At 39.1% G+C, this 72089-nt stretch overlaps 1 protein-coding gene across 1 annotated transcript; it reads left to right on the top strand.

Annotated features, from left to right (window-relative positions):
• Positions 1-29839: 29839 nt before the first annotated feature.
• Positions 29840-67761, top strand: ATP6AP2 (ATPase H+ transporting accessory protein 2). Its single transcript, XM_077145613.1, has 9 exons — positions 29840-30005; positions 36123-36253; positions 37606-37737; positions 54878-54973; positions 55127-55264; positions 56395-56448; positions 57558-57707; positions 64587-64706; positions 66623-67761. The coding sequence occupies exons 1-9, from the start codon at positions 29969-29971 to the stop codon at positions 66815-66817; spliced, it is 1053 nt and encodes a 350-aa protein (XP_077001728.1). The 5' UTR covers positions 29840-29968; the 3' UTR covers positions 66818-67761.
• Positions 67762-72089: the final 4328 nt, after the last annotated feature.

The raw sequence follows: 72089 nt of genomic DNA, 5'->3' as shown, positions 1-72089 counted from the left end.
ATAGGTTGTGAGATCTTGCTGGTTTCTGCAGGTTAATATCATGCCCTGATATATCCCACAGTAATTTGGCCAGAGAATAAAAAAGTATTTGAAAAGTCCCCTTAGGGGGCTGGGGAGAAAAAAGGAGAAATATTAAACTTCCCTTGGGGGATTCCTGATATTCTTGCAAGCAGAGAGGACAACCAATTAAATAGGCTGAGCCCTCGATCTTGGGGTTCAACCCTAGGAAACTTATTCCTGCAAAGGAGTAGCTAAGCCTACTTATAATTATGCCTAAGAGTCACCCTCAGAGAATGTCTTTTGTTGCTCAAATATGGTCTCTCTATCTAAGCCAACTCAGTAGGTGAACTTACTGTACTCCCCCTTATGTGGGACATGACCCCCCAGGGATGTAGATCTCTCTGGTAACATGGGACAGGACTCCCAGGATGAGCTAGGATATAGCATCATGTAATTGAAAAAGCCTTCTTGAACAAAAGGGGGAAGAAAGAAATGAGACAAATAAAGTATAAGTGGTGGAAAGATTTCAGAGTTGATAGGTTATCCTGGAAGTTATTCTTGTGCTTTATATAGATATCCCTTTTAGTTTATGGTGCATTGGAGAAGCTAGAAGGAAGTACTTGAAACTGTTGAACTGTGTTCCAGCAGCCTTGATTCCTGAAGATGATTGTATAACTATATAGTTCTTACAATGTGACCATGTGATTGTGAAAACCTCACATATGATGCTCCTTTTATCCAGAGTATGGCAGATGAGTAAAAAAAAATATATATGAAAAATAAATAAATAAATAATGGTGGGGGGATAAGAGGTAAAAAAAAATTGGGTAGATTACAATACTAGTTGTCAATGAGAGGGAGGGGTAAAGGATATGAGATGTATGAATTTTTTCTTTTTCCTTTTTATTTATTTTTCTCAAGTGATGCAAATGTTTTAAAAATGATTATGGCGAGAAATATACAACTATGTGATGATATTGTAAGCCATTGATTGTACTTAGGATGGACTGTATGTGTGTAAAGTTTTCTCAATAAAAACATTTAAAAAAAAGTCCTGTGATGGTTAGGTTCTGTTATCAACTTGGCCAAGTGATGATGCCCAGTTGTCTGGTCAGGCAAGCACTGGCCTGACTATTGCTGCAAGGGTATATTGTGGCTGGTTGATAAACCGGAAGACTGGTATATTAAATCATCAGTGAGTTGATTGCATCTGTGGCTGATTACATCTGTGATCAACTAAGATGTGTCTCCCACAAGGAGATAATCTGATCAGATGAAGGCTTTTAAGGAAGAAAGGAGACTTGTTCACGGCTTCTTCAGCCAGCGAGCCTCTCCTATGGTGTTCATACAGACCTTTCCTTGGAGCTGCCACCCTCAGCCTGCTCTACAGATTTTGTACTCTCCCATTCCCACGGTTGTATGAGACACCTTTATAAATCTCATATTTATAGATCTCTCCGCTTGGTTCTGTTTCTCTACAGAACCCTAACTAATTTAAGTCCCTTCCAGCAACTTGCTGTCATTTCTAGTCTGTAAACTCCAATCGCTGAAAATACTAATGAAAATCACTTCCAGGTACTGACAATCTGCTATGTAATGGAATCATGCATACCACACAATATCTCATTTAATCCCTCCTGGGGGTGACAGCATCTTCATTCCTACTTTTCAGATGAAGGAAGTATAGGCTCAGGTAGGCAAATTAACTTACCCAAGTATCATCGGTTGGATTCCCAGGAAAAAGGAGACTCTGGGGCAGCGTTTAGCACACAGGATGTTTATTAAGTACACCCTAGAAAGTAAGGGAAGGAAGCAGGGGAGAGAAGGCAAAGGGGCCAAGTCAACCTATGATGTAACCCAGTAGCAGCCTCTGCCACCCCAACAAGAAGCTCTGAAGTGAGAATGACCCTTCAGAGTTGTCCCAAGTTGGGACACAATGGCCAGACTTGTATACCCCAACAGTGATCAGTCAATGGATGTGGACCACCTCAGAAGAACATGGTCTTGAATGTGACCTTAGACAAGGCAGGTCTCGGAAGCTAAGACAGACCCTGAAAGGGCTGGGGCCTGATGGCCATCTGTTGACCACTCTTCAGCAGCTGGGCCACATGTGCTTCCTTGAAGGAGGACCCAAGACAGCATATCACTGCACTCACTATACCAAGTTTACCCAGCTAAGGCAGAGCTGCCACTGAAAGCAAGCAGTCCAATATCTGTGATGGCCACTCCTTTACTATGCTCAACTTCCTTCTCTGGACTTCAACCTTCCCAGCAGTCCTGGTCCTCCACCTGTACTGGATTTTTTCTCTTAGACCTTCTAGAAAACAGTGGGCCCCTTTTGGAATCTAGATAACAATGCCATCTCAGCTGATCACCGGGTCCCACCCCAGGAGTGCTCTGACAAGCTGTTTCAGTTACTAAGGCTGTGTGAGCTTTCATTTTTGCCCCAATGAAGCCAGCCTTGGCAATTTCTTCTTCCACCCAAAAGTGGGCCATTCTGCCCCCTACCTCCACCCTACCTCCCAGTACCACCATTGCCTCTACCACCACCTTCAGCCCCATTACCTCCTTTTGCATTTTTAAGACAAGTTGTAATTATCCAAAAGAATTTTACAGAAGCCTAAGGAAATTCATTAGAGAAACAAAAAGCATTGGAAGTACATAGTACCACTTAGAAAGTATAGTTTTGTCATTCAAAAACAGTTTATCAGGCATGTAGTCCTTGCACTTTTCAAAATCCTGATTCAGAGACTCTTTTTTCACTTCCCCGAACTTACTCTCCTACCCCCTTCCCCACCCACACACAGCCACCCAGGGCAGGGCTTGGTCAGTCACTCAGTCTTGTAGCCTATCTAGAGGGAGTGACACACAGGACCACCCACACTGGTAAGGCCCAGACATAACTACACTCCCTCATCATCCCTCCTTAGGGGAAGGCGATTCTCTCATTTGGAAAGAGCATGATCCTGAGATCCAAACATACACAGTAGTGACTTGGGAACAGTGGTCATTGCCAGTGAGAGACTAGACACAAATGGTAGGTAGGTGAAGAATGTTGAAGGAGCTGAAGGGCAAAGGACAGATGAAAAGAATGGGTCAGAGCTGGAGAGGAACAACACCCTTTATCTGAATCCCTCTCTGTCTAGCATACTGATTCCGAACTTGGAGGGGGTAACTTTGGTTTTTGTCTGCACAGCATATTCGGCCATCTTCTTCAGATACAACATGCTTCTTCTTTTAGAAATGAAGCCTTCCTTTCTGTGTGGTTACCAATAACACAGCCCCATCCTCCAATTACAGGGACAGCACATAACCCAAACTGGCCAATCAGATTGGCCTCTCCATTTCTCTTTCTGTGTTTTGTAATGATTTAAATACTCCTGAAATGTGGTTTAGTTAAAAGAGAGAGAGGAGCTGGGGCTCTTCATGAAAATCGGTCCGGGACCAGTCTGTTCCCAGACTTTATCCTTTCAAAGAAGTCCTCTATGATAACATGCCTGGACTGTTACAAGCCCAAGGTTGCTGTGGATGGGGAAACAGCTTGCTTTGAAGTCTGAATCCCACTTCTTCATTAACTAACTGAGAGATTAGGGAGTTCTCCTGGCAGGCATGACTCTTTGGCACCAACAAAGTACAGTCTATCACAGTGGTCAAACATTAATTCATTTCTTCATGCATGCATTCATTCAGAAATCCTTTTTGAGCACCTTTCTTTTGAGCCTGGGCTAGGATCTATGGGTCAAAAGATGATAAGCAGGGTCATTGTCCTCAAGGTACTCCACATCTCATAGGGTGGTAGGCACAAGCAAATAATTGCAATATATATGTTAATTCTTACAAGAGAGGGGAGTACTGTCTAGTGGAATACAGAGAAGCTTCCTGAAGGAGGTGACATGAGCTAGCTTTTGAAAGGTAAATGAGTGATTACCAAGCAGAAAAGGGCCAGCCGAGCTTTTCAGGCAGAGGAAATCACACATACCATGACACAAATATTGTAGAGGGAGTAGAGAGAGGCTCAGAATGGCTGTTGTATAAAGTATGCAAACGTGAAGGCCATGCTAAGGAGTTTGGATTTGATGCTGAGGACTGGGGAACCAAAGGGGATTTTTCAACGGACAAAGCAGAGTGAGAAATCTTTCTAGGAGAATAACTCTGGTAGGAATGCAGAAGGTGAAGTGACAGGGGAAAGACTGGAGGCAGACCAGGTAAAAGGCCACCACACTGGTCCTGCCAAGGGATACTGAGGCCCTACCCAAGGCATGGGGGTGAGAATTGAGGCAAGAGACCGGACTCAAGTGGAATTTTAAGGGCATAAGGGATTAGACGTGGATGGTGGTCTGAAGACAACTCTGATTCTGGATGGTTGGCCTGAGTTCTTTAGACAGGGCCTGGAGTACAATGTTAACACCAGTCTCTGTAGCTGGATGGAAATATTTGTTTGTTTTAATCTCTGCTTGTAAAACAGTTTTCTGCTCTATAGCTTGATCTATTAACAGGATCTACCATCCAGGTAAAATGTCATGGGCAGATCAAATGCTTGTGTTCAGGATCCAGAGAATAATATCTAGTCAAAATCACAGACCTTCTTTTAACTCTTGCTCAGCTGCTAAAGAATTAGATCCCAATTTCACATTTTGGTTAATGTCATTCCATTGGAAATGCATGGATGTGTTTCCCCCTGTGTGTTTTGCCAAAAACAAAAGCAAAGCCTCAATCTCTTATTTAAAGAACTTTTTTAAAAGAGAGGCATGGAGATACTTCTCAATTTAACCTTCTGGGCACATGAATGCATTACACTTTCCTACCAAATCCCTACTAAATGGCAGGGCATGTGAGCAGTCCTGCCTACTGGGCTGTGAGCTGAAATGATATGTGTCATTCCCCAGGCAGAGCATTTAATTGCCAGAGTGAGACTCTCCAGCTTTCTCTTCCTCTGTCATGATGGTCGGGAAGTTTCATGAGATTGAAGCTATCTTGATTGCTGGGCCACTATGTGAGGACAGCTGTCCTCCATGCCATAGACTCTGCTCAAATAAGAAAGAAATGTCAGTTAACTCAGCTGCTGAAATGTTGGTGCTGTTTGCTACCATGGCATAACTTACCCTACTCTGATTGACACAAGGGAGTATATAACATTTAACAGGATACTTGCGCCAAAGGAATATTCTAGGCTTCGGTTATAGGAGAGAGTGCAGCAGCTGAGTCAGTTTTCCCATTTTCCCCAAACACTTTCTTTTCTATCCCTGCTACACATTCATCTTAGGCCCTGCCTCTCACCTTAGACAGCAGTTACAAGACACATAAATATAATTAAAATGTAATATACAGGGTCATGGGAACTCAGAGGGTAGAGTTCTCATCTGCCATGCTGGAGACCTGGGTTCAATTCCCGGTGCCTGCCCATGCAAAAAAAAAAAAAAAGTTATATATATAATTTAAATGTTTACAGAATTACAGGGTGGGGGATTAGAGAGCAAGAGAAAAACAATAATTGAAAAAAAAGGCAAATTTAAAATAGCACAAAAAAGACTCTACAAATTAAAAAAAAGTATAATCATTGAAATGAAAAATTCAATGGACAGGTTAAACAAAATATTAGACAAAGCTGAAGGGAAAATTGGCAGATTAAACTCGTTCAATGAATATTTTTTGCATGTTTATTATATGCCAGGCACAGTTCTGGGCACTGGAGATGAGATGCAGAAGTAAACAAAACAAACCAAAGTTCCTGCCCTCATAGAGCATGTATTCTCGTAGGAATGAACAAATAAGTGAAATATATATTATGTTAGATAGTGAGAAGTGCTATGGAGAGAAATAAATCAAGGAAGTTGGATAGTGTCGAGATGGGAAGGGGGTGCTGAGACAAGAGGGAAGGGTATTTTGAGCAGAGAGGTCAGAGAAAACCTGAATACAAGGGTGACATTGAACAAAGCCTGAAGAAGGTGAAGGAGCAAAACAGACAACTGGGCCACATGAGGGACAAATAGTGCAAGCAGAGTGAACAAAAGAAAAGGTGCTGAGGCAGGAATAAGAAGGCTGCCATGGCCAGGGCAGAAGGAGCATATGGGCAACTAGTGACAGTAAGGTCAGACTGTGTAGGGCCTTTGAGACCCTTGGGAGGATAGGGTTTGATTCTGAGCCAGGTGAGAGCCATCGGAGCATTGTATTTTAAAAACATCTCTCCGGCTGATGTGTCCAGAATACAATGAATAGATGTCTGGGTCATTTAGGAGGCTACTGCAATCATAGCAGTGAGAGATGCTGGCTGTGATCAGGGGGTAATGTGGAGTTGGTCTGTTTGTAGATATATTTTAAGGGTAGAGCTGACAGAATTTGCTGATGGATTGAGTATGAGATGTGAGAGAAAGAGCAGAGGTGAGGATAATGCCAAGGCTTTGGGTTTGAGTGACTGGAAAAGTGGACTCACCATTTGCTGAAATGGGGAAAGCTGGGAGAGGGCCAGGGTGGGGGAGGTAAGAGTTTAGTTTTGCATGTGCGATATGTGAGACGTTATTAGTCATGGAGGTGGGAGATGGATAAGGCAGTTGAATATATTAATATAAAGTTCAGAGGCATTACCAAAATGTGGCAAGGCAAGATAGATGAAAAATATGAAAGAAGGGTTAAATGATATGGAGGCTAGAATGTGGCGGTATAATAAATGTTTGATTGGAGTCTCAGAAAGAAAATAAAATGGAAGAAAGGCAATGTTTGAGGGGATAATGGCTGAGGATTTTCCAAAATTACTGAAAGACATGCATCTGCAGATCCAGGGAGCCCAATAAATTCCAAAAAGGGGAAAAAGAAATCCATATTGAGATACATCACAGTGAAACAGCAGAATCAAGAGAAAGAAAAGCATGAGAGAGTGAGAGAAGAGATTCTAAAACAAGCCAGGGGATGAACAAGAGGGGCAGCAATTACCTATAAATGGATGACAATGACAGCAGTAGAAACCAGAAGACAACCAAATGTTATCTTTTCTTTTAAGGTAAATGTACATACCATAAGATTCACCCTTTTAAAGTGTACAATTCAGTGTCTTTTAGTATATTTATGAAGTTGTGCAACCATCTCCACCATGCAATTCCAGAAAATTTTCATCACCTCAGAAAGAAACCCCATATCCATTAGCACTCACTCTCCATTTCCCTCTCCCCACAGTCCCTGGAAACCATAATTGGCTTTCTGTCTCAATGGGTTCGCCTATTCTTGATATTTCATATAAATGGAAGAATACAATATGTGGCCTTTCATGTTTGGCTTCTTTCACTTAGCATGTTTTTCAAGGTTCATCCATGTTGTAGGATGCATCAGTACTTAATTTCCTTTTGTGATAAAACAATATTCCATTGTATGGATTTACCATATTTTGTTTATGCGTTCAACCACTGATGGACAATTGGGTCATTTCCACTTTTTGGCTATTCTGAATAATGCTATGAACATTTGTGTATGGATTTTGTTTAAACATATTTTTTTTGTTCTCTTAGATATATGCCTAGGAGTAGAATTGCTGGATCCTATGATAATTCTTTGTTTAACCTGTTGAGGAACCATCAAACTGTTTCCCACAGTGGTTGCACCATTTTACATTCCCACCAGTAGTGTATGAGGGTCCCAATCTCTTTATATCCCAGTCAACACGTGTTACTTTGTTTTTTATTATTATTAATGTTATAGCCATCCTAGTGGGTGTGAGGTGGTATTTCTTTGGGGTTTGATTTACATGTTCCTAATGACTATTGATACTGAGCATCTTCACATGTGCTTATTGGTCCTTTGTGTATCTTCTTTGGAGAAAAGTCCATTCAAGTCCTTCGCCCATTTTTTAACTAGGATATTTGTCTTTTTGTTGTTGAGTTGTAAGAGTTCTTTATAAATTCTGGATATTAGGCTTTTATTGGATATTTGATTTGCAAATATTTGCTTCCATTCTGTGGGTTGTCTTATCACTTTCTTGATAATGTCCTTTGATGCACAAAAGCTTTTAATTATAATGAATTAAACTATTTTTTCTTTTTGTGCTTGTACTTTTGATGTTAAGAAACTGTAACCTAATCCAAGATCATGAAGATTTTCCTCTATATTTTCTTCTCAGAGTTTTATAGTTTTAGCTCTTACATTTAGATCTTTGATCCATTTTCAGTTAATTTTTGTATATGGTGTAAGGTAGGGGTCCACCTTTATCCTTTCACATATGGATATCCAGTTGTCCCAGCAGCATTTATTGTGGAGGCTATTCTTTCCCCCCTTAAAATCTCTTGGTACCAAATACTATCTTTAAAGAGTTGAGAGAAAATAAATAAAACAATCATCTTACAATTTTATGTCCCAAATCTATTTCAAGAAAAAAGTAAAAAAAAAAAAAATGACATTTTTGGAAAACAAAACTGAAAGGTTTTATTAGCAACTGACCTCCACTTAAAGAACTCTTTAAGGGATGTATTTCTGGAAGAAGGAGAGAAAGTCATATGAAAGAAGAAACATTTCTGCAGCAGTATATTATCAGCCATGCTAAAGGTCAAAAGAGCAACCCACATCAGCAGCTGCAATGTCCTGACGCCAGTCAGCCAGTCGGCCCTGGAGTAAGCTCCTCGGTGGCAAGGCACGTTCTCTCTTTGGGTGGCCTATATTCCTGGGTAAAGCTCCAACCCATGGTTAGCATGCCAAAGAATCACAGAGGACAGCCTGCAGAAGAAACTTGCCGAAGACTGTCAAGCAAAGGATATATCTACTGGGAGGCAAGTGAAACAGATCAGCTGAAACTTCACCATCAGAAACAAGTGGCAGTGGCGTGTCTACCTGGGCAAGCACACCCTGTGAACCCGAAGTAGTTGTAAGCAGATGCAGCCCATAGCCACAGAGGAGTCGGGTATCTCTGCCTTCTCCAACCTGCCATTGTGTGCTTATAAATGGGCCCTGGTTCAACTTCTGTGTAGTGAGATCTTAACAAAACTGAGCCATTTGTCTGTCTCTCCTCTCCATCCTATCCTCCCTCTCTTCCTGTGTTCTTTCTTTTTATTTTTTGACATTTTAACCATTTTTTAGTGTACAATTCAGTGGCATTCACTAAATTTGCAGTGTTGTGCCATCATCACCACCATGCATTACCAAAAGTTTTTCATCACCTGAAACAGAAACTCTATACCTGTTACTTCCTTTTACTACAACATTAAACCTACTCTAATCAATCGTAAACTTATTTGGTCACCTTTCTAAAATATTTTTCACAAAATCCAATGGTGTCTAACATCAGTAGAAGGGACCTATCTCCTGTCATCACAAATCAGGCAAAACCATGAGAGAGTTCCAGAAGTCAGTTGAAAATCATTTAATATCTGCAAATATTGTGCAGTGCTGAAAGTATGGAAGAATGTAGAATTCCTTTAAAGTGCAAAGTATGTGTACATACCTTTTAAGAGACAAAGAAATGCAAAATCTATTGGAGTGCTCAGCCTAGGTGGAGTATCTGGCATATATAAAGAACTCTTACAACTCAAAAACAAAAAGACAAACATCCCAACTAAAAAATGGGACATTTAAACAGAAAATACACAAATGCTCAATAAGCACAAGAAAAGATGCTCAATATTATTAGTCATTAGGGAAATGCAAATCAACTCCACAATAAGATATCACCTCATACCCACTAGGATAACTATAACAATAATAGTAATAATAAACAAAATAACAGGTGTTGACAGGGATGTGGAAAAATTGGGACCCTTATATATTACTGGCAGGAATGTAAAATGGTGCAACCACTATGGGAAATAGTTTGATGGTTCCTCAAAAGATTAAACAAGAAATTATCATAGGATCCAGCAATTCCACTCCTAGGTATGTGTGTTAGTCAGGGTTCTCTAGAGAAACAGAACCAACAGGAGATATCTGTAAATATGAGATTTATAAAGGTGTCTCATGCAACTGTGGGAAACGAAAAGTCCAAAATCTGTAGGGCAGGCTGTGAGGCTGGCAGCTCTGATGAAGGATCTGGATGAACTCCATGGGAGAGGCCAGCTGGCTGAAGAAGCAGCAAAAAGAGTCCTTCTTCCTTAAAAGTCTTCAACTGATCAGAATATCTCATTGTGGGAGACATGCCTTAGTTGATCTCAGATGTAATCAGCCACAGATGCAAGCAACTGACTGATGATTTAGTCAGCCAGCCACGAAATATCCTTGCAGCAACGGTCAGGCAAGTCCTTACCTGACCAGACAACTGGCCGTGATCATTTGGCTGAGTTGACATAGAACCTAACCATAACAGTACATAGCTATAAGAATAAAAAAAAATGTGTTAAAACAAAATTCATACACAAATGTTCGTAGCATTATTCAGAATAGCCAAAAAGTGAAAATGACTCAATTATCCACCAATGGATGAATGCATAAACAAAATATGGTAAATCCATACAATGGAATACTATTTGATCACAAAAGGAAATAAAGTACTGATACATCCTAAAACATGGATGAACCTCGAAAAACATGCTAGGTGAAAGAAGCCAAACACGAAAGGTCACATATCGTATTCTTCTGTTCATATGAAATATCAAGAATAGGTAAACCCATTGAGACAGAAAGCCAATTAGTGGTTGCCAGGGACTAATGGGGAGTGAGTGCTAATGAGAATGGGGTTTCTTCTGGGGTGATGAAAATGTTCTGGAATTGCATGGTGGTGATGGTTGCACAACTTCGTGAATATTCTAAAAGACATTGAATTGTATACTTTAAAAGGGTGAAACTTATGACATGCACATTATACCTCAAAAGAAAAACAACATTTGACTGTCTTCTGGTTTCTACTGCTGCTGTTGGAACTATTTTTACTGTCACATTTTTACTGTCATTCTTTTATAGGTAATTGCTGCCCCTCTTGTCCATCCCCTGACTTGTTTTAGAATCTCTTCTCTCACTCTCTCATGCTCTTCTTTTTCTTGGTTCTGCCATTTCACTGTGATGTGTCTCAATGTGGATTTCTTTTTCTCCTTTTTGGAATTTATTGGGCTCCCTGGATCTGCAGATTCATGTCTTTCAGTAATTTTGGAAAATCCTCAGCTGTTATCCCCTCAAACATTGTGAGGAGACTAAAGAATTAGGTAACATAGGCCCTTCAATCAAAGACACAGCAACTCTGGATCACACAGTTTCTTTTTTGCAACCTCATGCCCACTGAGATGATATAATGGTTTCCTTCAGGGCATGAGAGGAGTTGCCCTGGCTACCTGAGGCTCCAGATCTCACATGTGTCCAAAATTTCTGATCACAAGTGGTTTCATTACCAAAATTTCTGATCAAAAATAGCTTCATTACTGCGTAACATCTTTCAGCCCAGAGAAGATTTCTAATTAAATCTAGAAATGTCTAAAGGTGATCCATATTTTATTGTAAAGAATCTGAGCAAATTGGGCATTTTATACACTTTGAATATTTCCGTAAAATATTCAAGTAAAAGTCATGTGACTCTAAATGTAAGATATATACCTGATGTAGACTTAGGATTTTAAGTTGAAATTGTACTGTTTATGTATAGTATCGGAATATTCGGGAGAACTGCAAGTCTTCCAGATTTAAAAGTTTAATTTGTTAGATGTATGTGATTTAATACTTGAGAAAGTTTTATTAAGTCTGATAGTTGAAGTATCTTAAAAGGAAAAGGAATGTATTAAATTTTGATGCAGGTGTCAGAGCCTTAAGGGTGGCAGGTTATGACAGACGTTATTGGTCCCTATTCCACAGCCATTTTTTCACTTCTTCCTTGCTTACAAGACCCAGATTTTGTTCAGTTATGGAGGGGCCTCATGAATCAGGAGAGGCTGAGCCCATCCCCAGCCCAGCGGCAGGGCTGGGGTGAATCTTGATAAATCAAAGCCAATCACAGTAATTCCATTCCCCTTGCTGGTGACTGGTTCACAAAAGTGAGCGTGATACGGTTCTGACCTCTGAATAAAAAGGGGAAATCTGCTGGGAGGCCTTGAGGAAAGTTTTCCTTGTAAAAAGGAGCATAAAAGAGGTATGATTTCTCCATTCTGGCCTTAGAATGTTGTGTGAGGATGTGATGCCTGGAGGTGATGCAGCCATCTCATGAGCCTGAGGGAGGCACTGACAACCGAGGTTGGCAGAGCAGAAATGTAGAGGAGCTGGGTCCTTGATGCTGTTACTGAACCTCTGAATTCATCAACTACTATGGGAAGGTTAAATAATACATTTTCCTTCCTTCCTTTTTTTTTTTTTTTAATGTTTTCATACAATTCAGGATTTTAAACTCTTCCCCCATTTCAAGGATTCTCCTTTAGTTACCACCAAATTAATCTTGCAACTCCCCCTCCCTAGATAAGAGGACTGCTTATCTTATTCTTGTTGATTTATATGAGGGAAAGGATATTTTCAAGTGTCCAAAAGGATAGACTTATTCGAGCTATTCATTCTTGTTAATTTCTAATTTTATTGTATTGTGGTCAGATAATCCGGTTTATATCATAACTTCATTGTAACATATTCAGATTTTCTTTGAAGGATGAGCCATGGTTAATTTGTATAAATTTTCCCACAATTATTTATTTAAGTATTTATTCTCTGTTGGGTGTACTGTTTTCTATATATCTATTAAATGCTGAGGCTGGAGTCTCAAAGTTTCCTTCACTCATAAGTCTTGCACCTGGCGGACCGAGAGATATCTTCTTCTTTGAAGGCATGTATTCCAAGAGGGACAGAGCCAGGCGCCAGTTATATTGCCCGTTGTGATCTAGCCTCAGAAGTCATGCAGCATCACTTCCCCTATATTCAGAGAAAAATTAGATTCTATCTCCTGATGGCTCAGGACTTAATGAACCTATTTTAGAACTACCACACCTGCCAAAGAGATAATGTGTCCACAGAACGCAAAGGTCAGGGGCATAATTTTTGTCTCCATCCCTGGTCCCTTGGCTTCCCAGCCTCTCCCCGGTTTCCATGTCACTTCTGTTGCCAGATCTGCTAGATGTCTTTAAGGTGTTGTATAGCTCTCATTCCTGAAAATTGCCCCTTCTGTGATCAGGTTTGAACCCTTCTATTCACCCCTTTTTGCTGAGTCCTGTCAACCCCTAGAACCATGAGAGATAATAATAAAATGATAATTATTTTATGTCATTATGTTTTGAGGTGATTTGTTAGCAGTAGATAACTGAAAATCACTCCCTTTTGTGTATGTGTGTGTGTGCCATTGTCTTCTTTAAAATTATCATTCTGGCAAAATACACATAACACAATATTTACCATTTTAAAGTATACAATTCAGGGGCATTCAGCACATTCACAATTGTGTGCAACCATCACCATTATTTAGTTTCAGAACTTTTTCATCACCCCAAATGGAAACCCTTTACCAATTAAGCAGTCACTCCCCATTGCCTTGTCCCCATCCAGACCCTGGCAACTACTCATCTACTTTCTGTCTCTATGGATTTGCCTATTCTAGACATTTCATATGAATGAAATCATAGAATATTAGGATTTCCTAATAAGAAATGTCAAGCTTATACTTTCAGCTATTTTATTTTTGAGATTAGATACTTGTTAAACATAAAATGGAGATATATCTTTTTCCTATACTTCATTAATGAAAATATTAATTCAGTCAAAACTAAACTTTATAGCTTTCAGGCAGAAGCCTGTACATTCTTAATTTTTTTGGTAAGCAATTAGCACAACAAAAAGAGTTGAGCTGATAAAAATCATTTCACAAACATAAGCTTTCTTAGCTTTGACCTAAATGTTGCAGCTAAAGAAATGTGCAACCTCGCAAGTGGGCTCCCCCTTGGTGGGTCAGATCCTCAGCTGCAGAGGTCCCCAAATTGATGTTACCAGTTCACCCAGAGTTGATGAGGCTCCTGGGGACGAATTCATATTAGGTAAACTTGAAAGAGACTGATGGGTAAAATAAATACCAATAGAGCTCTCAGTACAGAAGTTACATTGGTACCCAGAACCCAGTAGACTTGTTCCAAAAACCTCTACTCTTCCTCGTAGACAACCTGCCCTTCCCATCCTCCTTGCCGCCCCCCACAACCACAAGCTTGGGACATTATCGTGTCTGAATGACTAGGACAGTGCATCTACTCTGACCTTTGTGCTAAGAAATCAGCCTTCAAAATAAGGCAGCAATTCTCCTAGATAAATACCCCAAAGAGTTGAAGACGTATTCGAACAAAAATTTGTACATGAATGTTTTAGTCTTGAACTATATACTGAAAGCATATGCTCAATAATGTTTTCAGAATGAATTATTCTGGATGCTCACTATTATTACAAATGGGATTTTACATGAAATATAAGTTAAATCATTTAAAAAGAGGACAAATTTAAACTAATTTCATGTTTTTCTTTGAAAACTAAGGGCATTTAAAAATAATGAATATCCTTTCCTAGATATATACCTAGAGTAACTGAAAAGAAGGATTCAAACAGGTACTTGTACACCAATGTTCATAGCAGCATTATTCACAATAGTCAAAAGGTGGAAACAACTCCAATATCCATCCATGGAAGAATGGAAAACAAAATGTGGTATATCCATACAACAGAATATTATTCAGCTATAATAAGGAAAGAGGAAAGAAGTCCTGGTACACACGATGACATGGATGAACCTTGAAAATATTATGCTAAGCAAAATATGCCAGACACAAAAGGACAAATATTGTATGGTTCCACTTATATGAGATATCTAGAATAAGTACATTCATAAAGATGGAAAAGAGATTAGAGGTTACCAGGGGCTGCGGGGAGGGGGGAGGGAGAGTTATTGCTTAATGGGTACAATGTTTTCGTTTGGTGTGATGAAAAAGTTTTGATAACGGAAGGTGGTGAAGGTAGCACAAAATTGTTAATGTACTTAATGCCACTAATTGTACACTTAACAATGGTTAGAATGGCAAATTTTATGTTATACATATGTGTGTGACCCCAACAAAATTTTTTTTTAAATATATTCAGTGCATTTTTAAAACAAGACAATGCAAAATTTATAGACTTTGCAATGATACTCTCTCTCACACACACCTTTATTCATTCGGGCATTCATTCAATAAATTACTGTTTGAGTGCCTAATAATAAAAATAAACATTTCTGAGCACTTTTCCAGTTCAGATATCAGGCTAAAAGCTTTGTATATCATGCTGTCTAATCCTTCTAAAACCTTTGGGGGCATATATATATTTTTTATATCTGTTTGACAGATGAGGAAACTGAGGCATAGAGAAGCTGAGTAACTTGCCCTGTTATTAAGTGGCTGCACCCAGATTTGGGGTTGCTTGCATCCAATACTCTTCTTTTTAACCACTATCCTCTACTGCCTCCATGTGCCTCTTTGGCAGCAACAACTTGGCCGCTGATATACAAAAATGTTTAGGACAAGTTCAGGGGGTTGGCATTAGAGTTGCAGAAATAAAACAAGCCATGCAACAAATGGTATAAAGCATGCTGTGTAGGACAGGTTTTACCAGTTTGGGGTTCAATCAATTCACGTTGCCTTGGGTTTTGTTTTGTTTTGAAACTTTTTTTTCTAACATTTAACATTTTCAAACTTGCACAAAAGTAAAGAGAATAGCATAATGAACCCCATGAACTATTGCCTAGCTTAACTATGATCAATTTGTGGTCAATCTTCTTTCATTTATACCCTATTCACTTTCTCCTCCCCACCTCCCTCTCTACTGAATGCTTTGAAGCAAATCCCAGACATCATATGTGTATCCATAAACACTCCAATATGTATCTTTTAAAGTGAAAGAGTCCTTGTAAACGTAACCTCGATATCAATATCACCCCTGAAAAAGTTAACAACAATACCTTAATATCAGTCATTTTCATACATTCAAATTAACTGCTTGAGGCAAGAAATCAGTCCAATCCCATCCCAGTCCTGCTTCCAGACATCTGGAGGAGAAAGAATGAGATCATTTGAGCAGTCCATCAACAGGTACCCTCTTTTTTGCTGTTCTTGCTGTCTCTGAGTTTTGCTCATGAAAGCCAGTGGCCTTTTTCAGTCCAACTGTCCTTATTCACCTCTGGTCCAGAGGCTGCCCAGGCCTCCAAATCTCTCCAAGGAAGAATGACCCCTCCTTCTGAGAAGCCTGGGATCCCAAGGGTATGGCTCTTTAGTTTTTCCTTAAACACTCAGCTCTTGATTCCACAATACTCTAGGCCCTTGCAGGCCCAGTCCCACCCAGTGCCAGCATCTGCTTCCCCAAACACCAGTCTATGCCATGGTGTTGAGCCTAATCAAGCTTCTTCCTTCTTGATGAGTCTTCCCAACAGTTCCCATGTCATCTGTCCTGCCAGTAGAGTACCACGAGGACCCTCTCAACCCATCAGAGAAAGACTTCTCAAAAGTGAAGGATTGAAGCCTTGCTCTCTTTAATCTCAGGCATCTTCTTGACCCGCATGCAAATTTGCCTCCAGCCTTGGGACACTTTCCACACACCGAGGGATACTGGGAAGGACGCATCATATCCCGCCACAAAGATGTCTCCTTAGGCTCCAACCCTGGGCAATGGCTACCTGTGGCAGTCTGAACATTTACATAGATAAGAGGGAGCCTGGAAAGACCTCTCACAGCTAAGATCTGCTCCATGGTAACTGCTGCCTCCTTCTAGGCAACCTGTGTTATTGTTTTGTCTTTCTTTCCTTCGTTATTTAATTTCCACTTTATTCATTTATTTTTTGAACAGCAATACATTGGCCTGTTCAAAATTCCGAAGATACTAAAGGATGTTTGGAGGAAGTCTTCCTCCTACCCCTGCCCTCAGCCACCCAGATCCTTTTCCTAAAACAGACCAATTTTATCAGTTCCCTGTGTTTCCTTTAGAGAGATTTTATGTCTATACAAGCAAATATACGTATATCTGGATATATTCCCCCCTTTTTAGATAAATGGTAACATACAATATGCAATGCTCCTTAATTTTTTTCACTTAATGGTATATCATAACAATCAATCCATCAAGAGCTTTCTTGTTCTTCTTAAAGCTGCACAGTATTCCAAGGTATGAATGTACTATACGTTATTTAAAGAAAGCCTTCAATTGGTGGACTATCTGGCTGGTTGCAATATTTTCTATTTACCAATAATGCTGTACTGAATAAAATTTATAAATAGGACCCAAATAGCTTTTAACTAGCAACTTCCTTTGCTTAGAAACAAATCAAAGTTCTTATTAATGAGGCACCCTGTTGTATAAGATAAAGAATAATAAAATACTCAGGAGGATCAGAAAAGGTAGAACTTACTTTGGGCTGGCTGGGATGGAGGAAAAGAGCTACATGGAGTGGGTAAGGCTCAATCTGCAGAATGGGAAATCACAGATGAATTTACTTAAAAAAAATTAAATTACCTTGAACTATATATAGAAGGTATGGCATGGGGGTGAGTTGTTACTCCAATTAAATAAATAAAAAACCTTTAACTTTAAAACTCCAGTATTAAAATGTCATTATAAATACTGCTTGCCTAGTAATGTTGTATCAGGCACTCCAAAATAAATTACAGACATACTGCAAAATCTGACCCAGTTCTTAGGCATATAGACTATAAAACAATATAATGAAGGCAAAAATCTACATTAGAATTTCCATTGTCTCAGGGGATGGAATTTAAAGCAGTCCTTCCTTATTTGGTGGAGCTATCATCCGTAAATTAGAATACTACTACTCCTGCTCTTTTTCATTAATATATACTTGCCACTTCTTGGAAAATATCTCTGGCTTGCTCTTTGGTTGATGGGTGAAAGGTAAGTGTAATGCATTTAAGGTAGCAAATTTTCCCACAAACAGGCAGTACAGACATAATATCTTTCCACACTGCATTTGATGCTCTGAATTATTAACTAGGATGTTAAATATATTGCTCAGTGCATCAGGTTATATATAACTCCATATACGGACAATCTGAGCTTTCCACCTTACTGAGTACAGAAATTAATTTGTAATAACAGGATTTCTTGCGTTAGTTCAGAAAACCATACCTGTAACAAGGGTGGGGAAGGATTTTAAACTGACCCAGAGAAGTGAGAAGTCATTGAGGTCTGGGATAAAATTCCCAAATAGGAACAGGGAAAATAGCAAAATCCACAATTAGCTCCTGACACTTTCACTCCCAGATTCAATCTTCCAGAAAATTCTGTCTAGAAGTATTGGGAAAGGCTTGGGTTTTGGCATCAATCAAACCTGCATTCAAATCTAAATTCTGCCAAAACCTAAAATATAAAAATAAGGGATTAAATAAATGAGGGAAATAAATAAATAAATAAATAAATAAATGAGGGTGCATCCACGCAATGAGATATTATGCAATTATTAAAAAGGATATGCAGACATTTTTGTGAAAAGAATGGTATGGCAGTATTTTTGGGTAAAGGCAAAATACTTGGAATCATTTTAAATGTCTTTTTGGAAAAATAAATTATGATACATCCATAAAGATGTGAACTGACCTCACCCAATTTGGTCAGGCACAATTATGAGGCTCTTTTCCAGCCAACATTAGCCCTTAGTAGGTTGGACTTACTAATTCCCCAACTTGCTACCAGGTTATAATGAAAGCAGGTCTCAGACCAAAATTTGCCACATGTACTGGTTTGAAAGGATGTATTGTCCCCCAGAAAAGCCATGTTTTAATCTAAATCCCATTTCATAAAGGCAGAATAATCCCTATTCAATACTGTATGTTTGAAACTATAATCAGATCATCTCCCTGGAGATGTGATTTAATCAAGAGTGGTTGTTAAACTGGATTAGGTGACAACATGTCTCCACCCATTTGGGTGGGTCTTGATAAGTTTCTGGAGTCCTATAAAAGAGGAAACATTTTGGAGAATGAGGGAGATTCAGAGAGAGCAGAACAGAATGACATAGCCATGAGAAGCAGAGTCCACCAGCCAACAACCTTTGGAGATAAAGAAGGAAAATGCCTCCTGGGGAGCTTCATGAAACAGGAAGCTGAAAGGTTTAGGAGGTGAAAGGGTGAGAAAGAAGAAAAGTACCAGGAAATTTAAAGTGTGTGTGTGGGGGGTATTTCTGCACTCCCGGGCAGAACTCACCAAACCCAAGATGGAGGGAGGTGAGTGTGTGCGCAGCCTTCGGCGTGGGCAGCTTTTAAGGATGGAGGTCAGGTGACGTCCGGAAGGGGCAGTTCATTAGTTCTGGAAGTCAGGTAGGGAGGGGTGACACAGCCTCCGCAGCTCCAGTTGCAGTGCCCTTCCCCATTCCCCTGACCTAACATTCCAGTCTTTTTGTGATAATAGGGCCCCGAGATCTTTCTGGCTACTTCCTGCTGTAATGGGGCGGTGTGGGGTTATAGGCCAGAACCGTCATGGCCAGCGGAGTGGGGAGGCTGGCTGTAGGAATCTGGTGAGGAAGGCAGGTGATGATCATGATGCAGGAGCATTTGGTTGACTGTTACCCAGGATAGTTCCTTTATGCATCCCTGAAGGAAGTTGAGGAGGCAGGGAGCTGGGAGGAAAAAGAGACAGATTAGAATAACTGGTCCTAGTAGTGGGAGGAGCCATGTCACCAGAGGAGAAGAAAACCAGCTTAAGGCAGAGCTGGTTCCTTGTTTTCTGTGGTAGAGATTGTCTCTTAGTTTGTTTAGGGTTTGAGTATTTTATTCCACCAGACCTGACTCGTTGACGTAATAGCAGCATTCCTCTTGGAGGAATATACATGTTCCTCCTTCTTCAGCTGTCAGCAGGTCTAAGGCCTGTGAATTTTGAAGAGTTATCTGGACTAGTGAGGTGAGTTGTCATTGTAGAGAGGAGAGGGATTCTGATGTTGATTCCAGGGCTACCTGTAGTCGAGTTTCAAAGTTTTGAGAGGTTAAAATATCATGTCCCAGCGCCCCTCCTACTGTGGCTGAGGCTGCGACTGAAGCAGTTAGGCTGATGCCTACTAGGATAGGAAGAAAGGCAGCCCTTTTTGAGCGAGGAGAGGGCAGTAGCCAAGTTAGTTCAGACTCCCCATAGAGGGTTAATTGAGGAACAATAGTTACCAGGAAGCATGGTCCTGGGGCAGTGGAGTTAAGGCACTTGGTAAGAGTTTTATTACAGCAGAAATATTGTCCTTTAGGGGCATGGGTGGTGTTGTGGATAGTGACGTTGGTTTGGCACTTGCTATGAAGTTTTTGCTTGAGGGTTTTTTATCCAGTGTAGTGAGGCTCCTAATTTGGCAAGAAGATCTTGCCCCATTAGTGGGCTGGGGCAAGAAGGCATTACTAAGAAAGAATGTGTAATGGGGTACCCTTCTATTAAACATGTAAGTGGTCCAGTAGTTAAGAGGCGCGAAGGACGGCCATCTATGCCCATAACCGTGACCTGGGAAGGAAGGAGTTGACCTGAGTAAGAGGGGGAGGACAGAAAAAGTAGTCCCTGGGGTATTTCTGCACTCCCGGGCAGAACTCACCAAACCCAAGATGGAAGAAGGTGAGTGCACACGCAGGTTTTGGCACAGGCAGCTTTTAAGGATGGAGGTCAGGTGACATCCGGAAGGGGCAGTTCATTAGTTCTGGAAGTCAGGTTGGGAGGGGTGACACAGCCTCCGCAGCTTCAGTTGCAGTGCCCTTCCCCGTTCCCCCGACCTAACAGAAGCCAGGAGAAGAAGCTAGCAGATGACGCTGTTTGGCATGTGCCCTTCCAGATGAGAGAGGAACCCTGACCGTGTTCACCATGCACCTTCTCACTTGAGAGAGAGAAACCCTGAACTTCATTGGCCTTTTTGAATCGAGGTATCCTTTCCTGGATGGATGACTTTGATTGGACATTTCTATAGACTAGTTGTAACTGGGACATTTTCTCGGCCTTAGAACTGTGATCTAGCAACTTATTAAATTCCCCTTTTTAAAAAGCCATTCTGTTTCTGGTATACTGCATTCTGGCAGCTAGCAAACTAGAACACCACATGTATATGAACAAGAAGTCACAATAGCAGTCATCAAACAACCAGAATCTCCAAGCTCATGACTGAACAAATGCCTAATGAAGATTCTGGTCGTCTGATGTTACCTGTTGGAAATTGAATCATTCTCCAACCACCTCACACACACACACACACACACACACACACACACACACACACACACACACACACAAAGCATGTTTGGAACCCAACCCTTGGTCCCATGGGTGTGAATCCATTTGTAAATAGGACCTTTGAAGATGTCATTAGTTAAGGTATGCCCAAACTGAATGAGGGTATGCCTTAATCCAATATAACTGAAGTCCTTAAAAGCAAAGGAAGTTGGACACCGAGAAGGAAGCTTTGGGGAACAGCCAAAAGTCAGAAGCCCAGGGAGCCCGGAAGAGAAAGAAAGGAGAAGCCGCCCTTTGCATTGTCACATGATGGGAAAGCTAAGGAACCACAAAGATTGCCAGCCAGCCAGAAGATACCGACTCTGGGAGGAAGCAAGCCTTCTCTAGAAACCATGAGCCCATAAATTCATGTTGTTAAGCCAACCTATGGTATTTTTTTTAGCAGCTGGGAAACTCAAACATCACCTATATAGTTAATGAAATTCTGCTTCTAGAGTAGTGTAGCCTTTGCTTTAAATGAAACTTGCATGCAAGAGCAGAGAGCTGGGACTCCTTTGAGTCCACAGAAGAGTTTGTATGACCCACAGAAACCCTGGGAGATACTCTTCTAATCATTATCTTTGTCATTATTATTACAGCCAGAGATGACTGAGCATTTGCTATGCCAAGCACTGTTCTGAGTATACTATATGTGTTAACTCATTGACTCCTCACATGACCTATGTGGCAAAAAATAATAATAAAATAATTAGCCCCATTTTACAAATGAGGAAACTGAGCACTGAAAGGTAAAGCAACTTGCCCAAGGTTCAGACAGTCAGTTAACAGAGTTCATGCTTTTACAAGCTCTTTATCCAACACTGCTATTATAAACCCTTATATTCTGCCCATAAAGGCCCTTCTTTTTGTTAAGATCCTAAGGTGCTTGTGGTGGTTTGAAGAAATCCCCAAAAAACATGTTTTTTAATCTAATCCATCCCTGTGGGTGAGAACCCACCCTGAGTAGGAACTTTTGATGAGTTTGCTTCAGTTAAGGTGTAGCCCACCTCAATCAGGATGGGTCTTAATCCTATTTCAGGAATCCTTTTTAAGCAGAGTGAAATTTAGACAGAGAGAAAAGCCACAGGGACAAGTCAGAAGCTGAAATTCAATGGAACCTGGAAGAGAATGCCCCTGAAGGAACCTAGAAGTGATCATGTCTGGAGACACGGCCATGTGCTTTGTCACGTGACAAACTAAGAACCAAGGATTGCTGGCAGCCAGTCCCAGAATGCCAGTCTTCAGGAAGAAAGCATCACCTTGATGATACCTTGATTTGGACTTTTTCCCAGCTTCAAACTGTGAGCAAATTAAGTCCCAATAAATTGTTTAACCCCAAGCATCTCATGGTATTTGCTTGAGCAGCCTAGGAAAGGTAAAACAGTGAGTAAATGGGCTACCTGCAACCAAACTATTTCTGATTTAGCTGAGTATATATAGGACCATTCCCATTTGGTAAAAATTGTTAAAACTAGACTTAATATGAATATGAATGAGATGAATGCAATGGCTGCTGGAAATACTGTGGCAGTGCCGGGCACAAGTCTTGGGTCAGAACTGCAAGTCACTGGGGTTTCTGTGTTCCACTTGCCAGTACTATAGTTGGCAGATGGGGCAAAGAGAACTGTAGACAGAGAGGAGTGGAAGAGGGGAGCAGGCTGAGTCCCACAGTGGGCTGTCAGACAGACAGCATCCATACCCAACCCAAGGCAAGTTCAGGAGAAGAGGATGGAAGGCATTACTCAAAGTCTAGCTGGATTAGGTAAAAACTAAGGAAATTTCAATGAAGCATGGCCTTTAGTGAATAATAATGTATTAATATTGGTTCATTAGTTGTGACAAATGTACCATAATAATGTAAGTTGCTAACAATAGAAAACTAGATGTGGAGTCTCTGTACTATCTTTGCAACTTTTCTATAAGTCTAAAATTATTTGAAAATAAAAAGCTTATAAAAATCAACAACAAACAAACTAGAAGGCTGAACCAGGCACCAAATGGCAGCTGGAGAGTGTACAAAGGAGTGTGCAAACACGGAAAGTCTGAACACAAGGGATGAGTTAGAAATACTTTGAGGTTGTGAGCTCCTTGAGGGCAAAACCTGAGTGTGATCCACTCTCTTTCTCTCCCCAACCCCTGGCACCACATGTAGAGCACACCAGAACTCAAGACATGTGTGGAGGTGATGACTGAGGTCAAGATCAACACAAAACCAGACCTCTAAGGCTTCTCTCAGCTCTCACTAGGGTCCAAAAGCAGATCAGGACAAGGCGCCCCTGCAGGCTGCTCTGTGCAGGGTTCCTGGTGTGGCCCTCTCCAAGGGGAGGGAAAATATTTGGAGACTGGAGAGTCTTCATTAATAAATCATCACAGTTCTAAAGCAGGGGAAGTAACTGTCAGAGGTGATGAGAGAAGAGGAAGCACAGTTGGTTTCCTGATGCTGGTAATGGATCAGTAATGACCAATTCACGCTCCCTAGTCTAGACTCTTTCCCCTCATGGTCAGCAGTACGGATGCCCAACAGCAAGCTGGAGCTAGGAGTGTGGTCTCCCAAGAGGGAGAGAGGGAAGTGGGGATAGGGGCTTGAAGACATTGCTGGAAGTTTTAAATAGCTTCGGGAGAGGGAAGCGGTAGTTACTAGGTATTTTAGTTTCCTTGACTGCTCAAGCAAATACCATGCAAAGGGATGGCTTAAACAATGGGAATTTAATAGCTCAGGGTTTTGAGGTCAGGAAAAAGTCCAAATCAAAGCCATCATCAAGGCCATGCTTTCTCCCTGAAGATTGCGGCATTCTGGGCTGGCAGCTGGCCATCCTTGTCCTTAGCTTGTCACGTGGCAAGGCACATGGTGGTCTCTCCTGGTTTTTCCCTTCTCTTCAGGGTTGCATTGATGTTCAGCTGCTAGCTGCTCCCTCTGTGGCTTTCTCTCTATCCCTGTCTGAATCTCATTCAAATGGACACTGGCACATGGAGTGTGGCCCCCTCAAACATGAACATGTATCTGATCCTATTTGCAGGTACCACAGTTATAGGAAAATGGCCTCTGTCTTACTTCTGCTTTCCAAAATGTCAAGAAAGTGCACCTCATTGGTGAAATCTAAATTGCATCCAGAAAAATACTAGTTGCAAGAGCATCTGGATAATATAATTTTTAGCCTTCCAGCCCCTTTGATACGGGAGGAACCATAGAAGGGGGTAGAAATGAGTTTCTGGCCCACCTTCCAGGTGTTAATCTATGTACATAACATGTACTAGATGAAGAATAGCCACACAGTTGCCTCAAAGACACTAAACAGCTTTGGAGTCATCATGGTTTTACTTGTTAGATCAAAAGCATTGAGAGACCTCAAGCAAAAGATGTGTTAGTAAATTTATATTTTGACTAGAGCATTTCCTAATATAACTTATGTAGATAGTTTGATTGAACGTCATAAGTACTTGGAATCTCAGGTAGGACATGAGATTTCGTTGGTTTGTCCAAAGTGATGCCCCGATGAATCCCAGAGTGATTTGATCAGTGAGTGGAAAAGTATTTGCAAAGCCCCCTTCGGGGAATGGTGAGAGCGGGAGAAATTCAACCTTCCCAAGTCGAATTCTTGATATCCTCACAAGCAGGGTGGACAGCCAAAGCTACAGGCTGAGCCCCCAGTCTTGGGGGTTGTTCATATGAAACTTGACCCCACAAAGGATAGGTCAAGTCTACTTGAAATTTGGGCCTAAGAGTCACCCTCAAGAGAGCCTCTTTTGTTGCTCAGATGTGGCCTCTCCCTCCAGCCAACATGACGAGCAGTCTCACCACCCTCCCCCTCTCTGCATGGGACATGACTTCCAGGGGTGTGGACCTTCCTGGCAACGTGGGACAGAGATCCTGGAATGAACTGAGACTCAGCATCAAGGGACTGAGAAAAACTCTAGAATGAGCTGAGAATTAACACCAAGGGATTGAGAGAACCTTCTTGACCAAAAGGGGGAAGAGTGAAATGAGACTAAGTGTCAATGGTGAGAGATTCCAAACAGAGTCGAGAGATTATCCTGGAGGTTATTCTTACACATTAAGTAGATATCACCTTGCTGTTCAAGATGTAGTGGAGAGGCTGGAGGGAACTGCCTGAAAATGTAGAGCTGTGTTCCAGTAGCCATGTTTCTTGATGATGATTGAACAATGATATAGCTTTCACAATGAGACTCTGTGAATGTGAAAATCTTGTGTCTGATGCTCCTTTTAGCTACTATATCAACAGAAGAGTAGAACACATGGAATAAAAATAAATAATAGGGGGAACAAATGTTAAATTTAGTTTGAAATGCTAGTGGTAAATGAAAGCTAGGAGTAAGGGGTATGGTATGTATAACCTTTTTTCCCTCTATTATCGTTTTATTTCTTTTCCTGTTGTCTTTTTATTTCTTTTTCTAAATCGATGCAAATGTTCTAAGAAATGATGAATATGCAACTATGTGATGATATTAAGAATTATTGATTATATATGTAGAATGGAATGATATCTTTTTGTTTTGTTTGTTAATTTTTTTAATTAATAAAAAATAATAAAATAAAATAAAAAGTAGATAAACTGGAAAAAACAAACAAACAAACAAAAAAGATGTGTTAGTTAGAAGGCTGATGGTTGTCAGTGGAAGCACAGAATAAGGGAATTGAGGGAGATGAATAAGGGACCCAGCATTGTTCAGAGGAGAGCATGCTCATCTTAGCCAAGGCTCATTTTGGTTGCAAGCCCCAGACACTCAATCAAACCAGCTGATGTAAAGACAAGGTTGTGTTACAAGGATTATAAGGCATCTCACATATTCCTAAGCCATGGAATGCAGTTGAGTGTCCCTAGAACAAGAACCAAGGATTGTCGAACTGGCAAGAACTGAGGACATACCTGGTCTTTTCTTTCTATTGTCTCTGAATGTTTGCATCAGTTTTCTCTTTCTGCAGCCCAGCTTTTTCCTCCTCTCTGAGAACATGGCAAAAGGTGGGAACACACAGTTTCCCTGTTCAAGTCTTAAAAGAGAATCACTAGCATCTCTTGGCTTTAATCCTTTTATTCTAGGACAGAGAAGCTGATTGGCCTAATCAGGGTCACATGACCACTACCGGTCAGTACAAATGTGACCACAGGGTCCATGGAAGGGGATGGGAAGTTCTCATGAATGGAGAGGAGTTGTCTGTGCAATCATCCCGAAAGGGGACTTATTACAGTGCCCTATCAGCCTGACACAAATATTCCATCTGCCCCATAGGTACATTCCAGCTATGGAGATGTATACAATAGAGCCCACTGCATTAAATATTTCCTCTGATTGTATACTCACCAAGCCAGTTTTAGGTAACTATGATTCCTGTGTGTTCTAGTTTGCTAGCCGCCGGAATGCAATATACCTGAAATGGAATGGCTTTTAAAAAGGGGAATTTAATCAGTTGCTAATTTACAGTTCCAAGGCCGAGAAAGGGCCGAGAAAATGTCCCAATTAAAACGAGCCTATAGAAGTGTCCAATCTAAGGCATCTAGGGAAAGATATCTTGGTTCAAGAAGGCCAATGAAGTTCAGGGTTTCTCTCTCAAGTGAGAAGGCACATGGCGAACATAGTCAGAGTTTCTCTCTCATCTGGAAGGGCACATGGTGAACACGGCGTCATCTGCTAGCTTCTCCTGGCTTCCTGTTTCATGAAGCTCCCTGAGAGACATTTTCCTTCTTTGTCTCCAAAGGTCGCTGGCTAGTCAACTCTGCTTCTCATGGCTATGTCGTTCTGCTCTGCTCTTTCTGAATCTCTCATTCTCCAAAATGTCTCCTCTTTCACAGGACGTCAGAAACTAATCAAAACCCACCAAAATGGGTGGAGACACGCTTCTACCTATCCAGTTTAACAACCATTCTTGATTAAATCACATCTCCGGGGAGATGATCTAATTATAGTTTCAACTATACAATACTGAATAGGGATTAGAAGAAACGGCTGCCTTTACAAAATGGAATTAGGATTAAAACAAGGCTTTTCTAGGGTACATACATCATTTCAAACCAGCACACTGTGTCACTCGCATTTTTTGGAGAAAATACACTAACTAGATTGATATGAAAACATGGACTAGCTCATAGTTATACTACTTTTCATTGTAAATTTAAAAATTGCTCTTCTCAACATTGACCCTTTAAAAGTTTGTTATTTTGAGTCAACATCACCCAGTCAGATGAACTCTGGGACACTGACAGACAGAGTCTTCTCAGGTTGAATGGCTGAGGACTGGATTCTACCTTGTGATGAGTTCCCAAGGTAGATGCCATCTCTAAGATCTCTTGGAAGACAGTCATTAACTGGCTTTGGAAACTTCCACAGTGACTGTGGAAGTTTTTTTTGTAAATACACACAAATAATTCCTACCAAGTCAAAGGGAGATATACCTTCTCAAGGTCCAAAAAAGCAGGCTAGATTTTGAAAACCTTTTTATCGTAAAATATGACACGCTATCACTGTGGATGTTGACCTAGACCACTAGGCTGATGGAGTGTTTGTCAGGGTTTTCCACAGTAAAGTTACTCTTTTGTCCCCCTTCCCACTATATTCTATATGGTGTCTTTGGAAGAACCCAAATGGTCTGAGGGTGTGGCCTCCAGAGGGCTCCTAAATGGCTAGTTTGCAAAGACTTGACCACCTCCCTGGCTCACTGTGCACTCATTCAGAATTCCCTTCTGGAATCATACGTGCATGTGCACGTGTATGTGTGTGTGTGTGGCGGGGAGAGTGATGGGGGGAGGGGTGGAAGGGAATGCCAAGGGAACTGAACTATTTTTCAAATCTTTTCTGTCTTACATCTGGACCTCCACTTTTCTTCTTTTTTTGGCGTGGGCAGGCACTGGGACTCGAACTCAGGTCTCCAGCATGGCGGGCGAGAATTCTGCCACTGCGCTACTGCCAGTCCTGGACCTCCACTTCTGAAACTCTACAAGCAAGAAAATGACATCTTTGTTTCCTGGATGTCCCCTATGAGTCCTACCCTCGAGGCAATGGATGGCTAGAGCTTTAGCTCTTTGACCTGGGGGGAGGGGAAGGGGACTTCTTTCAGGATAGCATATGGGCCATTACTTCAAATATTATCCTGCCATGCACATTATTCACCTCTAGATGCTTCAATGGAAAAATTAACTACAGATCACCCGTTGTTTACTGAGCACTGAAGATTGAATCAGAAGGGCTGCATTCACAAAGCGGAACTGCTGACCATTCAGAATGTGACCTTGTGTATATATGTTTTTCCTGAGGTTTCAATCTCTCAATCTCAAACCAGGAGAAGGCTTCTTAGACTGTTTATCTTGCTGAATTCCAAGGCTTTAAGGAGTAGCTATGCCCCTTTGCGAACTTACAATGAAAAGGGAAGTAAGAAGTATTCATCCTTAGCTCAGAAAAAAGAATGTTATTTGTCAAGACATAACTAGAATATGAAAGATTGTAAAATTGTGGGGTTTACCTGTTGGGGAGGGGGAGATTTATTTTATACTCCAGTCTATATTTTTATTTCCCCTCAAATTCGAGGAAATAAGAATGTCCTAGAACTTCTGCAAGAATAGAAAATTCCACTCCGTTACCTGTTTCTTTAGGCTGATTATGCTCTTGAAGTAGGGTTAATTTAGATCAGCCCTCTCAGGGCTTTCAATCCAGACCCTGTTCCAGGATATGCAGCAAAGTGGACAAAGAATGAAATTTTAGTTGGTGTGAAGAGAAGCGAACCCACCAGGAACTTTTAAAAAAGGATTAAACTCTTACCGTTATTTTTTTTTTTTTCCAAGCTAGGCATGTTAGGGCTAATGTTTGAAATCATATTTTTGTGAATTTTCTTCTGGGAGAATGCAAATTTGCGACTCAAGTGTTTCCTGGAGTTGAATGAGGAACTCCAGATTCTATTCCCCAAATTGAGTGTCTTTCGTAAACATAGTGTGTTTCTAGAAATCTCAAACCCGAGTCTTTGGGGATTCCTTTCTGATTCCAGTTTGTAGTTGTTCGTTTTTCCTAGAATGGAGAACTCCTCGGGGCCGCTCCTTTCAACCCACCCTCATTTTCTCTCCCTCAATTAATTCCAGGAAGAAAATGGAGATTGGGAATTGGGGAAACAGGGTATTTTTTCCCCCAACAAGTCTGTTGACTGTGTAGTATTTGTGATATATTTATACTAAAAATTATTCGTTGTTTATCCGAAATTCAAATTTCACCGAGCGCCCTGTATTTTATCTGGCACTCTTCCTTGGAGGGCGGGGGATCCGGGAGGCGCCTGGCACCACGCCTGGCTGCCTTCCTGCAGGTGCTCAGCATCTGTGCAATTGTTAGAGCGAAACCCAAACCAGCCCCACAGCTTCCACAGCTTGCACTCGTAGAGGGGCGGAGGCATAAAGACAGACATCCCTATTGGAGGCCGTCACCCAAGATCCACCAAAGGATCCACGCCCGGAAAACAGCCTGGTGCCGCGGGCTCTTCGGACCCCTCAACCGGCTCCATCACCCGTCTCTGACCGTCGGCCCTACCCGCGCTCACCCTCTCCCCCCACCCCATCTCGTGACCCGCCGTGGTGGGCCCGGGCCGGAGCGTTCGGGCTCTTCAATCACTGCCTACCATTGGCAGGGCCTCCCATCCATCACATTAGGCTCCGCCTACGATCGCGACGTTTCTCATGCTACGTCTTACGTAGGCAGCGACGTAATTGGCGATTGGCGGAGAAAGCGGCAGGCCTCCCTACGGAGAGGATGACTAGGCGGGCTCAAGGAGTCGGGACGAGCCGGAGCGCGTCAGTCTCTCAGTTCGGGTGGCCGCTTGCGTCTTGCTGGCCGGGTCGGTCTCGTCGCGCACTGCTGAGGCCACCGCGGAAGCATGGCGGTGCTCGTGCTCCTGCCCTTGTTGGTGACGGGTGAGGGCCCGGGGGCGGTCAGGGCACGCTCCGGGAGGTCCTGCGCTGCGAGGCTCCGGGGTCGGAGGCTGCGAGTGGGCGGCCGCGGGGTGGGTGCCGCAGTGCGGGCGGTCGGCGGTGTCCTCGTCTCAGCTTCCCCCGTTCCGGCCCCCTCTCTGGGTCAGCGTATGGTCGCGGGGCCTGGCGGGACCGCCTGGGGGGAGCCTGATGTGGCCTTCTCACTTTGCCCCCCCGCCCCTTCTAGGAAGGCGCGTCCACTGGCCTCCAGAAAGCCTGGCTTCTTCCGTCTCTGGAGGCCCTTTTGGAGAACTGGGGTGCATTTCTCAACTGTTTAACCGCAGCCCTCGGCAAAGAAGGGAAGGCAGTCTTCTTGGCTGCCATCAGCTGCTGCGTTTCTTTGCATTTTTCTGCTGTCTTCGTTTTAGTAGTTGTCATCAGTATTTAGTTAAATGTCTCCCTCCCCCTACCATATATAATTTAGGATACAAAAGTTGAGGTCGGGTAATGGTTTTTGTGTGATTATTTCTTCAGGCAAGTGCAAGGGACTTCTTAGTAGTTTGTGGCAGTTCCCAATTTTAAAGATTTGGAAACTGAGATGTGAGTCACGCCCTTAGGGTCCCATGTCCCGAGTGGAATCTGGATTCCCTAACATTCAGCAAGGGGAGTGGAAGAAAGCTAATATTTGGTCTCTTACTGTGTATCACGTGATAACGCATTAAGTATTAACGACAGTCTTTAGAAGAAGGTCTCATCCATGTTTTACAGAGTAATCAGGCCTAAATCCATTTCCCCGATATGACATAGCTAATAAGTAGCAAAGCTGGAATGGAACCCAGGTCAGCTGGCTCCAGAGTATGGGCGTTTTCGATTATACATGTTGTGGCACAGGTATTACTACTCTGAGAATGTGGAAATGATGTGGGGCTAAGACTGGGGGTGGACATTATCAAACAAGAGACCACGCTGAGAATAACCTGGAGGAATGGTCCTCTGTTCCCCAATGTGTCAGTTTAAAATTGAGGACAGAGGGCTGTCCGGATTTTGGAATGGTGGTTTAATTCTGCAGGGGACATAGACCACTGACCTTCTTGGAAATTACAGATCTCCTCAATCCCTGGAGGTGCCCAATGTTGTGTGTTGATGATTATTATACTTACTTTAATGCCCAAAAGTTTTAGGGTTCTTTGTTTATGTTTCTGTTTTTGGCCTAGGAAATGTCGTGGTCTATCCAGTCAGATATTTGGGGGAAATTTTAAAACTCTTTTAGGTCGGTGTTTGAAATTTCAAAAATTTTCCCTTCAATACTGTGGTTTAACTAAACATTGATTGAAATTTCCATATTTTAACTTATAATTGATAGTATTTTGTCTCCTTGAGGTTTAGGACTTCTTGTTTGTTTTCCTTTGGATCTGAGGTGGATTATTTGTTTCTGTATGTGGTTTGAACATGCTCTCCTTACCAGAATAGTCTAGTTCATACAGACCAAAAATCTGATCCTGTCAGCTTCTGCATTGCTTGGCCTTGTCATATGAGGTTAAATTATTTTCCACAGTGACTGAATGTGACAGTGGAAAACGTTTTTAAGAGCACTGACTTCTCTATTTGAGAGAAAAAAAACATAATCCTTTAAAATGGTATTAACCAAATGAGAGAGAACAGAGGAGGGAAACATGTAAATACCATGTTACGTGGAGTGTTTGAAGCAATTCTTATGTTTAGCCTGGGAAGGAAAGCCCAAGGGTGAACACTTGGAATTTGAAGGGATGTCATGTAGAAGAGATCTATTTGGTTATTGACACACAAACCCCCCAGGACAAAATGGGATCCACGTTATATATATATATATATTCTGTCCGCCATTCATAAAAGGTCACAGCATAGCGTGATGGAGTTCCCAGAGGGAAGAGCACTTACCCTCTTTCCCTGACTGAGAAGGCTGAGGGCAATTTCCCCAGGGGAGGTTCCTCACTGGACAAATATGTGAAAGGTTGGGGTGGGAAGGAAAGGCATTTTAGAATGATATGTGTAAAATCACAGAGCTGAGACAGCAAAAAAGCAAATAGTTTGGTAGGGCTAGAGTGTATAGGAGGTAAGTTGAGAAGATCTTAGAAGTAAGGTTGGAGAGATTTCTTGGGTATTATGTTTTGGATTTTGTCTTGAAGGATCTGGGCAGCAAGTGAAGGAGTTTAAGCAAGGGTGAATGAACAGATCTGTATTTTGGAAAAGGGGTAGAAAGGCTGGTTAGGAGGGTGGCATGACAGGCCCTAAGGAGGTCAGTTATAGCAAAACTGACAAGGGCCTGAAGAATGCATTGGGCATGAAAGGGAATGGATTTGTGAGATATTAAGAAAAAAGGCTTGACAGAATTCGGTGATTAATTAGATGTGGTGCAGAGGAAGGATTTATAGATGACTGATTTGAACAACCAGGTGGAAGGTGGTAGTGTCCTTCGAGATAGAAAATACAGGAGGAACAGGTAGAAAGATAATGAATTCAGTTTTGGATCAGTTGAGTTTGAAGGACTTGGAAGGAAATGTCCAGGACAGTTTGGCTATATAGGTCTAAGGGCTTTAAAGGTCTAAAGGAAATCTAGACTAGAAATAAGAATCAGGGAGCTGTATGTATATTTTTGGTGTTTGCAGCTTTAAGAGTAGATGGGCTCACCCAGAGAGAGATCTAAAATAGGAAACCAATGAGGGTCAAGAATGGAGCTTTCAGGTACAGTAACCGTGATCTCCAAAGTAGATGATCCATTGGGATGCCAGGAGAATGTTCAAAACTGAACATTCAGTTCAAAACTGAATTCATTGATATCTGTTTTTATCTCATCTTTTTTTTTTCCATTCTTTTTTTAATAGTACTGTTCAGGTATTTTGTAGAATGCTCCTCAATTTGAGTTTGATGTTTTGCCATGGTTAGTTGGGGTTAAGACTTCTGACTTTGTGAACATTATCACTTATTATAAATATATATTATAAAAGTGTATACTTTATAATTATATATGTTGGAGGTATTTTCAAATTTTTTACTGAAAGGATTGAAATTTTAAAGGCTTGTACACCACTTCTTTAAAGGATGGCAAAGAAAGGAAACTGAGGAGAGGCAACCAGAGGGAAATGGAAGGAAAACCAAAATTAGTGCATGTCCCTGTTTCACAGCCTCTAGGAAGTCATCTAGATCATCAGGACAATTCTGTTTCATTGTTTTACAGCAGAATGTATGGACTTAAATTAGAGTGACACTTTGAGGGCCATGGCTTAATGAAAGCCAAGGCAGAAGATTTCCAAAGAGGGAGTTGCCAGTATCTGATGCTTCGGGAAGTTAAATAAATTAAAGGTTGAAAATTCTTTTGGATTTCGTGAATCATGTCAGTGGCATGATGGAGGCGGAAGCTGTGGGTTGGGTAGTTACATGAGATGAAGAAGTAGAGAAACAAATGGTGGGTGACAACTCATCCAAGATTCTTCCTCTGAAGGGAAGCTGAGGTTGGTAGGGCCAAGGGAAGTTCTCTGTGGCTTTTATTTTAGAATGGGAGCACTTTGAGCATATTTTTGTGCTGAAATGAAAGAACCAGTTGAGGGGAGAAAATTGATATTGCAAGATGTGATGTCAGTTATTCGTTAATTCACTGGGCCCAAGTGGCAGAACCCATTCTCAACCCTGGGGCTATGGTGTGTGTTCTAGTTTGCTAGCTGCCGGAATGCAACACACCAGAAATGGATTGGCTTTTAATAAAAGGGGGTTTATTTTGTTAGTTCTTCAGAGGAAAGGCAGCTAACTTTCCACTGAGGTTCTTTCTTATGTGGGAAGGCACAGAATGGTCTCTGCTGGCCTTCTCTCCAGGCCCCTGGGTTCCAACAACTTTCCCCGGGGTGACTTTTTTCTGCATCTCCAAAGGCCTGGGCTGAGCTGTGAGTGCTGAGATGAGGAATGCCGAGCTGCTTAGGCTGTGCTATGTTGTGCTATCTCATTTAAGCACCAGCCAATTAAGTCAAACGTCATTCATTGCAGCAGGCCCGCTTCCTAGCCAACTGCAGATGTGATTAGCAACAGATGAGGTTCAGCTACCATTGGCTCAAGTCCACAGCCACAGAACTAGGTGCCTTCACCTGGCCAAGTTGACAGCTGAATCTAACTACCACAGTGTGAACAAAACAAACTGAAATCCCTGCCCTTGTGGAGCTTATGTCCTGGAGGGACATCTCCTAGTACGTTTTCCCAAAATAGTGACTTAATAAATATTGGATTAATAATTTAATAGGTGAATGAATAGAGGTCTGTCCCTAAGAAGGTTGAACAAAGGAACATTATTGCCTCATTTCTGGAGGGAGAGGAGGTAAAAAGATAGGTGCTTGTGCAGATAAATTTGTGGTGAGGGGAGGGAGCAGGTAGCTGAAGGAATTCTCTGCTTTCTCTGAAGCCACAGGTAGGTTATCCAATGAGACTGAGTGGGGAAATGATAGAATAGGATATTTAGAACTGTTTGGAAACAGATTTTAGTTTCAGTACAAGGAAAATCTTTTCCAAGGAATAAAATGTTGGGGCAATGGAGCTGATTACTGGCAAAACTAGTGTTTGTAAATTGTGGCACTATCTTTCATCACTGGTGGTATTCAGGTAGAGGATAGGTGACCTGCCAGATATCTTGGAGATGAGATATCTGCATTAAGCAAGGGTTTAGACAAATGATCTTCCTCTGGGTATCCTAGTTCATGTGCTTTTCGGAAGCTCTGGCTTCCTGAAGGACTGTCATGCAGGCGTGGAAGTTAAATTTAACTACAAAGTTGAGGCAAAGTACTTTAGTATAGCTTTGTTGGCATTGATGAATAGGGTACCGTTTCAGAACAGGCGTATCTCTAGATCAAACTATGGTCCTTTAAATGTGTATGATACTTGAAAAGTATAGGCTCTTGCTGCCCCATTTTCCTTAGAATTTGCAATACTCTCGTGAACCAAATGTCTGTCAGTTAAGTGGCTGTTCCATTCTGCAAATTTTAGTCTGCCTTCAGGTAGAGCTATTTGGAAATTCCTGTTCTGGGGGCTGCACTAAAATGAAGTTCACAACTCTTCATGTTGTATCAGCACCATCCTGAGGCCTTTTCTTTACTCAATACTACAACCCCAAAACATTTCCAACTTTATTCCCATACTCTGTAAGTGATGCTTTCATTAGGTCGAGAGAATAGCAGTGATGCTTTATTAAAGTCTTATTTTCCCATAGTAGGTGTGGCCAAGATTTCTTTTAGTCTTGGAGCTTATCTTTTCATAGGAACCCAAAAGTTTTCCTAAGCTATTTGTCCCTGTGTAAACTAGATGACATTGGGTCAACACTTAATGGGTGAAGTGGTCAAATCCTTAGCTTTGAAAGGTTTATAAAATAATCCCTTTATTCTCATCCTTCATTTTTTATTCCCAGGCCCTACACCCCTAGACTAATTGGCTTTATTATTACAGAATGCCTTTTCTCGCTCTCTTGGTATGTCAATTGGAAATATTGTTTCCTGGACTTTGCTTCTAAAGTCTGGAGTGTTTATATTCCTACTGGCAACATATGCCACCGTTCAGCAGTTCTCATTTTACTCGGATTGCCCAGGGGACATAGGGGAAGATGTGATCTATCTTAAGATATACTAATCTGCTGAAATTTTATAGTGAAATACCATGAATTTATATCTGGGAAAGAAAATTTGCGTTTTGGAGAGAGGGTCAATGGTAGAAATAGTTTAGGTATTTCAAGTTTATTTTCTTCCTTTTTAGTCTGCACCAGGATCTTGGGGCTTTTGTTTGTTTATTTTTTTAATTCTGAAGAAATACCATTGATTTCTAATTCTTGCCAAATTGCTGCATGCCCCTCTTTAAGGGCCTCTAGGAAGTCATCTAGATCATCAGGACAATTCCATTTCATTGTTTTACAGCAGAATGTATAGACTTAAATTCTTAGAGTGACACTTTGAAAAAGAATTTGTTGATGTTTAGAGGATTCAGCATTTTATTCAATCATAATTTAGTATGCTAAGTCAGTTGAAAATAGGGAAATATTATATTTAATAGTTTTCAAGGTGACTGTGAAAGATTTATGATGCTGATATTTTGTTTACTAATCTGTTTTCTTTTCAGGTGTTTTGGGAAACGAGTTTAGTATATTAAGATCACCAGGGTCTGTTGTTTTCCGAGATGGAAATTGGCCCATACCAGGAGAGCGAATCCCAGATGTGGCTGCATTGTCCATGGGCTTCTCTGTGAAAGAAGTATGTGTGGTGTTTTGTTTTGTTTTTTTAATATTTGGAGTTGCTTCTAAGAACTTTTTTGTTGATTTCTACTAATTTCTAGCCCAAGAAAGCAGCATGCAAACAAACATAGGTATATTGGTACAGATTATAAAAGTAAAAAAGCTCAATTTGTAAGTTAGGGAGGTTTTGAATATATGCGTCAAGCTTAGTTTCTGAAACCAAGTAATTATAAATCATTAACCATGTAACAGTTTACTTGTAATAGTGAAATTCTGTTTTTAAAAAGAATGTATCTGTCCTACCATTAATAAGGTGTATAATTTAATCTGGGGTTTTTTTTTTTCCCAGTTCAGATTTGTTATGAATGATAATGCATACATTTTGCCTGTGGCTTGGAAAATGTTGTGGTTAGTAGCCGTGAGGGGCATCTTAGTACCTTGCTTCTTCCCTAGAAGTTAGCTATAACCTATGGTAGTGACTGACTGCTTATAGTAATTCTGATTGTAAGCAGAAGGGGCATATATCCATTAAATATGAGAGATCTAAAACTAAGGGCTAAAAGAATGAAAATACAGCTTGCTCTCTTTCTATCATTATCTTCTCTCGCTTTGTTAAGTTTGGTGCTTTTGATGTAGTCTCTAGATATTATCAGTCACCAAAAGGAACCTTCCTTCTAGATCCTGAGTACCCTTGAAACCAGAAGCTGCATGGCTACTGCCTTGCTTTTGGGATGAAAGGGTACAGCTCCAGAGCTGCTGGCTGTGCAAACCCAGTGTGAACAATATTGGTTGTTTACATTTAAGGATGAAATTTGTGGCTAGTTCTTTACAAACTTATATTTGACAACCAATGGCTTAAAATAACCTTTAGAAATATTAATAGTAAGTTAGTATGAGTTATTTTAGCAAGAATTTGGTTTTATGTTTAAAGAGCCTAGACTAAAGAGACCATTTTAATGGTAGTCTTGCTATGTCATTGCGAAAAGAAAATAACCCGGTAGATAAGGGCAAAAAATGATGAGGGGGAGAAAATGTCCATGGTTATATGAAGAAGAGAAGATAACATTTGTAATTTGAAAAGTACTACATTTTGTTTCTTGCCTGCTTTTTTTCACATATGATTTCAGATGGCTTGGTATTAGACTTTATTGTTTCAAATCTGTAGAATTTTAAGGAAGCGGAGAAGGGTAGAAATCAGCATCCTTGCGTAGGAGATTGCAGCTAGTGCTTTAAATAAAACTTATATTTTCTATGTGAATTGTCACTACCAGAGCTATCTGAGACCCCCTTAACACTACTTACTAGATGTTATTGGGGAGATGGTGCCCTGAGTTGAAAATTAAACACAGTTTGATGGTTTTCGATGTTTAGGACCTTTCTTGGCCAGGACTTGCAGTGGGTAACCTATTCCATCGTCCTCGAGCTACTGTTATGGTGATGGTGAAGGGAGTGGATAAACTGGCTCTACCCTCAGGTAGTGTCATCTCATACCCTTTGGAGAATGTGAGTATTTATTATAAAAAATTAAGGGACTATATTTTAAAATTTTCTCTTGTCAGCTGTCATTATGAATTGTTTTCTAAGCATACTTATCTTCATGTGTCTTTTTCTGATGTATTTATTGATCAATAAGACAAACAAAATTTATTTTTTTTAAAAATTACATGAGTGTTGTAAATTTATTAAGACCTCTTTGCTTCCCATGGATGAGAGTAAGTTATAAGATAAGAGGTGGAGAAACTGTCCCACTTTCAGAATAGTCGGAGGCTTGAAAAAGGGAGCCACTAAAAGAGAAACCAGTTGAGGGTGGATCCTGCTGACATTTTCTTGAGCATTGTCTTGTCACCTTACCTTCAGAATTTAACCTCCATTTGTGTAAGAAGGAAACTGGGCACTATTTTCCTGCCTCACTCATTCCTTCTCTGGCCTTGCAGTCACTCATTCCTTCTCTGGCCTTGCAGTCAATGTGGCTGACTGAGCTGATTTGAGAGGCCATCCTTCCACTTCAAGTATATACAGGTTTGGATAAAATAGCGACACAAAACATTTTTTACCTGCATAACTAAACTTGAAAGTGAGACAGGGATACACAGAGGTGTCAGATATGAACAGAAAACTAAAAAAGCCACAGTGGTGAGGATCACAAGCTGAAGCTAGGATTGTGCTCCTTACAGAAATCCAGGGGCTGTAAAATGCTGCCTTGTTCTAGAAAAGAGGACTAGTAAAACCCCAGCTGCCTTAAGGCTATCAAAGGAGCTGGCTTACTCCCCTTGGCTGTGGGTACCAAAAGAGTCCCCTAAGAGAAACCAGACCTACAAGTTGGTGCTGTGTTGAGTAGGGCACTACAAATTCACAGGGACACCTTCGTAGCCTATGGCTCCTTTGGCAAAACATTGAAGATAAGTTGAATACAAAGCACTTGAAAAAAAAAATGAGTCAGCCAATGCAACAAAGAATTTATCTCCCTAGAATTACACATAATAGACCAATCTCAAAGAGATTTTAAAATAGAAATGTTAAAATTGTGAAAGAGTTGAAGGAATAGAAACCATAAGGCAGTTATGAGACATTTTTTGATATGTGGTGCTTTCACTGATACTCATTTCTAAACATTTCATAATTTATATTGTAATTTCTTTAACCTTTGAGTTATTTAGAAGAGTGTTTTGTTTCCAAACATGCATTCTTTTAAAATAATTTTTAATTCTGTAGTTTCTAATTTCATTACATTGTAAGACTGATCTTTTTGGAGGGTTTTCAGACTTTCCTATGGTCTAGTATAAATTATTTGCATGCATACATGGCATACTTACAAAAACTGACCACGTACCGGGCCACAAAACAAATGTCAACAAATAATAATCAGTAGCACACAGACAAGTCAAATCCAAAAACAACATCAAAATGGTACATTAAAAATGTATTTGAAAATGGTAAAAGCAGAACAAAAGCTAGGACTCCAAGACGTAGTAAAATTGAAGAATTGTTAAGGAAACTGAAAATCTTAAAAGCTATCAGAAAAGATATTACTTATAAAGAAAGACAGAAAGATAGCAGATTTCTTCTCATTGTCATTAAGGAGCTGAAAAGCAGAATAATATCTGCAAAGTACTGAGGGAAAATAACTGACACTTAGAATTTTGTACATCGCTAACTATCATTTAAAAATGAAAGCAAGACAAATAACCCAATTTAAAAATAGGTAGAAGATTTGAATAGCCATTTTTCCAAAGAGAAGGCAAATCAAAAGCACAATAAGGTACCACCTTCACACCCATTATGGGAGGACTATAATAAAGACAATAACAAATGTTGGTGAGGAGGAATTGAAACTCTCATACATTGCTTGGGGAGGTGGGGTGTGGATGTAAAATGGTGCAGCCACTATGGAAAACACTTGGGCAGTTCCTTAAGAGTTTAAGAGTTATGTGACACATTAGTTACACTCCTAGGTCTATATCCAAGAGAATTGAAAACATATATTCACACAAAAACTTAAACATAAATGTGTTCATAGCAGTATTATTCATAGTAGCCAAAAGGTGGAAATCGCCCAGATGTCCATCATCTGATGTATGGATAAACAAGATATGGTATAACCATGCAATGAAATATTATTCAGCTGTAAAATGGAATGAAATACTGATACATGCTGCAACATGGATGGACTTTGAAAACATTATGCTAAGTTAACGAACCAGTCACAAAAGGCCACGTACTGGATGATTGTATTTATATGAAATGTTCCAGAATAGGCAAATTCACAGAGACAGAAGATAGATTAGTGGTTGCTGAGGGTTCGGGACGTTCTAGTTTGTTAGCTGCAGGAATGTGATATACCAGAAACAGGATGGCTTTTAAAAGACAGAATTTATTAAGTTGCAAGTCCAAAGTTCTAAGGCTGTGAAAATGTCCCAATGAAAGCAAGGCTATAGAAATGTCCAATCTAAGGCATCTGGGGAAAGATACCTAGGTTCAAGGAGTCTGATGACATTCAGGGTTTCTCTCTCAACTGGAAAGGCACATGACGCACATAGTGGGTCTGCTAGCTTTCTCTCCTGGCTTCTTGTTTCATGAAGCTCCCCTAGGGGCGTTTTCCTTCTTCATGTCCAAAGGTATCTGGCTGCGTGGGCTCTCATGGTTCTCCTGGATCTCTCATGGCTCTGTCTCTCCAAAATGCTTCCTCTTGTAAAAGAGTCCAGTAAACTAATCAAGACACACCTGGAATAGGTAGAGTCACAACTCCATGGAAGCCATCTAATCAAAAGTTGCCACCCACACTTGGTGGGTCACATCTCCTTGGGAACAATCAAAAAACTCCCAGCCAGCAATATTGAATGAGGATTAAAGGACATGGCTTTTCTGGGGTCCACCATAGCTTCAAACTGGCACAAGGGGACATGAAAAAGTTCGAAAGATAGTAGTGATGGTTGCACAACTCTGAAAATATATAAAAATCACAGAATTGTGCAATTCAAAAGGGTAAATTTTATGATACATGAAGTAATTTCAGTTTAAAAAAATGATTTTTTAAAAAGTCACTGAAGAAACCATAAAAGAAGCATGTGTATGTGGAGCCATACTCTTCTCCATTCTCAGGAGGATTCCATTCCTATGTAACCAAAATGCAGTTGATTCTCATTATACAGGGTAGTAGTTATGTTCTATAAACTTCCTGAGAATACTGAATTAGCAAACACTGAAAACCATTGTCCCTAGGAGAAATACTAGAGTTAGGTTTCTAGGCGCCTCTGGTCACAACACTATCATTGCCTTCAGAACATTTTAGAGCAACATTTTAAAGCTTCTAAACATAAATTTAAGCAAATTTAACCATAAATTAGATTCTGGGGCAGGTAGTTAGAGCTCATTAAAGTTTTGATTCATTAACATTGAACTCACGACCCACAGTGCTATAATTCATCCCTGAATGAAGCATTATCTAATGCATTTATTTTTTCTGTAAAGTGTATCACAGCATTTTTGCACTTAGGAACACTAGAACAGCACTTTAGCATTATGCTTGGGGGGCCATTCTAAACAGTGAAATCATCAATAACCATAGAAATGTGGGAAGCGTGGCACTAAATGTACCCCAAAAAACAGTATGAGAGCAGAAAGAAGGCAGAGCATTGTGTTGTTCACCCACAGCTGGTAACAGGGTTTCTCAAATATTTCACTATTCCCATGTCTGTGATTGTGAAAGCCCCATGAATATTAATTTTGGGGTTATAAATAAATCTTAGAAAATTCATAAATACAGAATCAGTGAATAATGAGGATTGACTATTTCTCAGATTTCCTAATTATATCTTGCCTTTTAAACACAGTTTTTGGCTATTTGGAGTCAACACTTTATATATGCTTTAAAATATCGTTTCCTTCCTGATTGAAAACATGTCTTCCTAGCCTCTGGTCAGACTAAAGATTTGCCCTTTCCTTGTGTTTAGTGATGTTCACGTCTGTCTAGATTGTATTTCATTCATGTTTCCTATCACTCCTATTTGCATTTTTATTTTCTAATGCACTAATTTTTTAAGGTTGCAAGGGTGAAAGGCAATAACATAGTCAAACAATGGTACTTACCCACTCTAGAGACTGAGTTGGCTTTTCTGTTGATGTTTCAGCAGGCTGCCTACAGCACCTGGGCACAGTCATACCTGTGGCAGCTGACACAAAAGAGCCCAGCTTGGGTTTGGGAATGGTAGCCTAGAGCTATCAATGAACCTATCCACAAGGATGTACTAGGTATCTACTCGTGTCAGTAACTATTATGGGACCTGTGAATCAGTGGTGATACAATGGCCAGGCCCTTATTCTAACATGATCGTGGCAGTGAATATTGTACAAAAGAGTGGGAGGTCCCAATGCTGAAGAGACCAAAGCTGAGAAAAATGTGGATACAGCAGAATAACAATTTTGCAGTTGAAATGAAAAATAGAGTGTGCAAATGTTTAAGTAAGTGGGGTAAAATATGAACAACAGTGAATCTTGGTAAAAGGTATATAGATGCTATTTATGTGTGCTTTTCTGTAAGTTTTGAATTATTTTCAAAGAAAATTTTAAATAAAGTGAAGGCAATCATTGTTAGGAAATACACACTGAAGTACTTGTGAGTAAATGGATATTTTGTATCCAACTTAAAAATGGTTGAGGAAAAAAAGATACTATGCATATATGGTGGGAAAGGGAAGGAGGCTTAGTAAAATCCAAGAAACGAAGCACCTAAAGCCCAGTGGAGAAAGCTGAGAAGCAAACTAATCTGTTCCAAAGAACCTCCAGAAAGCTTGGGCTGTAGCAATACCAGGTACCTTGAAAGTCAGGGTAAATGTAGGTCTGAATCAGAAGGGATGAAAGTCTGTTTAAGCAGCAATTACATCTCTAGGTCCCCACACCAATTCCATGAAGCCAGGTGACGGCCCCTCTTACCCTAGCAGAAGACTAGAGAATTATTTTCTGGAGAAGATAAAATAGAGGCTCTGTAGGTATCATTGAAGGTACAATACTGAAAACATGGACTTTTATTTGTATTCTAAATGTGATCACTGGCCCTCTTCCTTCATTCAGTTCCCAGAATATCAGCAGCCAGAGATATGCTCTTCAGGCAAGAGAATTGAGGAATATTGTGATCAGCCAAAAAGAAAAGACCTGAAAACGCTGGCATACGAGATATACCAGTAAAACATCCCAGCCACATTCCCTATAGTGAAGCCCACAGTTCATAAACCACATCCATATGAGCAGAGCTTTAGTTTCCTATAATTAAAAATGAACACATAGCTAAGGATCACAGTACATCTGAGGAAATTGTCAGCGCTCAGAGAAAGTGAAACAAGAACAGGATGCTGTAAAATGAATAATCAGAGAAAGAACTTTCAGAAATTCAAAACTTCATAGTGGAAATTTTAAATTATGTAGAAGAATTGAAAGATAATAAGGAAGTCATCCAGAAAGTAAAACAAAATGAAAAGGTAATGGAAAATATATGAGAAGAGCATTGGAGGATCTATCTAGGAGGTCTGAAGACAGATAATAGTAGTACCAGGGAAAGAGAAAACTGAGGGAAGAAATCATTGCAGAAATAACCAAAGAACATTTCTCAGAATTGAAAATGTATTTCCAGGTTTGGGCCTATCTGGAGCCCAAAACAAGGATAATGATATGTCATCCTGAAATTTCAAAATACTGAAGACAAAGATAAAAACAAATGAAAAAGCAGGTCACATATAAAAGATCAAGAATTAGAATGACTTCAAATTTCTCAACTGCAGTATCAAAAGCTAAAACACAATGCCTTCAAATTTCTGATGGAAAATGATTGTTTTGGTTTCTTTGGCTGCTCAAGCAAATGCCAATGTAATAGGTTGGCTTAAATAATGGGAATTTATTAGCTCAAAACTAGTTTCCTAAGTTTTGAGGCTAGGAAAAAGTCATTCTACTTATAAAGGACTCCAGTAATAGGATGAAGACTTATACTGGACCACACCTTAATTGAAGAAATTCAAAAGGTCCTACTTACAAGGGATCCATACCAACAGGAATGGATTAAGTTTAAGAACATGTTTTCTTGGGATACTTACAGCTCCAAACTACCACAGTGATTTCTAACCTAGACTCCTATACTCATCCCAAACTGTCCATTAAGTGTTAGTCATTCAGAGTCACAAAATTTTTACTTACAGCCTTTCTCAGGAAGCTACTAGAAAAAGTTCTTGACCAAACTACTGGGAGCAAACCAAGAAAAAGGTGATTGATGTTTCCAGTATGATAATGAAAGGAGATTCTGGCTCACCAGAGGTCAAGAGCAACAGGGCTGGATTGGAGGCAATTGAGAAGGCTCCTGAAGAGATATCAGGAAGCTGAAAATATTAAAATACTTAAGGCTTTTGAACATACTGATTTTTTCATTTGGGGGGAGAGTTGGAAACCATAGAAAGTAAACAAAAATGCAGTTAACTCCAGTAGGATAAAAAAATTGAGCAAGAAGAGGAAAGCAGTTAGTAAATAGTATATGACTCACCTAAGATATTGTTTATGTAGGCATAATAGTGAAACAATATTGATCTAATGAAAATTATAAAACTCTTGGGAGGATGGGGAGAAGAAAAAGGAGTACATGTAGGGATTGGGGGTGGGGATGTATTTATTTAGTGATCTTAGCTAAATCATCATTTTCTATAATGGACTGTAAATAGATAAAATTTTAAAGTGAAAAGTGAAGAAATAGTAATGTAAGCATATTATTTAAAGATTGTAAAACCTAATGAAACAGTTAAAGGATTTCAAAATGAGCACTTCAAAGGAATGGAAAATGATAGGAGGGAAAAAGAAGACTTTTTTTTAATAAGTGTTATAGAATTATTTGTCTCTTTAAACCGTGTGTATATATAACTTGAAAAATTGATTTCTTTTTAAAAAGTCAACAAGAAAAGATGGCTGGAATAGAATGCCTCCTAAATAATTCATGGGTTGAAGAGAAAATCACAGTGGAAATTTCTAAATTATTTGGCAGTGAATAACTATACCGTGTATTTACAAATTGTGAGATGTAGCTAAAATGGTAAGAAAAAGAGAAATTTATAGCCTTAAATGCACATTAGGCTATTTAAAAGATGGAAAATTAATGTAAAAAACCGGAAGAATTTCAGAGTAAGTACAAGGAAAGTAGAAGGAAGGGAACAATAAAGATTAAAAGGCAAACTCTTACTTTTAAGTCTTCGCAAATAGTATTAACTTTATAATGCGATTTGTATAAAAATGCATTGTATAATATATCCTTTAAAATAAGTATATAAAAATCAAAAATACCATTCTCACAAGCAGTGAGGACAACTAAATTAATAGGTTGAGCCCTCAATTTTGGGGTTTGTTCCTCTGATACTTATCCCTGCAAAGGATAGACTTAGCCTACTTAAAATTAGGCCTTAGAGTCACCTCAACAGAACCTCTTCTGTTGCTCAGATGTAGCCTATCTCTCTCTCTCAGCCAACACAGCAAGCAAACTCACCGCCCTCCCCCCTCTCTATGTGGGACATGACTCCCAGGGGTGTAAACTTCCCTGGCAACGTGGAACAGAAATCCTACAATGAACAGGAACTCATCATCAGGAGCATGAGAAAGCCTTCTCGACCAAAAGGGGGAAGAGAGAAATGAGACTAAATAAGGTGTCAGTGGCTGAGAGACTTCACAGTCGAGAGGTTATCCTGGAGATTATTCTTAAACGCACTATATAGATATCACCATTTTTGATTAAGGTGTATTAAGCTAGAGGGAAGTACCTGAAACTGTAGAGCTGTGTTCTGGTAGGCATGTTTCTTGGAGATTCTTTAATGATACAGCTTTTGCAAAGTTACTGTATGATTGTGAAAACCTTGTGTCTGATGCTCCTTTTATCTCCCTTATCAACAGACGAGTAAAACATACAGAATAAAAATAAATAATAGGGGGAACAAATGTTAAAATAAATTTAGACTGAAATGCTAGTGATCAATGAAAGGGAGGGTAAGGGGTACGGTATGTATGACTTTTTTTCTGTTGTCTTTTTATTTCTTTTTCTGAATTGATGCAAATGTCCTAAGAAATCATGATGATGAATATGCAACTATGTGATGATACTGTGAATTACTGATTATATATGTAGAATGGAATGATAAGTTAAAAATGTGTTATATTTTTTAAAAAATTAAAAAATTAATTAAAAAAACAAAAAGGAAAAAGAAACATGGCTACTGGAACACAGCTCTACATTTTCAGGCAGTTCCCTCCAGCCTGTCCATTACATCTTGACTAAAAAGGTGATATCTATTTAATGCATAAGAATAACTTCCAGGATAACCTCTCAACTCTGTTTGGAATCTCTCAGCCATTGACACTTTATTTTGTCTCATTTCACTCTTCCCCCTTTTGGTCGGGAAGGTTTTCTCAATCCCTTGATGCTGAGTCTCAGCTCATTCTGATTTCTGTCCCACGTTGCCAGGAAGGTCCACACCTCTGGGAGTCATGTCCCATGTACACAGGGGGAGGGCGGTGAGTCTGCTTGTGCTGGCTGGAGAGAGAGGCCACATCTGAGCAACAAAAGAGGTTCTCTTGGGGGTGACTCTTGGGCCTAATTTTAAGTAGGCTTGACCTATCCTTTGTGGGGTTAAGTTTTATATGAACAAAGCCCAAGATTGGGGGCTCAGCCTATTGTTTTGGTTGTCCCCACTGCCTGTGAGAATATCAAAAATTCTCCACGTGGGGAACTTGAATTTTCCCCCTTTCTCACCATTCCCCCAAGGGGACTTTGCATATACTTTTTTACTCACTGTTCAAATCACTCTGGGATTTATTGGGGCATCATTCTGGACAAATAGTACAAAATCTTATGCCCTACTCAAGGTTCCGTGTACTTATGGTGTTCAATTAAGCTGTTCACATAAGTTATATTAGGAAATGCACTAGCCAAAATATAAATTTTGTACCAAACATTTTTTGCTTTAGTCTCAAACATAAGTTAAAATTTTAAAATATTAATTACCATCTATTTTCAACACCCTGCAGTAATGACATTCCTTTGTTCTTCCTAATGCAAAAACGTTTTTAAATTTGTACATTTAGTCACTATCATTATATACTCTAGGCATTCCTAGATTATACAATCTCAGTCTTTATTGTCTTTCTTCTTGGTTTCATTTGTGCCCCCAGGCCTCCTCCCTCTATCATTCTCACATTTAGCTTCATTCAGTGTTCTAACATAATTGTATTACACTTAGGTAGTATTGTGCTATCCATTTCTGAGTTTTTACAATCAGTCCTGTTGCACAGTCTGTATTCCTTCATCTCAAAATACCCAATATCTTACCCTATTTCTGTCTCCTGATGGTCTCTGTTACCAGTGAAATTCTCCAAGTTTATTCCCTAATGTCAGTTCATATCAGTGAGACTGTACAGTATTTGTCCTTTTGTTTTTGGCTAATTTCACTCAGCATAATGTCCTCAAGGTCCATCCATGTTGTTGCATACTTCATAACTTTATTCTGTCTTACAGCTGCATAATATTCCATCGTATGTATATACCACAGTTTGTTTAGCCACTCATCTGTTGGTGGACATTTTGGCTGTTTCCATCTCTTTGCAATTATAAATAATGCTGCTATAAACATTGGTGTGCAAATGTCCATTTGTGTCCTTGCCCTTATGTCCCCTGAGTAGATACCTAACATTGGTATTGCCGGATCATAGGGCAGTTCTATATTCAGCTTTTTGAGGAACCACCAAACTGCCTTCCACAGCGGTTATACCATTTGACATTCCCACCAACAGTGGATAAGTGTGCCTCTTTCTCCACATTTTCTCCAGCACTTGTCATTTTCTGTTTTATTGATAATGGCCTTTCTGGTGGGTGTGAGATGATATCTCATTGTGGTTTTGATTTGCATTTCCCTAATAGCCAGGAAAGTTGAGCATCTTTTCATGTGCCTTTTGGCCATTTGTATTTCCTCTTCTTAGAAGTGTCTGTTCAAGTCTTTTGCCCATTTTGTAATTGGCTTGTCTGTCTTTTGTTGTTGAGTTGAACAATCTCTTTATATATTCTGGATACTGGACCTTTAGCTGATATATTGTTTCAAAATATTGTCTCCCATTGTGTAGGCTATCATCTTTTTACTTTCTTGGCGAAGTTCTTTGATGCACAAAAGTGTTTAATTTTAAGGAGTTCCTATTTATTTGTTTCCTCAGTGCTCATGCTTTGGGTGTAAGGTCTAGGAAACCACCTCCTATTATAAAATTTATAAGATATTTCCCTGCATTTTTTGTAACAGTTTTATGGTCTTAGATCTAATATTGAGGTCTTTGATCCATTTTGAGTTAATTTTTGTATAGGATGTGAGATATGGATCCTCTTTCATTCTTTTACATATGGATATCCAGTTCTTAGGCAGCATTTATTGAAGAGACTGTTCTGTCTCAGGTGAGTTGGCTTGACTGCCTTAAACAGAGATCAATTGTCCATAAATGAGAGGGTCTATGTCTGGACACTCTATTGATTCCATTGGTCAATATATCTATCTTTATGCCCATACCATGCTGTTTTGACCACTGTAGCTTCATAATATGCCTTAAAGTCAGGTAATGTGAGACCTCCAGCTTCATTTTTCTTTCACAAGATACTTTTAGCTATTTGGGGCACCCTGCCCTTTCAGATAAATTTGGTTTTTGGTTTTTCTATTTCTGAAAAGTAGGTTTTGGGATTTTAATTGGTATTGCATTGAATCTGTAAATCAGTTTAGGTAGAATTGATATCTTAACTATATTTAGTCTTCCAATCCATGAACACAGTATACCCTTCCATTTATTTGGGTCTTCTTTGATTTAACAGTTTCTTGAATTTTCTTTGTATAGGTCTTTTGTCTCTTTAGTTAAATTTATTCCTAAATATTTTATTCCTTTGGTTGCAATTGTAAATGGAATTCGTTTCTTGATTTTCCCCTCAGATTGTTCATTACTAGTATATAGAAACACTACAGAGTTTTGAGTGTTGATCTTGTAACCTGCCACTTTGCTGTACTCATTTATTAGCTCTAGTAGTTTTGCTGTGGGTTTTTCAGGGTTTTCAACATATAGTGTCATATCATCTGCCAGCAGTGAGAGTTTTACTTCTACCTTTCCAATTTTGGTGCCTGATATTTCTTTTTCTTGTCTAATTGCTCTGGCTAGAACTTCCAACACAATATTGAATAACAGTTGTGATAGTGGACATCCTTGTCTTATTCCTGGTCTTGGGAAAGTTTTCAGTTTTTCCCCATTGAGGAGGATGTTAGCTGTGGGTTTTTCATATAGTCCCTTTATCATTTTAAGGAAGTTCCCTTGTATTCCTATCCTTTGAAGTGTTTTCAGCAAGAAAGGATGTTGAATTTTGTCACATGCCTGTTCTGCGTCAATTGAGATGATCATGTGGTTTTTCTGCTTTGATTTGTTGATATGGTATATTACATTAATTGATTTTCTTATGTTGAACCATCCTTGCATACCTGGGATGAATCCTGCTTAGTCATGGTGTATAATTCTTTTAATGTGCTGCTGGGTTCAATTTGCTAAAATTTTGTTGAGAATTTTTGCATCTATATTCATTAGAGAGATTGGTCTGAGAGTTTTCTTTTTTTGTAATATCTTTGTCTGGCTTTGGTATGAGGGTGATGTTGGCTTCATAGAATGAGTTAGGTAGCTTTCCTTCCTCTTCAGTTTTTTTGAAGAGTTTCAGCAGGATTGGTACGATTTCTTCCTTGAATGTTTGGTAGAATTCACATGTGAAGCCATCTGGTCCTGGACTTTTCTTTTTGGGGAGCTTCTTAATGACTGATTCAGTTTCTTTACTTGTGATTGGTTTGTTGAGGTCGTCTTTTCTTCTCGAGTCAGTGTTGGTTGTTCATGTCTTTCTAGAAAGTTGTCCATTTCATCTACATTGTCGAGCTTATTAGCATAAAGTTGTTCATAGTATCATGTCATTACTTCCTTTATTTCTGTGGGGTCAGTGGTTATGTCTCCTCTTCCATTTCTAATTTTATTTATTTGCATCCTCTCTCTTCTTCTTTTTGTCAACCTCACTAAGAGTCCATCAATCTTACTGATTTTCTCATAAAACCAGCTTCTGATTTTGTTGATTTTCTCAATTGCTTTCATGTTCTCAATTTCATTTATTTCTGCTCTAATCTTCCTTATTTCTTTCCTTTTGCTTGTTTTGGGGTTAGTTTGCAATTCTTTCTCTAGTTCTTCCTAGTGAACAGTTAGTTCCTCAATTTTTGCCCTTTCTTCTTTTTTGATATAGGCATTTAGGGCAATAAATTTCCCTCTCAGCACTGCCTTTGCTACATCCCATAAAGTTTGATATGTTGTGTTTTCATTTTCATTTGCCCCGAGATATTTACTGATTTCTCTTGTAATTTCTTCCTTGACCCACTGGTTGTTTAAGAGTGTGTTGTTGAGCCTCCAGATATTTGTGAATTTTCTGGCACTCTGCCTATTATTGATTTCTAACTTCATTCCTTTATGATCTGAGAAAGTGTTTTGTATTATTTCAATCTTTTTAAATTTATTGAGACTTGCTTTGGGACCCAGCATTTGGTCTATCCTTGAGAATGTTCCATGAGCACTTGAGACAAAGGTGTATCCTGCTGTTATGAGGTGTAATGTTCTATAAACGTCTGTTAAATCTAGCTCACTTATTGTATTATTCAAATTCTCTGTTTCTTTATTGATCCCCTGTCTGGATGTTCTGTCCATTGATGAGAGTAGGGAATTGAAGTCTCCAACTATTATGGTAGATGTGTCTATTTCTCTTTTCAGTGTTTTCAGTGTTTGCCTCATGTATTTTGGAGCATTCTGGCTCGGTGCATAAATATTTATGGTTGTTATGTCTTCTTATTGAATTGTCCCTTTTATTAATACATAGTATCCTTCTTTGTCTCTTTTAAGTGTTTTACATTTGAAGTCTAATTTGTTGGATATTAGTATAGTTACTCCTGCTTTTTTCTGATTATTATTTGCGTGAAATATCTTTTCCCAACCTTTTACTTTCAACCTGTATTTATCCTTGTGTCTAAGATGTATTTCCTGTAGACAGCATATAGATGGCTCCTGTTTTTTAATCTATTCTGCCAGTCTATGTCTTTTGATTGGGGAGTTTAATCCATTAACATTTAGTGTTATTAATGTACGGGTAGTACTTTCTTCTACCATTTTGCCTTTTGGATTTTATGTCATATCTAATTTTTCTTCTTTTTACCTTTACTGATAATCTTCATTTCTGCACTCTTCTCCACACCTCTCTCGCCTGTCTTTTAGTACCTGCTTTTAGTGCTCCCTTTAGTATTTCTTGCAGAGCCAGTCTCCTGGTCACAGATTCTCAGTGATTATTTTGTCTGAAAATGTTTTAATTTCTCCTTCATTTTTGAAGGACAATTTTGCTGGGTATAAAATTCTTGGTTGGCAGTTTTTCTCTTTTAGTAATTTAAGCATATCATCCCACTGTCTCCTTGCCTCCATGGTTTCTGCTAAGAAATCTATGCGTAGTCATATTGGGCTTCCCTTGTATGTAATGAATTGCTTTTCTCTTGTTGCTTTCAAGATTCTCTCTTTCTCTTTGACCTCTAACATTCTGATTAGTAAGTGTCTTGGAGTACATCTGCTTGGATCTATTCTGTTGGGGGTATGCTGTACTTCTTGGATCTGTAATTTTAAGTCTTTCATAAGAGTTGGAAAGTTTTCAGTGATAATTTCCTCCATTAGTTTTTCTCCTCTGTTTCCCTTGTCTTCTCCTTCTGGGACACCTACAACATGTATATTCATGCGCTTCATGATCTCATTCAGTTCCCTGAGTCCTGCTCATATTTTTCCATTCTTTTCCCTATATTTTCTTTTGCTTGTTGGATTTCAGATGTTCTGTCCTCCAGTTCACCTATCCTATCTTCTGCCTCTTGAAATCTGACATTGTAGGTTTCCATTGTTTTGTTCATTTCTTCTACTGTGCCTTTCACTCTCATAAGTTCTGTGACTTGTTTTTTCAGACTTTCGATTTCTTCTTTTTGTTCATTACTTCTCTTCTTTATATCTTCCCTCAATTTTTTGATTTGATTTTTGATGAGGTTTTCCACATTAGTTCGAACATTCTGAGTTAATTGTTTGAACTCCTGTATTTCATTTGAATTGTTGATTTGTTCCTTTGACTGGGCCATATCTTCAGTTTTCCTAGTGTGATTTGTTATTTTTTGCTGGCATCTGGACATTTAATTACCTTAATTAGTTTAATTTGGAGATTGTTTTCACTTCTTTTACCTAGGATTTTCTTTGCTGGATGACTTTGTTGTCTATCTGTTCTTTGACATTCAGTTCAGCTTATTCTTGACCACTAGCCTAGGTTTTGTTTCACAGAGCAAAATTTTCTGTTTTTGTTTTCTTGTTTCTTGCCCTGCCTGTATGGTACTTACCCTCCCACCCCCTTAGGAGGGTCTACTTAGGTATTATAGACCCCAGCCAGATTTTCCCACACCAAACTGGCCTCCTGTTAGAAGGAAAGAGTCACCTGTATCAGTTTTCCCTGAGGGTGAGACCCAGCACTTTGAAAGACTTTCCTGTGAGGTCTCTGGGCTCTTTGGTTTTCCTGTCCTACCCAGTATGTGGCACTTTTCTGCCTGCATACTGTGACACGGTACCTTTAACTTCAGCCTACTGTCCCTGCTGTGGTGTGGTGGAAACAGAGGAGAGGTTGTAGGTTGGCTTTAATTGCTTCAATTTTCCAGACCCTGGGGTCTGAATTCCTTGAGGAAAGGATTCTACCTAAGCTGGGTCCCACCCCTCTCCTGGGGTAGGCACAGGCTCCAGACAAGCTCTCAAACAAGTTTGTTTCTGCCTGTTCCTGGGGCAGTTGCAGCCTGAGAAGCCCTGCTGCTGTATCCAAAGGTAGTCAAGCCGTAGAAACACAGCCACAAAAAAAAAAAAAGAGAGAGAAAAATCCTTCTCAGAGCAGGACCCCCATTCCTCGGGTTTGCCAGTCTAGAGCATAAGTTGGTATCTTCCTTCGTGTACCTTCAGATTCTATGTGCCTTCTCCTTTCCTTCAGGTTCTAGACCCCTTCAAGTATTAAGTGCCTCTGTTTCTTTTTTTCTTTTTCTGTCAGCCCTGCCCCCTCAGTGCTGGGGCAAAAATCAGCAACCTCAGCTTTGACTCGAGGTTCAGCTGAGCTGGGGGCCTATTTTTAGTAATCAGAATTTGTGCATTAATTCCGCAATTGGAGCTTAGTTGTGCTCAGTCCCTGCTGCTGGTAAAGTCCCTTTCCTTACCCCTCTCAGAAGCAGCCTGTGGGGGAGGGGCGCCAGCCGCCTTGGCTTGGGGAACTCACGGTTCTGGGGGGGCTCTCATATAGTCCATCTGGTCCAGACTGGGGTACACTGTGTGTCCGGTCACTGACATGGCCCCAACAGTTGTTCTGTACTGTTCCTGGCTATTTGGTAGCTGTTCTGGAGGATGAACTAAATCCCACACCTCGCTAAGCTGCCATCTTGGCACAGCCCCCTAAGCTGTCTATTTTAATTAGAATTTCAAGTGATAGCAATATAGAAATTCCAATTTCTCTGGGACAAACATGCATATCCTTAGAATAGAATAGGTGGTGTGTCTTACTGAGCCAACAGGAAGGATTTGCCCTGAAAGAAGAAATAGGAGAAGACCCAGCAGGGACTACCCCAAACTGCCCTACAGCAGGGCCAGTTGAGGTTCTGAAGTAACAGACACTAAATACCTGGTGATCAGTCCAGGCATTTATTAGGGAAACTTGTGTATAGAGAGCTGCAGCTGCCTTATGCCGGTCAGGGAGATGGCAGGAAGTTTGCTTGAGTATGTCTGCACCTATAGTCTGCTCTACAGATTATACATGGTTCAAGAACAAAGGTCACTAGGTACCAGGGACTAACATACAAGTTATTAACAAGAAGTTATTGGGTAAACTTCTTGGTATTTTCTCTCTTCTCAAAATAAGTTGTGCTCAGGCCAGTCTGTGTGCAGTTTATAGCAGGCAAAGCTCAGTGTGCTTCCAGGGTGTTACAGGAAGAGATATCTGAGAGGGAGAGCAGGGATGAAGCCTGTCTTTGGTCAGGTAGGATTTCCTATATTTATCACACAGTAGGAAAGAAAACAAACATAAGATTTAAACAGCTGAGCTTTTTACTTTTTGAGTTTAATAGTCTATTTACATTTTTCTTTTCCTTCATGGTCTGTTGTCTACCTGATTGATTAGCTTCTCCAGTTTGTTTGCTAGGGACATGTTACCTTTAATCTTCAACATTCCTGACACAAATACCATTTCACTGGGTGAAGTGCTGCTGTAGAGTTTGTGTTACATGTTCTTGTATCCCCTCCAAAGCTTGAGGTGGTGAAATGTATGGTTGCAAAAAGAAAAAAAAGGACTTGTGGCTGTCTAAAAGAAGTTGATATTGGTATGCTTTTGCAGATTTGAACTCTGCCTCTCACTATGACTCAACAACTAATTTTAAGAGAAATTGGGGAAGAGTTAATATGCATCTTGAGTAAGAAAAAGAGTTGATTTCATTTCACAGTATAAGACTTCACATTTCTTGTGACAGGAACACCTTGTCTAAGTGACTTCAGTCTATTTGAAGACAAACCCTATATTTTATTAAACATTTTTCAAAATTTGAAATGAAATATTAGGTCTGTTTCTCTTTCAGTTAAATTTCAGTACTTCAAATTCCTCTGTTTGACCTTCTCCTTAAATGCAAGCTGATAACTTTATTGTGGAATACGCATTTATTGAGGCACATTTAATCAATATTGAAACCAAATGTACTACTGTTAAAGATACAAAAATGACCACCAGAAAATGATGACTGAGCAGATTATGTTGTTGGCAAGTTATTTTCCACGTAGGCACAATGGGAGATGTAAATTTGTTGGCATCCTAGGGGTTTGTTTAATATCCTCTACTCATAAAAAGACTTTGAAAATAGTTTGGGTCTTTTGAAAATGTTGGTGCCCTCCCCCCCGCCACCCAACTTAGTGCTCCTTTTTTGTTTTTTGTTTTTTTTAATACCATCTGAGTGATTTTTCTTCCCACTTTGATTCAGGTAATGATTAAGGTCTTACTCTTAAATTTCAGGCAGTTCCTTTTAGTCTTGACAGCGTTGCAAATTCCATTCATTCCTTATTTTCTGAAGAAACTCCTGTAGTTTTGCAGTTGGCTCCCAGTGAGGAAGTAAGTGATATAATTTTTATTTGATGCTTAAAAAATAAACTTTCATTATTTAATGAAAATTTAAAACTAATTTTATGAAAAGTGCTGTCAGACCTCTGTATATTGGAATTTAGTCTGTAGAATGTAATTTAAAACTTTGGGTTCTTATTGCAGAGAGTGTATATGGTGGGGAAGGCAAACTCCGTTTTTGAAGACCTTTCAGTAACATTACGACAGCTCCATAATTGCCTGTTTCAAGAAAACTCTGTTCTGAATTCACTTCCCCTCAATTCTCTGAGTAGGAACAATGAAGTAAGTAATACAGTTATTGAATGACTGAATGACCATTATTACTAATTTCCCATTCTTTATGCTACTGACTTTACAGCAAACTTGAAATTTTAGAAAATGAAAAATGTTGTAAAAGTACTGCTGTAGTATAATCTTCCTTTTTGTGCGATTTTCTTCTGAATCTCATGAATAAACCTAACTCATTTTGTGAGATGAACTATAGTAACTAGTATTAGAGGATTGCTACCAATTGATCCATATAGGCCAGAGATCATGGTATCTGCTTGGTGGCTGATGGAATTGTGATGAGTCTGGTAATGTAGGGGCCATTATTCACAGCCACTGCTAATGTTTCGCCACATTTTTCCAGTTCTCTTTTTTTTTCTTTTAACACAATTTTACTGAGATATATTCACATACCATATAGTCATCCAAAGTACAATTAGTGGTTCACAGGAAAATCATACAGTTGTGCTTTCATCACCACAATCAATTTTTGAACATTTTCATTACTCCAAAAAAAAATTCAAAAGAATACCCAAAAGATCCTATACCTCTTATCCCGCCCAATTATTTATGTATTTTTTTTGTCTTAATTTTCTTACTCATCTGCCCGTATATCCAGTTCACTCTTAACAGTACAGTCAGTGGAGAGGGCAACCACCTCAGCTTTTGGCTCCTGCCCTTTGGCGTTACCATCAATCCATGTATTCTCTTAACCACATGATATGCCACCTTTGTGGCAGTTTCCATCCTGTCTGCTGTGGATGATCAGGACCACCATATTGGAGAAAGTATTGAGGAGCAGTGAGGAAACTGGGCCATTGGTAAGACCTCATGACACTGTGCCACAGTATCCTCATGCCTTGAGGGAAAACCGCTTTACAGTTTGGATGCTATATTATAGCTTTATCAAAAATATAGCTACTGAGTGGTAGTCACTGCTAGGGAATGACATCACCTTTTTGTTAAAAAGAAACAATGTTTTATCTGCATTTTCGTTTGAAACAAACCTACAAAATGGATAACAGTTATCAGATAAATTCACTTATGTGATTAACATTTGTGATATCCTGTGCCTTACTTGATAAATGGCAAATCCAGATCTCTGATGCATAATTAATATGCTCATTACTTTTGGCTCTCTGAAGGTTGACCTACTCTTCCTTTCTGAGCTGCAAGTGCTACATGATATTTCAAGTTTGGTAAGTAGGTTGCTCTCATTTTTCAGTTCCATTTATTTTGCTTCCAAAAGACATTTCTAGAGAATCCTTGAACAATAGTGAAACCAATTGGAAAATTTGATTAATAATGCTCTAGGTTTATGATCTCACGAGAGTTGAGAAATTAGCATTGTCGGGACTTTTTAAAACTCTTCTCTTGTTATAGTCACATTGCGTCACATTTTTACTTTTAGGAGAGACAGCGTATCCTCCAAGAACACAGGCCTGGAGGAGGGACATCCTTGCTGTAGTCCTAACTTGGCCGTTAATTTCTTGTCAGACGTTAAGACTTAATTTCCATTTCTTTATCTTTGGGTCTAAAATAGAAATAATAATTTGGACTAAGTTTGGACTAACAATGCTGTTCACCACGTACAAGTCATTAAAGAAGGGAATAGACATGTCTGAAGGTTATTTTTTTGGTGAAAGATTTGTATTTTTAAACCATTCCCAGGTATGATATATAAATACAGCACCTTTGTAGTCTCTCTCTTTTTTTTTTTTTTTAACATGGGCAGGCACTAGGAATCGAACCCGGGTCCTCGGGCATGGCAGGCAAGCATTCTTACCTGCTGAGCCACCGTAGCCCGCCAGATTTGTATTTTTAAATAATTCTTGGGGTCAATAGAAAAACTTATACCTGTTTGTTTCTTAAACTTTTTCCTAGTTTGGAGAGGCTGAAAGTGTAGAGATGCGGGCCTGGGAGGATGTATGGGAAGGGAGGGCATATGGGAGGTGTCTAGTCTCTGAGTACTTATGGCTCTTGCTTTCCTGGCATCAAATTGGTCCAACCATCTGTCCTTTCATAGTCTAGCCCATATCTGAGTTTTTGAAACTGAGGAATTTTTAAAGAGCTCTTATTGAATATTCAGGGAGTCCTTTATAACTGCTTCTAAAAACAAGATTTGTGTGGGATTTGTTTTATCAGAAACTCCCATTTTAAGTTGGTTCAGTTTGCCACCATTTTACTGTTTGTATACTGTGGCACACTGGTGTGGTTCTTTTCAGCCTAGTTGAGTTAGGCATAAAACTTCAGCTGTCTGTGTTTGACATCTTATTTTATCCTCTACCTTTTTTGTTGTTCTCCCAAGTTGTCTCGACATAAGCATCTAGCCAAGGATCATTCTCCTGATTTATATTCACTGGAACTGGCAGGTTTGGATGAAATTGGGAAACGTTACGGGGAAGACTCTGAACAATTCAGAGATGCTTCTAAGATTCTTGTTGATGCGCTGCAAAAGGTAAATTAGTAATGCGATATGAAAGGTTGGAGTATGTAACCATTTCGCTTTTAGTCTCTTAATGGAAGAACCTCCTTTGTACAACAATATATTGAAGTCTTACTTGCCTTCTTTGAGAGTCCTCTCACTTTAGTGACCAAGGGTGGAGTAGGGTTAAAGGGGTATGTTAGGATATTCCTTCCTAATGTTGGTAGGGGCAGCATTAGAAAATGATTAATAATTTCAGCACAATCCTTTTTTTTTTCTTAACTTAAAAACATTGCATGAATATTCTCCAGGACCACGAAGTATTTTTTCTTAATTGGATTCTTTAATGGAGGCAATAAATGTTAATGAATGAATATACCACACTTTGTTTATATTACTGGGTGAGAGGATGTGAACATTTTTAAGGCTTTTAGTACATATTATCAAATTGTCTTCCAGAAAGTTTATATGCATTTATACCACTGTATATGAGAGTACATTTATCTCCATATTCCAACACTGCATGGAATCTTATTACATATATAATTTATCAGTTTGATGAGCAAAAATAATATGTTATCTAAATACACTTCTTTTTTTCTAAGGTTGCACTATTTTTGTTACCTTTGGTCACTTAGATTTCTTTTGTGATTTGTCTCTTCCTTGCATCTTTTGCCCATCTTTCTTTTAGGTATTTCTCTTCTTTACTTATTTTTTCTTGTGCCAAGTAATATGTACCCATAATGGAGCATCTTTTGCCCATCTTTCTTTTAGGTATTTCTCTTCTTTACTTATTTTTTCTTGTGCCAAGTAATATGTGCCCATAATGGAAAATACAGGAAAGCAAGTCTCCTGTAATCCTGCTATTCACAGATAAAGCCTTGTTAACACTGAGCATTTATTATTCTAACTATTTTTGTAAGGGTATTTACACGTTTTTTAAAGGATCCTGCTGAATATAGCTACTTAACCTTTTTTTGTTTGTTTGTTTTTTAATTTAATGTATTTTGTATTATCAAACCAAAACAAGCAAACACAAACATTCTTAACATACAAACATTCCAGGTATGGTGTACAATCAGTGGCTCATAATATCATCACATAGTAGTATATTCATCACCGTGATCATTTTTTAGAACATTTGCATCACTCAGAAAAATAAATAAAAAGAAAAAACTCACACATACTATTCCCCATACCCCTCCCTCTCGTTGACCACTACTGTTTCCATCTACTCAATATATTTTAACCTTTGTTCTCCCTATTTTTTTCTATACCCCTTACCACTCCCTTTCATTGTTCACTAGTATTTCAATTTTCTCAATTTATTTTAACATTTGTTCCCCCTATTATTTATTTATTTTTAATCCATATTTTTTACTCATCTGTCAATATTGTAGATAGAAGGAACATCAGACACAAGGTTTTCCCAATCACATAGTCACATTGCAAAAGCTATATCATTATACATTCATTGTCAAGAAACATGGCTACTGGAACACAACTCTACAATTTCAGGCACTTCCTTCTAGCCTCTCGAATACACCTTAAATTAAAAAGGGGATATCTATAAAATGCATAAGAAGAACCCCCAGGATAACCTCTTGACTCTGAAATCTCTCAGCCACTACCACTTTATTTTGTCTCATTTCTCTCTTCCCCTTTTTGGTCAAGAAGGTTTTCTCAATCCCTTGATGCTGAGTCCCAGCTCATTCTAGCATTTCTGTCCCATGTTGCCAGGGAGGTTTACACCCCTGGAAGTCATGTCCCACATAGAGAGAGGGAGGGCTGTGAGTTTGCTTGCTATGTTGGCTGAGAGAGAGAGATAGGCTACATCTGAGCAACAATAGAGGTTCTCTTAGGGGTGACTCTTAGGCCTAATTTTAAGTAGGCTTAGTCTATCCTTTGCAGGGATAAGTTTCATAGGAACAAACCCAAGATTGAGGGTTCACCCTATTGATTTGGTTCTCCCCCACTGCTTGTGAGAAGATCAAGGATTCTCCAAATGGGGAAATTGAATTTTCCCCCTTTCTCACCATTCCCCCAAGGGGACTTTTTTTTTTAAACATAACAATATACAAACACAAATATTCTTATCATTTGATCATTCCATTCTTGGTATATAATCAGTAACTGACAATATTATCACATAGTTGTATATTCATCACCATGAATCATTTCTTAGAACATTTGCATCAATTGGGAAAAAAAACTCATACATACCATACCCTTTCCTCCTCCCTCTCACTGACTACTAGTATTTCCATTTACCCGGTATATTTTAGCCTGTTTCCCCTATTTTTTTCTGTACCCCTTACCACTCCCTTTCATTGATCACTAGCATTTCAGTCTACCAAATTTATTTTAATATTTGTTCCCCCATTATTCATTTATTTCTGATCCATATGTTTAACTCATCTGTCCATACCGTAGATAAAAGCATCAGACACAAGGTTTTCACAATCACATAGTCACATTGCAAAAGCTGTAACATTATATAATCATCTTCAGGAAACATGACTTCTGGAACACAGGCTCTACATTTTCAGGCACTTCCCTCCAGCCTCTCCAATATACCTTAACTAAAAAGGTGATATCTATATAATGTGTAAGAATGATCTCCAGGATAACCTCTCGACTCTGTTTGAAATCTCTCAGCCATTGACACTTCATTTTTTCTCATTTTTCTCTTCCCCTTTTTGGTCTAGAAGATTTTCTCAATCCCTTGATGCTGATTCCCAGCTCATTCTAGAATTTCTGTCCACGTTGCCAGGAAAGTTTACACCCCTGGGAGTCATGTCCCATGTAGACATGGGGAGGGCAGTGAGTTTGTTTGTTGTCTTGGCTGAGAGAGAGAGAGGCCACATCTGAGCAACCAAAGACGTTCTCTGGGGGTGACTGTTAGGCCTGATTTTAAGTAGGCTTTAGCCTATCCTTTGTGAGGATAAGTTTCATATGAACAAATCCCAAGATTGAGGGCTTGGCCTATTGCTTTAGTTGTCCCCACTGCTTGTGAGAAGATCAGAAATTCTCCACATGGGAAAGTTGAATTTTCCCCATTTCTTGCCATTCCCCCAAGGGGACTTTGCAAATACTTTTTTTTCACTGTTCAAATCACTCTGGGATTTATCGGGGCGTCACTGGACAAAGCTACAAAATCTCATGTCCCATTCCAGGTTCCATGTGCTTTTGGTGTTCAATTAAACTGTCTATATAAGTTATATTAGGAAATGTACTAGTCAAAATATAAATTTTGTACCAAATAAACATTCTTGCTTTAACCTCACACATAAGTTAAAGTTTTAAAATATGAATTACCATCTGTTTTCAACACCCTGCAATATTGACATTCCTTTGTTCTTCCTCATGCAAAACATTTTTAAATTTGTACATTTAGTCACTATCATTGTGCACTCTAGGCATTCCTAGATTATACCATTTCAGTTGTTATCATCTATCTTTATTCTGGTTTCATTTGTGCCCCCAGCCCTCTTCCCTCTGTCATTCTCACATTCAGCTTCATTCAGTGTACTTACATTATTGTGCTACAATTAGGTAGTATTGTGCTCTCCATTTCTGAATTATTACAATTAGTCCTGTTGCACAATCTGTATCCCTTCAGCTCCAATTACCCAAAATCTACCCTATTTCTATCTCTTGATGGCCTGTGTTCTTAACTGAAATTCTCCATGTTTATTCATTAATGTTAGTTCATATCAGTGAGACTGTACAGTATTTGTCCTTTGGTTTCTGGCTAATCTCATTGAGCATAATGTCCTCAAGGTCCATCCATGTTGTTATATGCTTCATGACTTTATTCCGTCTTACAGCTGCGTAGTATTCCATCATATGTATATACCAGAGCTTGCTTAGCCACCCATCTGTTGATGGACATTTTGGCTGCTTCCATCTCTTGGTAATTGTAAATAATGCTGCTATAAACATTGGTGTGCAAATGTCCATTTGTGTTCTTGCCTTTGTGTCTTCTGAATAGATTAGCAATATCTATAGCAATGGTATTGCCAGATCATATGGCAGTTCTGTACTTAGCTTCCAGAGACCGCCAAACTGCCCTTCACAGCAGTTGTACTATTTTACATTCCCACCAACAGTGAGTAAGTGTGCCTCTTTCTCCACATCCTCTCCAGCACTTGTCATTTTCTGTTTTATTGATAATGGCCATTCTTATTTAACCTACTTTTGTGTGTAACAATATACATGAATATCCTTATTGTAAGTATTCTTGTATAATACCATTTTGAATTATACTTTGCCTTCCACTGAATAGACATACCATAATTTAAAAATTTTTCTTACATATCTGCCCAAATGACCTCTAGGAAGATTCTATCAGTTTTTACTGCTATCAGCACTATAAGAACAGGGTGCCCAGTATCCCTTGGTGTTGTTATTTTAAACAGTTTTGCTAATGGACCAACAAAAAGACACTTTGTTTTAATTTTCATTTCTTTGATTATAAGAAAGATTAAGTGTTTTCTTTATATGCTTACCAACCCTCTATTCTTTTGTGAATTGTCTGTTCATTTATTTTTCTTTTGGAAGGTTTAGCTAATAATCACAGTTTAATTGTATGGATTTTCCTATAAAAAATCTCTTTGGGATATTTATTAGAATTGCTTTAGCAAAATAAAATAAATTTTCAAAAGTAGTCTCTGGTTAATCTGGTTCATTTTTAACAGCCTTATTGAGATGTAGGTCACTTATGATACATTTCAGCCATTTTAAGTGCATAATTTCACAGTTTTTGTATATTCACAGAGTTGTACAACCATCCTCACAATCTAATTTAAATCTTTGTAGATGCTTGTGATTAACCAGAGACTACTTAGGAAAATTTATTTCCCTTTCCTACTTCCCTTCCCCTAATTTATATGCCAACAAATTCAGTTTCTTAAAGCAATTTTGGTTGGAATATATGTTGAAATATAACACTTTTCTGAAAATTTTAACTTTTTAATTTGAAATACTTTCAGTCTTATAGGACAGTTAGAAAAATAATACGAATTCTAACACATACCCTTCCCACCCCATACCCAGATCCACCAATTTTAACATTTTGCCACATTTGCTGGTTCATTCTACTTGTTTGTCTGTCTGTCTTTCTGTCTATCAGTCCATTTTTTGAACACTTACCTCCATGGTTCCAATGAGAAATTGGCACTTAATCTTATTGAGGTTCCTTTGTATGTGACACCTTTTTTCTCTCTTGCAGCTTTCAGAATCCTCTCTTTGGCATTCAGCAGTTTGATTATAATAGCCATAGCCACAGTGTGAGTCTATTTGGGTTTATCCTGTTTAACGTTTCTTGAGCATTTTGCATGTATATATTCATGTCTTTTATTAAACTTGGAAAGTTTTTAGCCATTCTTTAGTTGAATATTCTCCCTGGCCCTTTTTATCTTCTCCTTCTGGGACTCGTCTTCCCTACCCCACCCCCCAAAATACATATTGTATTTTTACATATGTAAAAATATACCAATATGTATATTGGTATGCTTGCTGGTATTCCTGTATTCCTCAGGTCCTTTTCACTTTTTGTCATTATTCTTCTTGTTCCTCAGACTGGATGACTTCAGTAGTCTTATCTTCAAGTTCAATATTTCTTCCTTCTGCCAACTCCAATCTGCTGTTGAACTCCTCTAGGGATTTTTAATATCTGTTACTGATCTTCAGCTGTGTTTGGTTCCTTTTCATAGTTTCTCTCTAATGATATTCTCTTTGTTTTCGTCTTTCATCTTCCTGATTTCCTTTAGTTCTTTGTCCATGTTTACCTTTAGCTCTTAGAGCATATTTAGGACCATATTAAAAGTCTGTCCAGAATGTCCCAGGTCTGGTCCTCCTTATTGATGGTTTCTAATGCTTTAATCTCCTTTGCCTGGACCATCACTTCCTTTTCTTTGTGTGTTTTATAACCTTTTGTTGAAACCTGGACATTTTGATTTTTAGGGTGTGGTCACTGGAATTTTGAGTCTGCAGCATCTGTTCCTTAAGCTTGTGTCCAGCTAGTGCTATGACAGCTTTCCATGAATACCGGAGCTAACCAATTTAAAAATAATAATAAAAGAAAGCACCTTTTCCAGTTTTCCTGATTAACCTGTGCAAGTGCTCTCATTTATGGTTTACCCATGCAGTGAGTTTAGAGAATAGCTCCAGGCCAAAGCATAGGGGTTTCCCTGGTCTCTATACATGTATCTTGTCTTGGACATGCATGTGTGGCTCTAGAGATTCCCCCGTTTATACAGTTCCACATGTCCCTCTTCTCTAGGAAAGTTTCCTCACTGTCCTGTACACTATGGTATGGCAATCCCTTACCCTAGGCAGCACAACTTGGCTGCTCTCCCACAGTCTCCTGTAGGAGAGCTTGATGAGCTACCTTCTACATGTAGGGCAAGTTCTGGGACAGTGAGTCCTTCAAGTTACCAAGACAGATTGGGCCAGACATACATGCTTCCAGTATATGCTCAAGGGTTAGTCTGTTCTCTCCGGAACCAGGTCCAGGGATCTGCACTGGGACGATGGGTCAGCCAGGGCACTGGAAGATGATACTGCTTTTAAGTAGCCATTTTCTTGATTTGATGTACACCCTGTGAGTTAAGGCAGTCCCTTAGCTGTTTTGTGGAGCTTTGAGGAAGATGTTTCTGCCAGTGCTTGCTGGTTGTGCAAAGTGTCTGTGGGAGGACAGAGCCCCAAAGCATCTCATTCTGATATTAATCAGAGTGGGACCTGAATGTTTTAATATAATAGAACCTTTAAAACTTGTGTATTATAAGACAAAATGTATTTCATGAACTATAAGGTGAATGTATATTGTTCTATAGCTGCACAGAAGCTTTATAAATAATTTATAAGTATATATTTGAAATTCGTAATAAAGTTAATAAATAACTTTAGTTTGCAGATGATATGTACAATCTTTATGGTGGGAATGCAGTGATAGAATTAGTGACTATCAAGTCATTCGACACGACCCTTGTAAGGAAGGCAAGGACTATCCTTGAGACAAAACCAACAGTAAGTACATTTTTAGAGCTTGCTTTAAAATGTAAAATTAACTTTAGAAAAAAAATCCAACTAAATCTTACATTACTCATGGTGACATGAATGAGCAGTCAATAAAACTGAAGGACAATTATGATTAAAATATGTTTTTTATTCACATAGGTATGTGTATTTTGCCAGTGATGCTTGATTCTTTGGGATTGTAACCAGATAATGCAAGAATTTAAGTTAGAGATAACAGTAAATCTGTCAAAGCTGATAAGATAATTCAAATATTGGTATATATAAGGAACCATCAGAAATTAATGTGAGGGAGTTGTGTGACATTCAGTCTGTAGAATGTGCTTTTCTAGAAGGTACATTGTCTTTGTACCATAGTTAGTCCCTCATTTTCCAAGAGCCACTGTGTACATCTCTTTGTAATTTTATTTACTTAATACTTTTGTACCACGAATCTTGCTTTGATATTAAGCATTGTAGGGATGTAGGCAGGGGTCCTAGCCATGGTAAAACATGTGTTTGTGTGTGTATAGGTAGCTTCAGCATCTCTAGGTACAGGTGCATTCATACTACTATTATATGGCCAAGAACATTAGCTATGGTTGGCTTCAGTTGCTTGCAATCAGGTATCCAATCATTTATATACATTCCCCTTTGGACCCATTTGCAGCCCCCACCCTGCTCAGTTTTACTGATAGCAACATGGGACTTGGAATAAGAAGGTCAAAGATAATGCCTGTTCAGGCTAATCTGGAGATGACTGGTTTGACATTGTTTCATTCTAAATTGAATTGGAGTAGAAGGGCCTCTGTTTAAGACAGCATGGCAGGCTAGATGACCTGAAAATTTCCCCACTACAAGAGGTGAAGAAATGTTGGATACAAAATTACAGCACCTTTTTGAGTGTATAGTTCAGCTCTCAAGATAGTAGGGGAAATACATAAAGAGAAAATGGATAAGAAAAACCTGAAAACTGTGTAGCAAGCAGGCTGCCTTAGGGACATTTGACATTTGGGGTACCAGAACACTGGAAATGATACCTTCGGCTTTTTGAGCACAGATTGGGACTGACCCCTCCATATAAAGCTGGGAATCCTGAAAGAGCTGTGCTCTCAGTGAGCGCTCAGATTAGAAAACAGTGCTCAGGCTCTGGGTTGGTTCAGGGTATGTGTTGGTAGTGGTGATGTTTCAAGGAATTCTTAACCAAAGGACCACCTTCGTATGAGTTTGGGGCTCAAATTGATATTACCTGCACGTTCTCAGAAGTTCTGTGCCAAGAAATTAACATAGAACCTGGTCCCGGGCTAGTAAGACTTCTGTGGTGCCTAGTAGAAGTAAATGTAAAACCTCTCTAGAAGGCCAGCCTCTCAATACAAGCCACGTTTGGGTGGGGGGCGGGCAACCCCCCAGTTAAGTCTCCTCAAATATGAACTCTAAGAATTGTAAAACACTGTCAGGGCCAGTCCCCGTGAATGTGAGTTAAGCTAAAGTGTCAAACAGCAGAATTACCCCCAGAACTTAAAATAGTAAAATATAGGATAAGCCATAAAATAATGGTTAAAGCTGATTAAAGAAATAACAGGTGTCAAACAAGAAAAAAGAACAAGATGCTGTATATTTATTAGAAGCAGATTTGAATTGACTAGAGAACTTTTTAAGTATTAGATTCTTTCAACATTGTCCAAGTTAGTTCTGCTAATTCACCTTTATTAGATATTCCCAAAATGTCCCAAGCAGTTGGACCAGTTTATGCTTCCACCAACGGTGTAAGTCTCTTCTCCATGAAGCTCCTCTTCTTGATTCTTCCTAGTATAATAGCTCTTATGCCGCTTATGAATAAATGTTAGATGAATCATAGCTACTAAATTGGGATAATTTCCTGTGTTAAAATTCTTTCCTCTTGATTTCCTTTCTTTTCTTGATTGTAGAGCAACCCAGCAAGTCCCTATAACCTCGCATATAAGTATAATTTTGAGTATCCTGTGGTTTTCAACATGGTGCTTTGGATAATGATTGCCTTGGCCTTGGCTGTGATTATTACCTCTTACAATATTTGGAACATGGATCCTGGATATGACAGCATCATTTATAGGATGACAAACCAGAAGATACGAATGGATTGAACTTTCCTCATGCCAGACTTAGAAAATGGGTTTGGGAATTGGACATTTTGTTAAAATAAATCTTTTAGCGTGGTTTAAAGTAGATAGTATACTTTAAATTTACAAAACAAAACAAAAATTTTGTTCTCTATTTTGTGTGTGCCTGTGACTTTTTTTAGATTGAATTATAGTGTTAATGTGAATCAAATTATGTGATATAGAGCCCATAATATGCTCAAGTATAATATAACCAATAATGTAATTTCATTTCATTTAATATTTGAAAATATGCACTGAAATAAATGTAAACAATTTAGAATAGCTTGTGTTATTTATGTTGGAAAAATGCACTGAATTTACTAGAGAAACTTATGATGCTTAATTAACTTCCTTACAAGGGATTGGTGAAAATCACATTTGGGCTGCTGTATACTTTGAAGCATTTGTAAATGTCTCAATTTGATGTAAATATCTCTTGAATTGAAAGGAAAGGTTTTTAACCTAGAGCAGCCCTAAAATATGGATGTGCTTACACAGTCACTTAGTTTTGAAACTAAGGATGTCAATTTTTTAACCTCTTCTGAAAGTTTTGTGATCCATATGGTCTGGTGTGTATATTAAAAATACTGTGTTGATCTAAGAAGAAACTAGCTTTGTGGAGATATCGATGCTTGTAATTATACACACAAAAACAAATCTTTAGGGGCACATTTTGGGGCATGACTATAAAATATTTTTATTTCATAAACTTTTCCCCCTGTGTAAGTTTCCATGGTTTGTGGCACAGCTTCATTCTATAGGATATTAAGTGGAAGTGGACCAATGTCTATAAAGAATGACAAATAAAGTTAATGATTCTATATTTGTGTCATTTCAGTACTACTCAATCTATTATATATTGTAAAAAGCCCTAAACAGGGTTTTATTTCATCTGAATTGAATTTATATAAACGGTTTCATGCTTTTTTTGTTGTTGTTGTTTATTCTCACTGCCTCCTGAGATTCAGTATCAATATAGGGGAGGCATTTTAATCACCATTCTTGTTACTGAATTTATACAGTTTATAAAGTCACACTTGACTAAGTAGGAAAGGCTTATGTTTTCCTGTAGAATGTTTAAAGACAAGAATAAGCAGCTAATTGGTCCTAATATGAAGGACTATCTGAATAAGGTAGACTTAAGGTTACAGTTTTATTTCTTGAAAGACTTAGAGGGTGGTGCAAACGTGTCTCAGTGACAGAATTCTCGCCTGCCATGCCGGAGACCGGGGTTCATTCCTGGAGCCTACCCATGCCAAAAAAAAAAAGAGTTTTAAATGTAGTGATTTTGCATCAGAATTACTTTTGTATTGAGAATTGAGCAAGTCTCCCCTGAGCCCCATGCTTGGATTTAGTGATAGTGTTTTCTGCCTCCTTGGAAAGACCATCATATCATTTCTATGAATAACGTTGAGGTGGGCGGGTTGGGGAAGGTGATGTCTATTTAGTACATTTTCTACCACTTTCTACAAGATGCCTTTGACAATTACAGTGTTAAACCTCCATAGAGTGGAGGAAATTTTTTTTTCCTTTTGCTTCTCATTGAACTATAAATTGTGAGGCTGATATTCAATTCAACAGGAAGAAAAATGTTTTGATAAAATCACTGAAGTATTCTCCACTCCTGTCCCCTTGCCAAGTTTGTGGAGGTCAGGGTTTTCCAACTGCCTAGTCCTGATACACTTCTCACTCTGACCCCCATGGAAGCCAACAGGGCCTGTGTTTGGGGAAGACTAGAATGTGGCAGAGTAGTTAAAATTCATTTCTTCCACAAGTTTCTTAATATAAACATTGCCATAGAAGTTAGAATATTATGATTAAATATGAAGTAAACCAATGCCTTTGTAATTTAAAACTGATAAGACTAAGTTCTAGGGGAAGAAAAAAAATGATTACATGACAGCACTAATCCTTATGGGGTAAATGGTATGAGCATCCTTCTGTCCAGTTTAGGCAAAAAGCATTTATTTAAAATAAATGTTCTGCCAAGATTGTTATACCTATTGCTGATGATTTGCTCTTGAATTAAATCTAATTTGTTCTGGAACATAAGTCACAGATAGTGTTGAGATTTGTGTTATAGGCAGACTGGTAGCAGACTATTTAACTGACGTTGATAGAGAAAACCCAACCACTCTACATGTAATTGGTAGAATATTCCAAGTCTATAATAGCTGGGATTCTACATGTAGATAACTGATCACAGCCTAATTCTGTTGGAACAATATAGGCTCCATTGTTTTCTTTGGCCATTTTTTGGGGGGGTGCATGATACGGGAATCAAACTCGGGTCCCCTGCATGGAAGGTGAGCATTCTGCCACTGAACCACCTGTGCATCCTGGCCATATCTTTTTTGAAGGGATGATATTTTGAAACCTTTTTTACTGGTACTGAACAATATAGAAGCCATAAACATAACTTTTTAAACATTTTTAATTGTGAAATATATATACAAAATAATACATTTCAAAGTACATTGTAACAAATAGTTATAGAACAGATTTCCGACTTTGATATGGGTTACAGTTACACAATTTTAGGTTTTTCTTTCCAGTTACTCCAAGACACTGGAGACTAAACGAAATGATGATTCAGCAGTCATACTCCTTTGATAAATCCTATCTTCTCTGTTTTAATTCTTCCTCCTTTGATCTTTCTCCCAATCTTTAGGAGTATTTGAACTATGCCCGTTCTAACTTCATGTTGGAAAGAGCTGTCAATAATATGGGAGAGAGGGATGAAACTAGTTGATGTTCTGGAGAGGCCGGCCCCTCTGGGTTTCAGGACTTATCTGGCCTAGGAACCTATCTGGAGATTGTAGGTTTCTGGAAAGTAGTCATGGTGCATGGAACTTTTGTAGAATCTCAGATAGAGCCCTAGATATTCTTTAGGGTTGGCAGGAATGGTTTTGTGTGGGTTTGGCAGACTGATAAATAGCAATATCTAGCTGAAGCTTGCAAAGGAGTAGCCTCTAGAATAGTCTCTTGTCTCTGTTTGAACTCTCTTAGCTACTGACACCTTAGTTTGTTACATTTCTTTTCTCCCTTTTGGTCAAGAAGGTGTCAATGCCATGATGCTGAGGCCAGGCTTATCCCTAGGAGTCATGTCCCACATTGCCAGGGAGATTTTTACCTCTGGATGTCATGTCCCACGTAGTGGGGAGGATAATGATTTTCCTTGCAGAGTTAGGCTTAGAGAGAGAGAGAGAGAGAGAGGCCACATCTGAGCAACAAAAGAGGTTTTCTGGAAGTAACTCAAGCATGACTATAGGTAAGCTTAGTTTGTTTGCTACATAAATACACTTCACAAGAGCAAGCCTCAAGATCAAGGGCTTGGCCTATTGACTTGGGAGTTCTTAATGTTTGAAACAGTATCAGGGCATTTCCTATGGTAAAGCTTAATAGTTCCATATTTTTCTCCTATTCCTGAAGGGACTTTGAAAATACTTTTTAATTATCTGCTCAAAATACTCTGGGATGCATGTGGGCATTGCATAAAGTTATACAGAATTACAAGCTCTCATTCCCATTTTGGGCTCCATGTTAAATTAAACTTTTGTGTGTGTGTGTGTGTGGACAGACACCGGGAATGGAACCCAGGTCTCTGGCACAGCAGGCGAGAATTCTACCACTGAGCCACCATTGCCTGCCCTAAATCTGACTTTTTAGTGGAAGATCAGACCAACAATTTCCAAGGGATATAGCAACTGGAGTTGATGGCCATACCTGCTGAGTGGCATCAAGCCTTATAACCTTGGGTTTAAAGTTTCTTTGTAGCCTTTTTATGGCAAAACGACTGACTATGCAACAGTTCCTGGGAAAAGTAGAGTTGTCTCAGAAGGCCATTAGCAAGAAGCATTGTGATTAAAATGTGTCGAGTCATACAGATGAATTCAGTTCACTGATTCATCACCTACTAGCTGAACAATTTGGGGCAGTTTCCGTAATCTCTGTAAATCAGAGCTTTTAATCTATATAATGTTGTGATACCCCAGGTTTGTGGCTATTAGCATTCAGTGGACTAACACTTTCTAAGGTTTGTGAATGATCAATAAATATGAACTATAACAATACAAAATTCAGGGAACTCTGGATCCAACATCGTGGCATTGATGTAGCCATTTTCTTAGTTACAAAAATAGGAACTAATGTTGGTTAAATTTTGTCAGTTATCCCACTAATATCCCTTGCTGGATCAGGATTCAATCCAAGAACACACATTGCCTTTAGTTATCATATCTCTGTAGTCTCCTTAAATTTGAGACAGTTCATTTTTGAAGAGATATTTTATAGAATGTCCTTCAGTTTGAGTTTGTTTGATGTGTCTTCATGATTAAATTCAGTTTATGCATTTTAGGAATGAATAACACACGAGTGATATGCCTGTCTCAGTACACCCTTAGGAGGCATTTGATGTCAATAAGTCTCATTTTTGGTGATACCTTTGATGTTAACTTTGGTTAAGGTGCTGTCTGCCAGGTTTCTCCACTATAAAGTTATTTTATTTTTTCCTTTGTAATTATAAGATATCCTGTAGAGAGATACTTTTAAATTATATCCCATTTTTCATCATACTTTGGCCCATTTTAACATCTATTGATTATTCTAGCCTGAAACAACTATTACTATGGTGTTTGCCAAATGATTTTTTTGTTACCATCATTCCTTCTATATTTATTAATTGGAATTCTGTACAGAAGAGCATTCCCTTCTCCCCCATTTATTTACTCCATTATTTATTGATATCAGTATGAACGCATGGATATTTTAGTCTCTGCAGTATAATCTATTACTATCATTTATTTTGTTGCTCAACTGGCCATTGGGAGCCCCTTTAAGTTGACTACTGGGTCCTTTTGACATATCTCCTTCAATTTGGGAGCACTTCTTTACTTTCTGGTGCCGCAAGATGTTTATGGTCTAATTCTTTTTCTTTTTACAATGGAACTTATTTTATTTTTGCTTGTTTTCTTTCACTGAAAGTGAGAATGTTTGGTGACCAAATAATTTAGAACAAAAATAAGTATAACTTATTTAAACTCAGAATCAAAATTCAAAATGTAAAAATCGTTGAGAAACTGTTTATCAAGTGTCATGCTAAATGCTCTGCATAAGTCATGGGTTTTGTTCTTGAAGAGTTTATCATCTAGAACAAGGGTCTGCAACTTACTGTGGATTCACTGTTTTCAGATATCCCAATTTTTAATATCAGTTGAATCATTCAAATTTTAAAAGATGCAATTAACAATTTTAA

This window comes from Tamandua tetradactyla, chromosome X (assembly GCF_023851605.1).
Source record: "Tamandua tetradactyla isolate mTamTet1 chromosome X, mTamTet1.pri, whole genome shotgun sequence".
Classification (NCBI taxonomy): domain Eukaryota; kingdom Metazoa; phylum Chordata; class Mammalia; order Pilosa; family Myrmecophagidae; genus Tamandua; species Tamandua tetradactyla.
The sequence above is the reverse complement of the archived record's forward strand: the minus strand, read 5'-3'. Positions and strand labels throughout refer to the sequence as shown.

Coding starts and splice junctions, on each gene's coding strand:
- ATP6AP2 (XM_077145613.1), top strand. CDS start 29,969: ATGGCGGTGCTCGTGCTCCTGCCCTTGTTGGTGACGG. Junction 36,254..37,605: donor TGGGCTTCTCTGTGAAAGAA/GTATGTGTGGTG, acceptor TTCGATGTTTAG/GACCTTTCTTGGCCAGGACT. Junction 55,265..56,394: donor CTCTGAGTAGGAACAATGAA/GTAAGTAATACA, acceptor GGCTCTCTGAAG/GTTGACCTACTCTTCCTTTC.